We start from the raw sequence: 72,089 nt of genomic DNA, 5'->3' as shown, positions 1-72,089 counted from the left end.
ACAACATATAGTGGGTAAGCACAGTGCTCTCTGTGTGCTGCAGTTGCCCAGCAGATGGTTGTTTGTTCTCTCTTATTGGGGGGGCAATACACCAGGGATGAGTGTGTTGTTTCGTTAGCCTGGTAAGATCTTCATCTATGTTATCTGCTTATGTAGAGATGGCGATGGTGTAAGATCCTTCGGGTTAATTAGTACTTTTGCTAGCATAATTGGCCTTTTATAGTTGACGACGAGTTCTTGAATTATTATATGAAGCCGTGGTGATGTTTTGCTGTTTCGACAACTCTTAATTATGTAATTAGTGCTTACCCATTCTTCTATATATGCATGCACTTTTACCTGTAATTTATTACTTATATTTGTCCGTTATTTGTTGCCCTTGCATGCATATTTGTTACACCTGAGATGTAGGGACGAAGCTTATTAATCTGTAACATAGGCTGTGTGGATGAAGGTTTTCAGGGCGCTTAGCACCCATCCCAGTTTAAAGATACAGTAATTGTTCTTATAACACTGTCTCACGCTCTGGTCAGGTGCCCACTTTTACTTTTCACTGCCACCCACTCATTTCTCCTCTTCTCCTCTCCATTGCTCATTTCTACTCAATTAAATTCTTATATTCTCCTATCTATTCGCCACTTTCAATCCCAAAACACCATCTCAGTTCCTCCTATCTTTGTTTAATTTATATAGTTGATGTTAGTTAGGTTATTCTGATCATAATGCTTTGATGATAAGTACATAATTTGATGTATAATTTTGCAAAGGCGTTAACTTTGGTAAATATTACTTAGGAATTTGTGTTTTTGTTGTCTGATTGGAAATGTGAAATCGGTGAGGGTAGGAGTGAACGTTATACCTCTTAGATCTTTTCCTTCATTGGTAAGTTTTAATATTTGATCTTTCCCCAAGTGACTTTTTTCCACTTAGTATTGTCTGGTTTCATATACATAATTTGGTGGACCAGACCATTGTGTATACTATTGATGTATTATTGAGGACTAAATCTTGGTTTTAACATGATCTTTTTAGTTTGGCCATTTACTTAATGCGATGAGACTCCAGGGTTGTTGATGTAGTTTGACCGGGTCTGATAACACGGGCCTTGTTGCGATCGTGAAGTAAAAACATGTATTCATTGTGGTGGGATAGCCATATTAGTCATTCATACTCAAAATAGCTGCATGCAAATCTGATTCATTTAATGTTTCTACGTTGCACTGTAGTCTGTAGGTGGTAGTTGATAACTAATCGCTAACATAGTTGCTCGAGCTGTGATCTTTAAGATTCGTATAATGAGTTGTGTGTTTCTCACTTTCCAGAAATCATCAGGGGGTGGCTGCCAGACGAGGTTATGAGAAGTAAACTCCATTTTGTCCTCATTTGATGTATTTGCTTCCCAGTACCTATGTAAGTAACTTTTCACATTATCTATGACATTGTGGGATTAGTAGTTGCAACATGCATAAAATTATTCCTGTCATTCCATATAACCCATATGATCATAACAAAGATCCGCATTTAAATTACAAGACATGTTCGATATAAAAGAACGTGACCCTATGAACTGGTTCTTTAACAGGAACCGGCAAGAAGATCCCCATCTCTGGGTTGTTACTCCCTATGATGCACCCTATTTCCCAGCAACTGTGGACTACGTCCAAGTATCATTTGCAGAAAGACCACAATCAAGGGTGCTTGTCAATGCAGAACCACAGAATGTTTTTGATAGTGAACTCGCGTACTTCAAGCACTTTACCCACATGTCTGAATGTAGCTTTAATCTTAGATGTGTTAAACTAATGGTTTTTTGTTGTAAAAATCACATGTACTGTAAATTTCTTGCTGCTTACCATTATAGACTATGGCTTTCACCAAAAAATTGTTACTGCCCCACAATTGTTCCCCTCCACATCAGATTTGGCTTGCAAATTAAGAGCTAATAACCCACTTCATTTTAAACAAACAACTATCAATGCTTTCCAAATAATTCGCGCTTTCAAAAACACCTCCTTCACGTCAAACAACCATTTCAAATGCTACAACACAAAGCGACTTCCACTAAGCATTTCACCAAATTGGGGCACCGCGCCCGATAGGGCGCGGTGCAACAACTAGTAATAAACAAGTAATCCGAGACACTTTATATCTACCCCACTCTCTATTAGTCGGTTTCTATTTTAGTCTGTTACGAGTTTTATAAACTAGCCCCACGGATCTTTTTCCCGCTAGACGTGCGGCCGAAGGCTCGCCACGCAGTTGCAGGGCGGCTCTGATACCATTCTGTAACGCCCCGGAAAGCAAGCAGGCAGCTCAAAATGGCTCTTTTTATTAATAATAAACAGCAGCGGAATTACAAGGGCGTCACCGCCGTTTTCCCCCTTCGGAGAATACAAGGCTTATGGAAAAAAAAATATAAAAACACTTTTTAAAGCTAAAAACTAATTACTCTGTTACATATTCATCCTATTAGGCCATTGATCCTATCTGAAATTCCTCACACTTGTCATTCTCCGACACTTGTACCTGAAAAAGAATGAAAGTAACGGAATCAGTCAACCACAGGCTGAGTATGACTCCGGCCACCTCCATCGGCCCTACCTTCCTTCATTTTAATATTTTACTTCTTCCTGGTTGCACAAGTACTATAAAATAGATCACATGAACACAGTCGAATAATTATTAAATAGACATGCACAACCTGTCATTTCAGAATACAATAACTCACTCCACTTTTATACCGGTTTACCATTACTGAATAGAGAGACATTACGGAGCCGAAACTCCTCCAGCCTAAGTCCACCTTTATGTACATAGTATAAGAAATCCGGGTCTGAGACCCATCTCGGCCATTGCCGGATAAAATAATTATCATTCATATGGGGTCATGCTTCCCCCTCCCCTCATCGTTCATATGGGGTCATACTTCCCCCTCCTCTCATCGTTCATATGGGGTCATACTTCCCCCTCCCCCTCCTTCCATGTACATAGGACAAAATAATGTCGCCACAATCCAATAATCGTATCCCGAATGCTATAATTGGCCAATAGTACATTATAACGATAGTACCATTATCACAATCATACCTTTATAAGACGGTAAATAATATAACATGTGGGCAGTATAACAATCATAAGATGAAATTAACAATAAAATTAATATAACATGTTATTTCTACTATCTTATTTCAAATGTGGGATACGATTATTGGATTGAGACGACATTATTTTGTCCTATGTACATGGAAGGAGGGGGAGGGGGAAGTATGACCCCATATGAACGATGAGAGGAGGGGGAAGTATGACCCCATATGAACGATGAGGGGAGGGGGAAGCATGACCCCATATGAATGATAATTATTTTATCCGGCAATGGCCGAGATGGGTCTCAGACCCGGATTTCTTATACTATGTACATAAAGGTGGACTTAGGCTGGAGGAGTTTCGGCTCCGTAATGTCTCTCTATTCAGTAATGGTAAACCGGTATAAAAGTGGAGTGAGTTATTGTATTCTGAAATGACAGGTTGTGCATGTCTATTTAATAATTATTCGACTGTGTTCATGTGATCTATTTTATAGTACTTGTGCAACCAGGAAGAAGTAAAATATTAAAATGAAGGAAGGTAGGGCCGATGGAGGTGGCCGGAGTCATACTCAGCCTGTGGTTGACTGATTCCGTTACTTTCATTCTTTTTCAGGTACAAGTGTCGGAGAATGACAAGTGTGAGGAATTTCAGATAGGATGAATGGCCTAATAGGATGAATATGTAACAGAGTAATTAGTTTTTAGCTTTAAAAAGTGTTTTTATATTTTTTTTTTCATCAGCCTTGTATTCTCCGAAGGGGGAATACGGCGGTGACGCCCTTGTAATTCCGCTGCTGTTTATTATTAATAAAAAGAGCCATTTTGAGCTGCCTGCTTGCTTTCCGGGGCGTTACAGAATGGTATCAGAGCCGCCCTGCAACTGCGTGGTGAGCCTTCGGCCGCACGTCTAGCGGGAAAAAGATATGTGGGGCTAGTTTATAAAACTCGTAACAGACTAAAATAGTAACCGACTAATAGAGAGTGGGGTAGATATAAAGTGTCTTGGATTACTTGTTTATTAATTGGTACATTGCTTTAATGATGTATAATTTGGATGTTTTATTCGTTTTTTTCCTGTGCTTGCATCGCATATAGTTGTCAGGCTCATAATATAGGGTACCCCATAATATATAGGCATATTTATCAGGGTGAGATAGTCAAGTTTCGGGACATTCAACCTTTATGATTTCTACTCTTTGTCTTCATTCATTACAAATTGTTGTTCCCATTTTAAATTTTATACTTGAATTGTTTTACATATTAAAAAAATATTTAACTAGTTCAAGCTAGTCCTTGGTGTATTTTCAAAAAAAAAATTGCTTTATTAAGATTTTGAAAATGAAATTTTAATTTTTGTTTTCTTTAACTTTATGCGGTTCGTGAGATGTTATGACATATAATTAGAGGCATCTAATAACCGGTTTAACGCTAACTAACGCATGAATTGAGTTTGTCTTTGAATTGAATTACTCGAATTTTTGTTCGCGACGAGAATTCCTGTCTTTCATTACATAAGCCGCACAATTTCTTTAATCATTTCATAAATGTAATCGAAAGAATTTTATTAAATTGAATTCTTATTATGATTTTTTGGAGTATTGAGAACGAAGTTTAAACGTTTTCATTTTCTATATTTTCAAGTTTCGGGACGAAACTTATTTTAAGGAGGGTAGAATGTAATATCCCGAAAAAAAATAAAAAAAATAAATATATCATTAAATTTTCTAGTCTTATTATTACTCGTAAATATAGTTAATATCGGATAAATGTTTGTATGAAAGACGGGCCAAAACAAATTACACTAGGCTTGAGGGCCACGTTGCCTACGTACCTCATGCATAGAAGTCAAAGCAAAGTTTACTCCTTTAAAATTTATAAGTCGTGTCTTTGTACAAAGGCTTTTAGCCATTGACTCATGTATGTTATGTTTCTTAGTAGCTAAGAAAAGTTGGCAATAAATAGTCATCATAATCTCCTTTCCTTCGTTTTATACACCAAAACTTAAGCGGAAGAAACCAACATCAATAGGTGGAACGCTCCTCTATTTATAATTTTACCCATAGTTGCTTTTATGCAATATAAGGTATGATTTCGGAACCCTTCGCCGATATAAGTAATTGTTTACATTTGAAATAAGATAGTAGAAATAACATGTTATATTAATTTTATTGTTAATTTCATCTTATGATTGTTATACTGCCCACATGTTATATTATTTACCGTCTTATAAAGGTATGATTGTGATAATGGTACTATCGTTATAATGTACTATTGGCCAATTATAGCATTCGGGATACGATTATTGGATTGAGGCGACATTATTTTGTCCTATGTACATGGAAGGAGGGGGGGGGGAAGTATGACCCCATATGAACGATGAGAGGAGGGGGAAGTATGACCCCATATGAACGATGAGGGGAGGGGGAAGCATGACCCCATATGAATGATAATTATGTTATCCGGCAATGGCCGAGATGGGTCTCAGACCCGGATTTCCTATACTATGTACATAAAGGTGGACTTAGGCTGGAGGAGTTTCGGCTCCGTAATGTCTCTCTATTCAGTAATGGTAAACCGGTATAAAAGTGGATTGAGTTATTGCACTCTGAAATGACAGGTTGTGCATGTCTATTTAATAATTATTCGACTGTGTTCATGTGATCTATTTTATAGTAATCTAATGAACATAGGGAGTCAATTAAAATGAACCCGGGGTAAAGGTTGTAGGAGCTGATGCAAAGGCTTGGGAGACGTCCTAAAGTCGCGAACTCGCCCTACAATTTTGAACCGGTCACACGGGGGGGGGGGGGGGGGTAGTAGGGGGGTATATGTTAGAGTCATATGTGCTGTCTTTTGGTTTGTATGAGTACGTAACGATATATGTTGTGAATTTTTGGATGTTGGAAGTGGAGAATTGAAAGTATGATTAAAGGTTGAGAAGATATGTTTATATGTTGATTTGAATAAAGAAGCATGATGGTTGTTTATAATGTGGCATTTGATAGCATGAAGTAGATTATTTTGTTGATTGTATGAAGAATTGCGTAGATTTGCATGCGTAGTTGTAGTTATAATGTTGAGATAATAATGAATGCATAGTACGTTGGGGTATGTGAGATAACATGCGGGTAGTATTCACGAGTCTGCATGATTCGATCGAGTGGGGGGCAGTCGATCGAGTGGGTGAGGTACTCGACCGAGTGGGTCTGACTCGATCGAGTGGGTATTTGACGTTTTTATGATCAGAACCGTGTTTTTGGGTACTCGATCGAGTACATAGGGGCACTCGATCGAGTAGGTGGCACTCGATCGAGTAGGTGGCACTCGATCGAGCAGGTTAGAGATCAGAAGGTCTGTTTTGGGTCTGGAGTCGGGGTACTCGATCGAGTACGTGGGGCACTCGATCGAGTAGCTTCCACTCGATCGAGTAGGTTTGGGCACTCGATCGAGTGGGTTCTGGGCAGGTCGTTTTCGTGTTTTGAGTTATAGTATGTATGTTTATATCTACCCTTTTCTTATATATAGTTTCAAGATGCCGCCAAAGAAAACCGCTTTGTATGCGAGAGCTGAGAACATGAACGTTGACGATATAGTTAAGATGTTGGAGCATCAAGATGCTCTTACGGAGGCCCTTAAGAGAGTGGGGAAAGATAAGGAGGTTGATCACTCAAATATCAGCCTTTACATAGCGAGGTTTAACCCAAAAGAGTATAAGGAGACCGGGGAGCCAATTCTTCTTGACAATTGGCATCGTGAGATGGAGAACATTCTGGATTTGGTACATTGTCCTGATGAGATGAAAGTAGAACAAGTTGCATTCTACTTGAGGGAAGCGGCTGGTGAGTGGTGGGATAAGGTGAAGGTGGGTGCTAGGGAGATGTATGCGAAGCATGGTCTGCCTGCTATACCTTGGGAAGAGTTCCAGAGGGCTATGAGGAGAGAGTTTGTACCTGAACATGTGAGGAGTAAGCTGAGGGAGGAGTTTGATGGGTTTAAGATGACATCTGATATGTCGGTAGCTGAGTATTACCGGCAGTTCAATGAGAAGTCTAGGTATGCTGAGGACATGGGGCTGAGTGATGAGAACCTAGCGCTGAGGTTTGAGAAGGGGTTGACCCCCAGGATTATGGAAAAGTTACCCATGGGAGTCCTTACTGATGTTAAGGAAGCTTATGAGAGAGCTGGGAGAGCTGAGAGGTTGGTGGAGATGGTCCGGGAGAGGGGAGGTGAGAAAAGAAAGGCCGAGAGCAAGGGTGGTGGCCAATCTAATTACAAGAAAGGCAACCACAATCAGGCTAGAGCGTTTTCTTCTGGCTCGGGTTCAGTGCTGGGGCTTCCTTTGGGCGTTGCCGTGGGAGCGGTAGTGGTAGTTGGGGGATGGCCTGCTTTGGTTGTAGCGGTATAGGCCACAAGAGACATGAGTGCATGAGTGTACCGAGAGCTTTTCAGAGATTGGCTCAGGGGAGCTATTCTCAGGGTCCGGCACAGAGTTATGCGAGCAACAGACCAGCTGGGTCATGGAACAACCGGGGAGGTCAGAGCCACCAGGGTGGTGGTAACCGCAATGGCGGTAATTCTTATCAGAAACCAGTTACGAACAACAATAACAATCAGGGGTCGGGTGCTAAGCCGACTACTTCAGCCAGTACTGTCCAGGGAGGTGGACAGAAGACTAGTGGAAAGCTGTATATGATGGAAAATAAAGCAGCTGAGGACGACGCACATGTTATCACTGGTACCTTTCTTGTTAACGGTATTCATACCTTTATTTTGTTTGATTCGGAGGCGTCTCAGTCGTTTGTATCTTCGAGTCATGTTAAACGGTTGGGTCTGAGAGTATACGAGTCTGTAAGTGAGAAAGTTTTCATACCTTCGGGGAAGTCTGTAGTATGTGGGAGGTTGTATAGGGATGTATCTATGATAGTTGGGCAAGTTGATCTACCTGTAGACTTGCTAGAGTTTCCTCTAGACGGTTTTGAGATGATAGTCGGGATGGATTGGTTAGGAAAGTACAAAGCTAAGATAGACTGTCATCAAAAGAAAGTGTCTTTGAGAGGTCCTAAGGGCGTTAGTGTGTCTTATCGTGGGTTTGTGGTCAAACCCAAAGTTACGTTGATTGCAGCTGTGACCTTAAAGTCTTATCTGAGGAAGGGGTGCCCGTTGATCTTGTGCCATGTGAGAGATGATCGGATAGAGAGTCCGACAGTTGATCAGAAACCAGTGGTGGGTGAGTTTTCAGATGTCTTTCCAGAGGAGATTTCGGGGTTGCCACCGAAGAGGGAGATAGATTTCACGGTTGAGCTGAAACCGGGGACGGAGCCAATCTCTAAGGCATCGTACCGTATGGGTCCTAAGGAGTTGGAGGAGCTCAGAAAAAAGCTAGATGATCTAAGAGAAGGGATATATTAGACCTAGTGTATCACCGTGGCGAGCACCAGTTCTTTTTGTGAAGAAGAAAGATGGGAGCTTGAGGTTGTGCATAGATTACAGGGAGCTGAACCGAGTGACAGTGAAGAACAAGTATCCTTTGCCAAGGATAGATGACCTGTTTGATCAGTTGAGTGGTACATCGGTCTTTTCCAAGATTGATTTGAGGTTGGGGTACCATCAGGTGAAGATTAGGGAGGTGGACATACCAAAGACAGCTTTCACGTCGAGGTATGGCCATTATGAATATGTGGGGATGCCTTTTGGATTATCTAATGCACCATCTGTGTTTATGGACTTGATGAACAGAGTTTTCAGTCAGTTTCTGGACAAGTTTGTGGTGGTTTTTATTGATGACATCTTACTCTATTCCAAGACTAAGGAGGAACATGAGGAGCATCTGAGGATTGTGCTGCAGACCTTGAGGGAGCACGAGTTATATGCTAAGTTGTCCAAGTGTGAGTTCTGGTTAGAGAGAGTTGATTTTCTGGGGCATGTGATCTCTAAGGATGGGGTAGTTGTGGATCCGGCAAAGATTGAGGCAGTGACCAAGTGGGAAGCACCAAAGAATGTTGCTGAGATCAGGAGTTTCTTGGGTTTAGCTGGATATTACAGACGGTTCGTGAAGGATTTATCCAAGATTGCTAGACCTATGACAGCGTTGATGAGGAAAGAGAACAGGTTTCGTTGGGATGAGAGTTGTGAGACGGCATTCCAAACACTAAAGGAGCGTTTGACCACAGCTCCTATCTTAGCATTGCCTGAAGGGAGAGAGAACTTTGAGGTTTATATAGATGCCTCAAAGAATGGGTTGGGATGTGTGTTGATTCAGAACGGTAAAGTGATTGCCTATGCTTCTAGGCAATTGAAGCCTTATGAGGGGAATTATCCTACACACGATCTAGAGTTGGGTGCAGTGGTGTTTGCTCTCAAGATTTGGAGTCATTACCTTTATGGGGTGACCTTTAAGGTATTTTCTGATCACAAGAGTCTCAAGTACATCTTTACTCCAAAGGAGTGAACATGAGACAGAGGAGGTGGATGGAGTTGATTGGCGATTATGACATGGATATTATCTACCATGAAGGGAAAGCCAATGTTGTTGCTGATGCCTTGAGCAGGAACAGTGTACATTCTTTCTGTACAGCTTTATCTTTGATGAGGTTGAGAGACGAGGTGGGGAAGTTTGGGATACATATGATGCAGAGAGGAGATGACATGGGAGATTTGACAGTACAGCCTGATCTTTATGATGATATTGGAGGTAAACAGGCTTTAGATCCTAAGATGGTGGAGTAGAGAGCTGGAGTAGAGAAAGGGACAGTGTCTAGATTCTCTATTCATTCAGATGGTAGTTTGAGGTTTGATGGGAGGTGGTGTGTCCCTAATGATGAAGAGCTGAAAAAGATAATCATGACAGAGGCACATTGTACACCATATTCAGTGCATCCAGGTGGTGACAAGCTATATAAGGATTTAAAGAACACGTTCTGGTGGCCTGGGATGAAGAAAGAGGCAGCTGAGTTTGTGGCCCGTTGTTTGACATGCCAAAGAGTTAAAGGGGAACAGCGACGACCACAAGGTAAGATTTAGTCTTTAGAGGTACCTGAGTAGAAGTGGGAATCCATTTCTATGGATTTTATCGTGGGTTTGCCAAAGAGTCAACAGGGTAACAACATGATATGGGTAATAGTGGATCGACTGACCAAGTCAACTCATTTTGTGCCAATGAAAGATACGTGGACCAAGGCACAATTAGTTTTGGCTTATCGGAAGCATGTGTTGAGATTGCATGGAGTGCCTAAGGACATAGTATCTGACAGAGATGCGAAATTTATCTCAAGGTTTTGGAAAGAGGTGCAGGAATCTTTGGGAACAACTTGAAAGATGAGTACAGCATTTCATCCTGCGACAGACGGTCAGACTGAGAGAACAATCAAGACTCTTAAGGATATGTTACGAGCTTGTGTGATGGATTTTGGTAGTAGCTGGGAGCAGAGATTAGATTTGACTGAGTTTTCTTACAACAACAGCTATCACACCAGTATTGGCATGGCACCGTTCGAGGCTTTATATGGGAGGAGATGTCGGAGTCCGATTTGTTGGGACGACAGTGCTGAGGCAGTGGTTCTAGGGCCAGAGATGGTACAGGAGATGGTTAAGCAGATTAAGATGATCAGGGAAAGGATGAGAGCGGCTCAGGATAGGCAAAAGAGTTATGCGGATCTTCATCGTCGGGATATAGAGTTTCAGGTTGGGGACAAGGATCTTCTGAAAGTGTCTCCTATGCGTGGGGGTTATGAGATTCGGGAAGAAAGTCAAGTTGAGTCAGAAGTTCATAGGGCCTTATGAGATCTTAGACCGGGGTTGGAGAGGTTGCTTATCGTTTGGCTTTACCGGCTGCTTTGGAGAGAGTGCATAATGTGTTTCATGTATCTCAGATGCGGAAGTATCTGAGTGACCCGTCACATGTGTTAGAGACAGAGAGCATAGAGCTAGATGATTCCTTGTCTTATCTTGAGGTGCCTAAGCAAATTCTTGACCGGAAGGTTAGGAAAACTAGGAGTGGTGAGAGAGTTTTGCTTAAGATCCTTTGGTCTAATCATGAGGTAGAGGAAGCTACATGGGAGGCAGAGGAGGCCATGAGAGAGCGATACCCTTTCCTTTTTGATCAGGTATGTATGGTTACGGGGACGTAACCTTGTTTCTTTTAGGGGGTAGGAGATGATCGCAAGAGTTTTTACACCCTTTTTGTGTTGTGTCGGTATGTTTTGTAGTGGTTTGAGTCGGGTTGAGTTTGGTTGGTATCATATTTTTATGTTGGGTTTTATGTTGGTTGTTGTATCGGGAGTGTGGTAGTATGTTTTTGTTTTGTTGTGGTTTGAACTTCGGAGACAAAGTTCTTTTTAAGGAGGGAAGACCGTAATACTACGGTTTTATGAGTCTCTGGGTACTCTATCGAGTGGGCCTTACTCTGTCGAGTAAGGGTGTTTTGGTTTTTAAAACAGTTTCTGTCTGTAGGGTACTCGATCGAGTTGCCTTGGCACTCGATCGAGTAGGGGGCACTCGATCGAGTATGTTGGGCACTCGATCGAGTGGCTCGGTTTACGGGTAGTGTTTTGTCGGGTTTTGTTAATAATGCAAATAGATATATATATATAACTTTCCGTCATCATCATTAAACACTTTCATTAAACCTAATCACTTCAAAAGAGATTTCAAACTACGTTCTTCGCATCTTTCGCATTATTGACAAATCCCGGAGCTTGAGAGGTCGGAATTCATCATCCTTTACATTCTTGTGATCCTTGTGTCGAGGGTAAGATCTACGTACCGATTTTATGGTATTTATTAAGTTTGTTTAAACCCTAATTTGGGGGATTGGGGGTTTTTGTTAGTTTTACGATTGTTTGTAATTATGTGATCATATGTTAGGAGAAGGATTCGTAGAGGAGGCTTTCTGATAACAGTTGTTGAGATCGTCTGATTGTATTGCATTCCAGGTAGGGTTTCCCTACTCAGTATTAGTCCCATGATGTGTTGGTTGTGCTTTGTGATTGTTGAGTTTTATCGTACGAGTATTGTGACAGTTGTTGGGTTTGATTGCTGATTAGTAGTTGTGATTGATTGTATCTGTCTGTGTTCTTCGGGGTGCATCCCTGGCTGAGTGGAGTCACTTGCGGGAGTGGCTTCATGCCCATGATTCGCCTTCTGTGGAACCCGTCACAGAAGAGATGTGCACATTAATGGATTTAGGTTTATCGCTCGACGGAGATGAGCGGGGCTTAGGTGGGAACGGCTGCGGTCCCTCACTGGCGGCGAGGAGTAACCTGTTGCGATGGGTGCTCTGGCAGGGCTACACATTTTAGTGTGTAGTCAGTATTGTGGAGTTAGTGATGGAGTTCGGGGTGTATCTGTGACGATTGAGCTGTGTTGTGTGTTATGTTGAGTTGTATAAATTGTGTGATTAGTACTGACCCCGTTTAATTGTTTTAAAAACTGTGGTGATCCATTCGGGGATGGTGAGCAGTTGTTGAGCAGATATGAGTCGAGATACATGGGATAGCTGGGATGTGTCGCCCCAGATGATAGAGTCTTCCGCTGTAGTTTTGATAGTTCTTAGACAGTTGTTTTGAGATCATGTAAACCGTATTTTGGCAGTTGGTTTTGGATTGTATTTACTCACTTAAACTTTATACTATTTAAATGTTGTTTCTTTATTGTCTTTTGATTATCATTGTCTCGGGAAACCGAGATGGTGACAGCTTTATACCTGAGTGGTCCTGGTAAGGCACTTGGAGTATGAGGGTGTCACAATTTTTTATTTCCCACAATTCGGCATATGAACCCTTACATATTTATTGGAATAAACTTAGAGTGTTTCATTCCTCAACCTGGTTTTCAAGTTGAGATTTGAGAGATGTGTCATATGACTTATGATGGTGTCGATGATGCAACAACCACTAAAATTGAGGAAAATTGTGAAGGGATGTTTAATTACACAACAACTCTCCTATACGACTGTCAAATAGAAGAGTTTGCCAATAAAATGAAAAGCGCTAGTGTTACTCTCATCACCAAAAGCTACACTATAAAAAGTGTTTTATTGCCATAATACCATCGCATCGACCCAATTTCCATTGCCACAAAGCCGACTATCTCCACCCTATTACCTAATTCGCTGTCTATGCCGCCCATCACCTTCTATAACAACCCGGATTATAAAACAAAGGAAAAACTTATATAAAGAGAATATCAGAGTATGATACTGATAAAAGGGTCAAGGTGGCGGAAACACCTGACCAATCCGGTTCGTTACTAAATCCAAAACAAGCAAATACATTATTCAAAGGGTTCTTAAAACTGGAAACAAACTCCTAAACAATTTATTCTTCTCGCCGCACAGCACTTCCCCAGCAAGATATCATCCAAACAGCAAACATCTGAACAACCTGAGAATGGGGGTCGACAATCAGTCGGGAGTAACTAGATGCTCTCCCAGTCATGTTTACAATGATTGAATATAATCAACAATCAATAATAATTGAAAGGCATAAACAGTAAACATGTGAGACCATCTATACTCATGAAAACCAAATATGGCTTAGCATGACTTTATCAACCTTAGACGGATACAATCATGCAAACCTAGATCATATGCAACCACTAGACCATGAACCCTTACCAGACTTGTAGCGACAAACGACCCACGACAACCTAAGTCACAAAACTAGCATTAAAGCATAGCAAACACGGTAACACACAATCCACAGCAACAGAAGGCACAAAGCTAGCAATCAAGCGTAGCGAATAGAGCGAACGCCCATTAGAGCGTATAACCACTGCCTTTATCTTTCCAGAGCGTATAACCACTGCCTCTAGCTGACGGAGCGTATAACCACTACCTCCATCGGTGTGGAGCGTATAACCACTGCCTCCACGGTACTATGTATAGCGTATAACCACTGCCTATATGTCTAAGACTGGCGGACTCTCGGTGCAATAACTGTACACCGAACGACACTCGGGAACCAGAGCATATAACCACTGCCTCTGGCTAGTTCCGAACACAGACCAAAACAAATCCCGCATCAACGGGTGGCGTTGATTCATTCCGATAGTATATAACTGATACTACCGTCATCTATTCAAACTAGGAACAAACCAATGCACAGTATAACTGACTGTACTAACATGCGTGAACAACATCACGACTCAACCCATAGGATAGTATAACTGACTATCCTACTTATCACATGAACAAGAGTAACCAAATATATATGCAAACACAATGTCATATAATAACTGAACACAACACAACATGTGAACACGTGTAAGCAACCAATGTTATAGAAACTTCAGCTATAACTTTAATATTAACTTTAATATTAACAATTCCATGTTATAGTATTCCAACTATAACTTTAACATTAACCTTACCTCGTAACTCAATGTTATATTAGCTCTGCTAACATTGACTTCATTAGCCTAATGTTACATTAGCATTAGCTATAACATTGACATGTGAATTAAGTTATAGTAGCCCAGCTGTAACATTGAGCCATAATCTGAAAGTTATACAGCTTCACCTATAACTTTATCACGACCCTAGAGTTGTACCAACCCAGCTATAACATTGAACCATAATCTCAAAGTTATACTAGTTTAGCCATAACTCTAGGTCTTCTCACCAACCTACACCATGCCGCCACTAGGGTTTCCATGTGGAACCCTAGCCGCACGCCCCAAACGCCCAACGGAGCATAGGCATGATACATTATACAATTTAGACAATAAAACACATAGTAAACACACAAACACAATTAAACATGACAATAAACAATCAAACACGTACCAATTTACACAAATCAATAATTAAATCATGTAAATTACATCAATTGGCATAAACACAATTAAAAGAAAATACCTAGTTACCTTTTTAGCAATTAACGATGCGAATTAATAATGAAAACCTCCGTGAAAGACACGACCATCAAATCCTTGCCTCGATCCAACACGTGTCAACATCCCGAAAAGCGACAAAAAAAAAAGCATAGACCGAAACCCTTGAAAACTATTAGGATAATGGGTCGAATATTAGGCCCATTAGGGCGGCTACTGTCTAGGGTTTATAGTATCGTCATTTATTATATATATCGTCTATGTATTGTCATCAAATCACATCATTCAATAATACAGTTATCATTTATGAATTCCTCCCTTCTCTATAATCTTAACATGGTATCAGAGCCTCTTTCTTGAGGACTCTAAAAACCGTTTCCGCATTTTTACCGGTGGGTGGCCGGAAAACTACACACCCACCGGTAGGATACTCAATCAAATACACAAATTAAATAATAATAAAAAAAAAATGTCTATCTCTTAATGGTCTACGGCAGTGATAGCAAGGCTAATTGTTTTGCTTCCAAATGATTGCCTATCATTGAATTGTTAATTACAACAGATCCAAAAAATAAAGAAATAATTTCTTTCTTTTTTCTTTGAAATTTGATTAATCGTCTTTTACTTCGTTTAATGTGGTACTTTAATTATTTGTTTGGAGTTCGAAAAGTTTAACGTTCTCCAAATCTTGTCATTGACGGATAATTTTCCGTTTTATTGAAATTTGTCAGGTTCGATTAGGGTTCCTGCAAATTAACTCATACTTTCGACAAGTCCGAAAAAATTAACGTTCTTGTTCGAAGAAATTTCTAGCGAGTCTTTATACTCGTTTATCTTACCACTTTTCGAAGACGAAGATGATTGATGAAGATCGAAAAAGATGAAGATTGAAGATTTCATTTTTTTTTTTATACTTTCTCTGTATTTCTCCAATCGTAAAGTTCGTACTATTTACTGCCTTTACGATTGCGGGAGGGTATTAGGATATTGGGCCTATAATAGGCTCGGCTACCATTGAGGTTTGCCATTAGGGTTAGGGTTTGCCATTAAGTTGGGAGGTATTATAAATACCTCACCATATCTTACCAACCTTGCAGAAAGAGAGAATTAATGAAGATTGAAGAAGATGAAGATTGAAGATTTCAGTTTTTTTTTATGTTCTTTTTCTTTGTATTTCTCCAATCGTAAAGTTCGTATATGTACTGCCTTTACGATTGCGGGAGGGTATTAGGATAATGGGTCGAATATTAGGCCCATTAGGGCGGCTACTGTCTAGGGTTTATAATATCGTCATTTATTATATATATCGTCTATGTATTGTCATCAAATCACATCATTCAATAATACAGTTATCATTTATGAATTCCTCCCTTCTCTATAATCTTAACAAAAACGCCATTAAAGGCTATTCTTGTTCTTCACCCATTAAAATAAGAGACCATAAAGGTAGGTCTAAAGATCCATACAAATAATCCCCATAAAAATATTTGGAGAATAATATGTTGTAAGGATAAAAGTAAGGATTGTGAAAATATAATTTATCAATAAGTTTGGAGGAAGGAAATATATTCAACAATGGAGTCAAAGGGAGAAAAGAGAACAAAAGAGAGAAAGAGGAGGAAAGACGTGCGCCAATTTCACGTGAAATAAAAAGGAGAGAATGACCTAGTTGCTTGCTAGGTTTAGGTTTTGTATTTATATAAGATTATAAGAGGGTTAACAAGTGGACTTTGGGTCCATTAACACATACAATGGATAATCTGATTACAATTTAGATTGGATATTATTAAAACGAAAGGAGAGCTTATAATAGAAAGATAATCATTAAATTAAAATAGTAAAATCGTGCACGGACATTTTAACCCATCGAAAGTATATCAAAACGGGAAATAATAAAATAGAGTACGAAGACGATAAATATAAATATTTCCAAAATACATTAATAAACTTCGAAATAATTAATTTAATATAATACTTTTATAATAAAATATTATTATAAAATACGGGGTGTTACACCTTCGTTATCCCTGTCGGCTGCCACGGCACTACCTCTACTGCCCTAGTGTCATCGACCCAAACATCTTCATGGCATCAATCGGTTAGCCGAAATAGAAGAAGAATGGCGACAACGATGGCCGGCGGCGCCACTCACCAAGTATGGACTTCGATTTTGGAGGTACAATATTTTAACGGATTTTTCCCATGGTACCTCCGTGGTTTGTCACTTTATCCATGATACCCCTGTTTTTAAGAATGTGTCTATGGTACCCTTGAGGTTCATTGTTTGTGCCAATCTTCTGTCCTTCTATGACATCATTATTTACAAAAAAAGCCACCTACTAAACCTTCCTTCTATGTTCTTGTATGAGTTGTATCCACCGCCTGAATCATTTCCCCCAATTTTTAGATTAAGGCCAATAACTTTTTTTGGCGGGAAAATTTGTTTTTTAACAACTTTATTAAAAAAATAGAGTTTGCACCAAATGCACCCGAGGTTTGCAATATACCATTTTCTCATCCAACAGCTACTCATCATCTTTTTTTCACTATAATAATACACATTCAACACCTCCATTGAGCAACTCCATTCAAACCACTATTAAGCATATAGAATATCATGTTAATTTAGGTTTGATGAAAAAATTGATAATCTATTTCGGAAAAAAATTGTACTTTTTTTTATGAAGATAACCTTTGATGAATAATCAACAACAAGGAAGATATTAATTTGCTTACAATCAAAATGATGAAGATAAATTAAGGAGAAATTTTGTCAGATATGAATGAATTAAGGAGGAACTTTGTTGAAGGTGAAAAAAAAAAGAGTACACAGGAAGTTTTATGGTTCTTTAGGGTTTTTGGTCTAATGTGTTTGTGATAAGGAAGGATAAAGGGGATTAATTAGAAGTATAAGGCCCTGTTCTTTCTGACTTTTTAGAGCCGAATCAATGGAGCCGAATCAATCGAATCAATCGAATCAATCGAATAGAGTGAACTAAACTAAGCCGATTGAGTCAATTGAATCAAATAATATTAATATTAATATTAATATTAATACTAAATATAATACTAAATATAATAATAATAATAATTTATCATCCTAATTTGACTGATTAGGTAGCCACCACGAAGCACCAACAATCCTAATTTAATTAATTAGATAAATAAAAATTGACAAGCCCTAATTTCATCTTTCACAAATAAATAAAATTTTGTTGATTAATTAAAACTCAACAAATAATATTAATAATTGATAACAAGTAAATTAATTTAATATTTGATAAATTAGAATCCATCTAGTAGGTTTTAAGTCATTTGAGCAATTAAATTAAGTTTTAGGTAAAAATATTGATTTAAGAGTTCAATTGGTTCAGCTTTAGGTGAAAAGGGTAAAAAATAGAACGTTATGAAAAAGTGTAAGTAAAAGAGTAATGTTCGTATATGAAAAATTAATTAGGTATTAATAATAGTAATATTAAAATTAACAATGTTATTATTATTATTATTATTATTATTATTATTATTATTATTATTATTATTATTCATATTAATATGAATATTATTGATTTTAATAACCATAATATTCTTAATAATAACAATAATGGGGATGATTAATTAATAATAAATTAATTAAGATAATGATAATAATAATAATAATAATAATAATAATAATAATATATTAATAATATTAATAAAAACTATTAAGTGTAAGACTCGCAAAATTGAAATTGGCTGAATTTAGTGGAGATGAACTGAAGTGAGCCGAATCGAATGAAGCCGAGAAAGTGAGTCAATCGAATGAAGTGAGTGAGCCAATCGAATCGAATCAATAGAGTTGAGTCAATCAATCGAATCAATCAATAGAGTTGAGTGAATCGAATCGAATCAATTGAGTTTGAATAGAGTGAGTGAATCAAGTGAGCTAAAAATAAGCCAGAAAGAACAGGGCCTAAGAGTCATTAAGAATAGGTTTTCCTGCCCAATTGTAGACTACTAACGGAAATAGTAACGACAGTGGCACACTAGACACAAATAATGAACCTCAGGGGTACCGTAGATACATTCTTAAAAAGAGGGGTACCATGGACAAATTGACAAACCACAAGGGTATCATGGGAAAAAACCGATATTTTAATAAGCTGAAAACTTAAGATTCTAATTTTTGGCAACTAATTTCTATTAACTAACTATTCAAGTTTTTGATGTTAAAACTTTGAGTTTTGAAATGAAAATTGGGGACTTTAAATTAAACTAAGATATTCAACACATAACTTTGTTTTATATTCTCAGTTTGATAGATATTGGATTTAACTTCAAAACTTGCAGTTGTAATTTGAAAATTTCATACTTTCTGATGGAAACCAAGTAAGTATTATTGTAACTTATAAACTTGAAGTTCTACCATTTTATTTTGTAAAGTAGCATTTTTAGTTTGATGACTACCAATTTTAATTTGAAAACATAAAGCGATTTGCTTTATTATTAGAAAGTAGAAATTTTGAATTCGAGTTCAAGAATATGTTAGTTTTAAAACTTAAATGTTTTAAGAACTCGCACTAACTTGAAATTTAAATGACTAATTATGGACAGTGCGACGTGGAGTACGATGGTCAAGAAGTTTGTCTTTGAGCGTGGAGTAGGATCACCATATTCGCTGGTTTTGTATTTGGAAAGGCGCTTGTTACCATTCAGATTAGGATTAGGCGGTTTGGGTTTCTATTTTTTTTTCTTTCAAAGGTACTCCACTACTCCTTCCCATTTACACCAACTGTAACACTTACCGTATTTGGTCCATTCAAACCAAAATATCCATTCCCTTTTAACAAAGACTCCTCATTCAACATCCTTAGGGTAAGATTATTAGTAGACTTGAAACAAGACTCACTCAAAACTACCAATAATCTACCCTAATTTTGACAAAGTCTTAAGTTGAATCTTGAAAATACAAGACTCAACTTAAGACTTAGCTTTGGGCGAGTCTTGACCCCATCCTAAAGAAAAATTATTCAAGGAGTGAATCTCATACGTCATTTCTTTTTGTAAAAAAAAGAAGTGAAGTGGAAAAGTAGACTCTGACGGATAATGTATAAAGTCTGCGGTGAGTCTGAAAAATAAGAATAATAGATGTTAGTGAAAAGCTGATGTGATAGAGTTTTAAGACTTGGGAGAGTCTTGTTGATAATCTTATCCTTATTTACACCATATGTCTTATATTTTTACTTTGTCTGACCTTCTTAGTTGAGACAATTACTACCCTTACTTTTTTCACTTTTTTTTAAAATTTATGTTCAAACCCAGGTTACCTTTGATGTGGATGAGAGGGAGTATTAGATTTTTTGGGCTTTTAGTTAGATTGGGCCGGTTTTATGTTATGAGCCTATCCTATACAAAAATTGGTGTTAATTATATGTCTTATGAGGAGTGTTGGAAACTCCTTAAATATTTAGCCGGAAACACTGAGGAGTTCGAGATTAGGTGGAAAGTTGATATGCTCTATCCAAATACCTCGACTCGGAACCAAAACGTTTAACTAGAAGTTGACCCGAGGCCTAAAAATGACTCAATTCAAAGTGATCCGACTCAAAATAATACGTTGACACTCGAAGTAATCTGAAAAAACAAATTTAGATAAAATCCTTTAAAAATAGAATTGATGTCAGAAGACTACAGGTCTACAGCTAACCCAAAACGAACTCTATTAACCACCAAGAAATGACCTGACATAAACTTGAAAATAACCCGTTGAAATGACCGAAGTATCCTTTGTTTTGTTATCGTAAAACCGTTCTATGGAAGGGTCATTGGATTGGATATAAGGGTCGGAAGCAAAACCAAAAGCAATCAAGTCAAACTCCGGGCCGCACAAAACAGAAAGGCATGAAAACATAGGAAACGGATCCTCAAACATCTGGGAAATGTTGGCGCAGAATGCTTTCAACAAAAATGGCTCTCTTTATGATACTCTAAATCTATAAGTCTATATAGTGTATTAGCATGAAGAAAATAGGGGAAGAAAAGGAAGGAGAAGGAGGGTATTTTTGGGTTTGTACAATTGGTGGAATCCTGAGTGCAGGTACCACCCATGTTGCTGTCACACCTCTTGATGTTCTTAAAGTCAACATGCAGGTTTCACTTTTTGTCTCCCTCATTTTCTGTGAGTAATTTAGACTTATATTTCTGTATGTTGTATCCGACCTCCTTAACCCGAAATTCGTGGGAGTCATTAAAGCACTAGGGTAATGAATGATATTACTCTACATTTTTCATATCCTAGCAAGCAATTTATAGTCTCATCCCCATTATTAATTTATTAATAGCCCCCATTGACTATAAAGAGGATTCGGCCCAAAGAGGGAGGTCGGATGTAGACAGCCTTTTGAATGCCATGATTGAAAATGGGATATACACAGCCTTACCCATATGTTAATAAGGAGATGAGATATAGTCTAGAATTGTTCTGCATATGGCAAATAAAACACTTGTTCAAGTGTATTTGGATTATGTAGCAGTATAGTAGCATCAATCGGGGATCTGATAATACCGAAGAAATTCAGAAAATATGGGTTGCAGTCTTGTAGATCAGCAATTCTATAGATGATGGATGCCACATGAGAAATGTATCTAAAATGTTACAGCACTTAGCAGTTTTTAGGATAGTTCTACATTTACATAAATCGGTGTCGACAAGACAGGAACTTAATTATGAATCTCAAACCAGATGGACCTTCCTAGGGGTTGGCTTTCACGATACATAACCATCATTCTTGATCTTATGTTTTGGACAAATAAATGTTAGTTTACGACTGTATATATTGATGATTGAGCTATTTGCGAGTTTCCTCTTGAAAATGACAACACTTGTTTGAGGACGTCTTATGTCACATGCTCTCAGATTATATAGCACATCGCCATTTTGGTAATAATGACTTCTTCTTAATTAGGAATGGTAGGCCGTCATTCCGACATAACATCCCATCATATTTTAAATCAATGGTACATAAACATTGTGTAGATCCAATTAATAACAGATGACAAGAGAAAGGGACATAAACCTGGTGGATTCCTACTTAATTGAACCACTGTGACTTTTGCCAATAAGGGCTTGAGTTACGTGTATGACCGTCACTAGTAAAAACATCTCAACACATTGCTTGATTTAATATATTGGAGACTCAATGTGCTTTATGATGCTCTAGTGTAGAAATAACTTGGTAGTGGTATACTGGTATATGTAGTCTTATTAATTAAAGTAATTCTCGTCTTCAGGTGAATCATGTCAAATATTACAGCATTGCATCATGTTTATCTACATTATTGAGAGAACAAGGGCCTTCGGTTCTTTGGAGAGGGTGGGCTACCAAATTTATAGGTTATGGAATGCAAGGTGGTTGTAGGTTCGGTCTGTATGAATACTTCAAGAAACTCTATTCGAATGCATTTGATGACAGAAACCGGAATCTTATATTCTTTGGTAGTAGTGCATCCGCTGAGGTGGTAGCTAACGTAGTTCTTTGTCCGTTTGAGGCCATCAAAATCCGAGTGCAATCACAACCTTATTTTGGTAGAGGGTTACGTGATGGATTTTCCAAGTTATATACATCAGAAGGCCTTTATGGGTAACAATTCTCTACTATACTCCTATTCCTGTGTATTTATTATGGCACAAGCCACAAGGTGATGTTATGTTATATTAATTGGTGCTGTTTTCATTCTATTTGCAGTTTTTACAGAGGGCTTGTTCCGTTGTGGGGTCGTAACCTTCCATGTAAATTCTGTGTTTCTAGTGCATTAGTATATAGTTCATTGTTGACACGAAAATCTCTGTTCTAAGGATAATTTACACAATTACGTGTTACGACAATGCATCAGGATAGATATTACTTGAACAGGAATTAAAATGTACGACTGTAAGAGGATATCACCATAATTTGATGTTTCTGTGTTTCATAAATCAGAGTTCTGGTGGATGGACCACTACTGTTATAGATTTATAGCTATAGCTTCCATATCCTAAAGCAATATTGCTTCGACACCTAACTTGTGTTATTAGTCACTTGTCGACGCGATATTCTTTCAGAAAAGTCGCTTTGATGTTGCCAAACATTAAAAGTTCACAATATAACCGTGTCTGACAATTGCAGCTGCACTTGGATAACATTGTGTTCTGTGAAATTTTTCTTTTGATCCCCTTTATTTATCTAGTCCAGTTTGTCCGAATAATTACATATGTTGATTTTCTCTGCAGTTTCAATGGTAATGTTCTCGACATTCGAGCATACTGTGGATTTCCTGTATGCCAATGTTCTCAAGAGCACTTTCGAAGATTGTTCGAAAGTAAAGCAGCTTGGTATAACATGTTTAGCAGGCTATACAGCGGGAACAGCTGGTAGTCTTGTATCAAATCCAGCTGATAACATTGTCACTGCACTGTACAACAGAAAAGCTGACACCCTGAAATCGGTAATAATATACACTGAACTCAGTTTCACTTTTAATATTGCTTAGATTGGTGGAACAATGTGTATTTTGCCTATTTCTCTGTGTTCATGAAAAACTTTCAGGTCAGCATAAATACAATTCTTTTGGGTCCGCGACAAATAAATTAGGAGGATGTCCTGGTTAGACTCATGTGATGTTGTTTCTTCATTTGTAGGCCATACAGAAAATCGGAGTTGTCAATTTATTCACCAGAAGTCTTCCGATAAGGATAATTTTAGTTGGACCAGTTGTGACCTTACAGTGGTTTTTCTATGACTGCATCAAAGTCTTTAACGGCCTGTAAGTACTTTTCACTTAACCTTAATAAGTTATAACTGTACCGCTTGCCATCATTGTGCGGCATTAATTTCCTGCCCTTTTTCATGTGTGTTCTCCATAATCTGATTTCCTTAGTTTTGCAACTGTTACCGCTTATCTTGCCACGTTGGGATAGACTATGCCACATTTCCGAACTATCAATTATTTTATTTGTCGGAGTATGTGGAGCCCTGGCGGGTTTCAACTGATCCTGTTATGAGTACCACCATGTAATGACTTTACCACCACTTAAGCTACTTCAGCAATATTACGCAGGCATCCTAAGTTGTAACACAGATTACTAGACATTATTCTCAGTTTCTTACTTTCTAGCCATTATTCTCGGCCTAATATGTGGTTTCTGCCTTTCTGGCCATTATTCTCAGTTTCTTACTGTCTTTCAAGTAATCTATCTCGAAAATGGGATTTTTGATGGTAAAAATAGTCGTCGATAGCAGTGGTATGGTACATCAATATTACGCAGGCATCCTAAGTCCTAACACAGATTACTTGACATTTCACATGGGATGTATGTTGCATCACTTCCATGTCGACACACCTGCATCCAACATTTTCAGCCAAGTCTAAGTAAACATATATCGTTAGTCAAAACTGAGCTCTGATTAACGAGTGCTATTGAGCTTCTTCATATGGCTCAAAGTCGGTTTATCATGTTTCTATCCGATTCTATCTGTTGTGCTAATTTTGTATTAAATCTTGCAGACCAACAAGTGGAGATCTTAACTTTGAAAGACAAGGAAAGATAACTACATGAACCACTAAGGAAAGAAATGCTACTAGTTTAAATTTTGGAATATTTGGACAATGCAACATTTCTTTGCTGCTTTTTTTTTTAGTTGCACAATGAAATGTACACAAAGGGGAGTTGGTTTTGAACCCCGCAGATAGGATTGATACTTTAATTTTTTGTTATTGTTAGTCAAAATTGGGTTCTCAATCACATTTGCAAGGATTGAACATAATTATCATTTTGAGTTTCAATTGGATGGATGAGCAAATCATTAGTTCATAAAGTGATTGATTATTATTATTATTATTATTCACCTCTTTTTATCATTTTGTGATTGATGTGACTCTGTGAGTATGTGACCCTTAGATGTTGAAGCGGGTAACACGTAAACTACAAGTCGACTATCTCGGCTTTATCTTATTCGAATTTAAGACATTAATAAGTAGTCAAATAAATTGGTAAATGGCAAAATATAGGGTAGAAGCGAAAACAGGGCATAAGATCATTAACAGGGACGTAGTAAACTCTTCCTAGTTTTGGATGAAATTCGGCCAATTTGTAATAGCTTTAATTCAATTTCATGGAAAGTTTAATCGTGGGTAAGATTGAGCGGTTTACGCCTACTTTGTTACCTCCTTACATTAGAAACTTGGTTGAATTTGATTTTCGTAATACTATAAGGTAAACCCGAGTTGAGGTTTAAGGAAAAAGGACCAAAAAGAAATGCAGTGGACCTGGTTGTAACATGATGGGTTCTTTAGTAAAGTATATCTACAATGATAGGATTATTAATAATCAAAAAAATAAGAGAAGCAAGAGCATAGTTTGAGCAGCCATTATTGAGTAATCCAACAAATGTTAGCTTCCTTCCACCTCGGTTTCCTTTCATATAACACAAATTCTCATTGAAGACATGACATATCCGTCACAAGCTGAAGACGGATACCATTTTACCTCACAATGTACCCACTTTTTCTCTCTCTGCAACACTATTCATGTGGTCCCCTTTCTCCACTAACCCATTTTGTTACCATTTTATCTCACAAAATATCCGTCACAAATGGTAACCCGTCACAAGGGAGACCAATTGTTCATATAATTAGTGCCTAATTATTGCCTTATCTCTTTTTCTCATCTTCACATCTACTTTCTCACAACTTGTCCAACCCTTTATGCATCCCAAAAAAATTCTTATTTAAAAACATAAAATGGGTCAAATTGATAGTTTATACGAGGATTGACAAAAAATTTGTCTCATCTATCTATCTATAGGGGTAATAATTAACCCGTGACTGTCTTAAGAAACACTAGTTGTTCAATTTACTTGAACTTTAGCTAATAAATCCGCAAGAGAGCTCTCCTTTGTAAAATCAAACATTTACCTCCACTAGAAATTAAACTAATGATTTTCACCGAGTTAATTCTTTAACAATTGATCCAAGTGCTTAGAAAATTAAAAAAAAAAACATGGAGAAACTAGTTTGTTTGGGGTTGTACTCTGATAACCTGTTTCTTCCGCGGAACCTATAGTCAGTCCATCTCAAGTTCGAGCAAGTCAGGAAATGAGTCATTTAAGCTACTTTCATTCATTCACTGAATGAATGCTCAACTTAAGACTTGTAGGCTTGTACTTGTTGGATCGAGTCAGCTTTTATCAGCATCAAGTTTCTAAAAGAACAATGCCAATATTAAGTCGAAACGAGTCATTATCAACTTGGGAAGATAGGAGGATACAAGTAAAACGTGATCAGATGATGTTGTCGGTAACAGTTGTCCAAACTTTGTGAACTTAATAAAAGTAACAGTAATGATCACAGTATTCATTAATAGCAAAGGGCAACCATATTAACTGACCAAATCAAAATGCCAGCACAAATGAAGAAACATGAAAGGGATTCATTCATACAATTGAATTCAATTGATATATGCTTACAACTCTATCGCTTTCGGTTTCTCATGCCGCACAACAACTTTACAATCTCATCTACTCCACAGATAATAGAATTGAATTAAAAGAGTAAAAACCACAGTACAAAGAAAAATCTATCAAGGAGAGACATAACCACGTTAAGAACAACCTTACCCACACTGTGTTAGGCTGCCATGGATGACGGATCGATTCCACTTGTCGATTCTTCAGAGTTTGACTTCCCATGTGACTGACTCAACACCACCTCACTTTCCCTGCCCATCACCAAACATAACAAACAACATTAGCTTCCCATCTACATTATTGTCAGTTTGTCACTAGCATAGCTGCATAACCCATTACCGGATCTATGGACACCGGAAAACACAAAATTCTCTACATTTCGTCCAATTTTATGCTAGAAAACATTTTTTTCTGGGCCTGCTCACTGTGTTTTTGTCGCTAATGCACGTAAATGTTCCTTTTCAACTTTTGTATGATGATTTGAGCATGAATGTGTATAAAGTGTATTGTCCTCGAATCAGTTTTAGTTCAAAGGTTGATGGATTTATGTTGGAAACGGGAAGCGCTAAGGAAGTCTTACAAGCACTGAACGTTCAAAGGACAATAAGAAAAGGATTTACATACCTCGAGTTAAAGATGAGCAATCTGCCCTTTTGTCTAACATGATAATGTCTAAACATAATCCACGCCACTGCGCTTTCTTTTGTTTGACTGTAAAAAGCAGCATATCTGTGACCAGGTCTTCTTCTCTTTAGTAGGTTGTGATTTAACATCCCTGTTAGCAACAAGATCAGCCATGTACTGAACAACAGCCTGCATGGATGCAACAAACAAAAGGTTATTAGCTTAACACATGGCAACAACCATACTGAACAATCGTAAGCCTTGTATGAGACGGTTTCACATGTGACAACAACCTAAGCCCTCATGTCTCTTTAATTTAATTAATGGAGGTTAATGGGTTGGTCTCGCCTATGAGATCGTTCCATATAAGTTTTAAGTTTGAGTGCTTCAACAAATATCAGAGAAAAATTAATGAAGTTAAACACACACCTGCGCACCCCTTTCAGCAATCTCCCTTGGTGGCACCTCCAAAGGATTTTGATCAACATAGAGTGTAGTCAAGCGTGACAACGAACGGAAAGAATCAGGGAGGACCCGTATTTGGTTATTGCTGATATCAAGAACTTCAAGCGACTCAAGGTTCCCGATTGATCTTGGAAGAAATCTCAAGTCAGCAAAGTTGTTACTTACATTCAGCTTCACAAGAGTTGCGGCAAAACACAAGCTTTCAGGTACTGCCTCAAGCTCGTTGAAGCTCGCATCAAGTTCCCTCAGCTTTGTCAGAGAAGACATCGTAGTAGGAAGCTGTCTTATATTATTGTACCTCACAGAAAGAATTTCTAGTGTCTCTATCTTTCCCACGGCCTCGGGCAGGGCTTTAAGACGATTATAGTCGACATGTAGCTCTTGAAGGGAAGTGCATTGCCCGATTGTGTGTGGGAGCTCATCAAGATTATTAGTCTCCACATGCAATTTCTGGAGGCTAACCAAAGACCCAATTGAATCAGGGAGCGAAGATAAACTATTTGAACTCAAGTCGAGCACCTCAAGACGAATCAACCTGCCAATACTAGGAGGGAGCTTGACCAAGTTGTTACCCCTAAGGTCAAGAAAAACTAGATTCAATAGTTCACCAATGGACTCCGGAAGCTCATTGATTCTGTTGGCATGTAAATCCAATTTAGACAGCGAGGAAAGACCTCCAAGGGTGACAGGCAAAGCAACAATCCGATTCTCTGACAGATCAAGAGAGGTCAAATTCGATAGCTTCCCTATTGAATCAGGCAACCAATCGACTTGATCCGACAACTTGCCACATAGATTGATCTCCTTAGTCCCTTTTTTCGCAGATACTTCAATCAAACTTGCCAACTTAATCAAACTAACTTTCTCACCATCTTGAGCTACAATGCAAATACAATAATAAATCTAATCAATATACATTCCTTTTCAAGAAACCCAATATTTCTAAAACAGCACAAAAGCATCAATTTCAATCTAATGTATAGATACACAAATAAAGAAACGACTACAAAATCACATTTAACAATCATAATACTAATCGAGGAAGACGAGATCTCGTTACCAGAGGTCTTAAGAGTGGAATCCTGAATCTGAGGAGCAATAACAGAAGTAGTGCTAAACCCATCAAGATGCAAACCAGCCTTAGATTTCATAACATAACTATCATCCCTAGTAAACATCTCATTCTTCTTCAAACCCTCCTTCTCCAAATAAGAACTCGTCGAAGCGCCATTAACTCCGCCACCAACACCACCACCAATACCACCAACACCAAATCCCCTCGACCCGGTTCCAGAACCCATACCAGTCTCCCTCCCCACATACCCAGACTTCCCAAAACCACTCCCACCCCCACTACCAGGCGAAACACACTGAGAAGCTCTCTGAATCAATTCATCAAACAGTAGGTGTGCATTCTCAAGATCAAGAAGTCTAACTGCTTCCCTCTTTTGTTCTTTACTTTGAAAATGTACTAATGCTTTCTGCATCTCCAAATACACAAAGAACAATTCTTCAGGAATTCCTTTTCCTTTAGTTTGCTTATTAATGGCTTCCAACTTCAATTGATCCTCTTTCTCAACATTTATTATAAGCGTTTTCGCCGCCACAACCTCCTCAATTTCCGGCCTCTCCGGTAACAATCTAAGCATCTTCATTATATCCTCCACCACACCTTCCACCGTCTTCGCCGCCTCCGTAAATTTCTCCATTATATTATTCCCAAATTACCCTTCTACAGATCAACCCACACAATGCCGCCACCAAAACTAATTTTCTTGCTGAATTACACCCATATAAGAAAAAATGCAAGAATTTGAAAAATAAACAAAACCCAGTTGAGATTAAGAAAATTTAAGAAATGGGTAGTAATTAATTTCTAAAATCTGAAACTTTTTGTATTTTTTCTTTCAGTTTAAAACTAGTTTTCTTGCAGAATTATTACACCCATATAAGAAAAAATGAAAGAATTTGAAAAATGAAAGAAACCCAGTTGAGATTAAGATAAATGAAGAACTGGGTAGTAATTAATTTCTAAGATTTGAAATTTTTTGTGTTTTTTTTTTTCCAGTTTAAAACTAGTTTTATTGCAGAATTACACCCAAATAAGAAAACTGAAAAATTGCAGAAATTAGAAAACGGAAGAAAACCCAGTTGAGATTAAGATAAATGAAGTAATGGGTAGTGATTAATTCTAGAATCTGAGTGAAGACAAAAGAAAATTGGATTATTATCTGTTTTTGAGCTGCTGCTGCAAGAATAATACTACTGTTTTTGTTTTGTTATTATACTATTATTATTATTATTATTATTATTATTATTATTATTATTATTGTTGTTATAGAAGGTTCAAGAATTAAAAGGAAGGAAAAAAAATCTAGAAAGAAGAATAAAAAGTGCAGAAATTTGAGTTGAAGATTTGAGAGTTAGAGATACAGGGAGGTTTGAGATTGAGGATGAATTTGCAGAAAATAAATTGTTTTTTTTTTTCTTTGTGTGTGAGTGTGTGTATATAATGGATAATTAGTTTTGGGTTGGATATTATTAGGTGAAAAAATGAGGAAAATAACGTGAACAGTGAACACGTCGGAGGAGTTATGTATGCCCGTCACTAATCACAGTGACAGCTCTTTTACAGGTGGTTCTCCCATGGATTTGTGATTACCATTTCGTCCCTAGTTTTTAATTGGTAGTTCAGAGTATATATGGATTAGTAGTATAATTTAATACGATTTGGATTCTCATTATTTCCTCAATAGAAATGGACCTTTATTTTTTATAAAAGGTCCAGATTATATCTTGTGATGATCCAATGCTTGTAATCGTTTTATAAAAACAAAGTTTTATAAGATGAAGACAGAAAATATATTAAAATATGGGTGTATTAGAGAGAAAATGGAAAAAAAAGAAATAAAAAATTCAATTTAATATACTCTTATGTCAGTAATATGGAATTGTGATGCAGTAGAGTATTCCTTGAAACATGGTGAAATTAATGTTTAAGTGTGTTTTTCGTACAAGAAATATAAGAAAATTTAATAAAGATGGGCAAACATAGATTGAATGTAAAACCACAAAAATGCATTAGGGGACGGACAATTGATTATTTGGAATGCAAGTGGATTGTCCCAAAATGAATAGTTTAATTTGTGTAGTTTAATCAGTTAGTTTCTCTTAAGTTGAAGTATCGTTTTAACATTAACGGGTAGAGTATTATACCACTTGAGTATATAAGACATTTGTCCCCGGATGTCATTCGTCTCTTAACACTTGACCTGTTTTAAGTTAAAACGGTACATCCATATTTGTTCTCAATAAAAAAGTAAGAATTTTATTCTGAATCGATGGAAGTGTTCTATTGTGATTTAAAGATAGAAGCGTAGATGCACTTGTTCAACTCGCTTAAACTCAACTTTATATAATTTTGAAAAGAATGAAATAATATAAACGAAATACTTAAATACATTATTAAAAAATAGTGATGGTTATGCTTTTAAAATATGTTAGTGATAATTACTTGGCCAAATAATGACCCAAATTAGATCAATTAAGCCTAAAGTGTAATATTAATCTGACAAAAGCTAAATACGATATGCAAGTAGCCTTAACTAAATAAATTTACTTGATCATCAACTCTATTATGTGAACTTTCAATTGTTAGTTCTCATTGAATTGTACTCGTACAATATTTGGGATTAGACTTGGGTCCTTCATTCTCTGTTTGACTCAGCTGAGCCCGTTAATAAACAAACGAAAAATGGTAGCACGGGCCGATTCAAGGCCAGGCTTGGCATTGTTCGACCTTTGCCATACGTCGATTTAGAGCTAGGGTTGCTTAGACTGGCTTGTGCAGATTAACTCTACCCAAACCAAGTCTTCTCTGAATATTTGATTGATTTTTGAAAAACAACTCGCAATAAACTACAAGAATTCATAAGAGTTATAGGTGAATTGGATAATTATTCAAGTGACTAATGTATTTTTCTGTTCTTTGTATGAAGAATTTTTAATTATGAAAGCGTTCACGATTTTTAACGTATATTATGATTGAGCTTTTTACTGTTTTATAAAATCATTGTCATTGAAAATGTTGCATGATCATTTTTTTTAATTATATTTATAATTTTATACTCCGTATAAAGTAAGGATTATCAAGTAAGTTAACGAATTTAGTGTAGTAAGCTTTTCAAGGCACGGCAAAGGAAAAAAAATGGAGGAAAGTAGTGTGTGAGTAGAGTATGTGAGCATGAATGCATGATACAAAAAAAAAGTAGAAAGTATCACGAGGATTATGAGCTCAAGCCCACCCATGTATGCGTAAGCAGCCAGCTGGCGTGGACCTACATTTCATCTCATATAGACATCACCTAGTCCACATCATCCGTATTAAGCTTAAAAGGAGTCAAATATTACCCCTAGATGGATATATAAGATAAACTTTTTACCTTTTGTAATACACTATGCTTTTATTCTATTTATCCACGTAGATATATTTGACCCGTCTTTAACTTAAGATGAATAATCGGTCATTTGTAATGGAATATTTCCATTTTTCTCGACAACTTAGATTACCTGTGCCAGTTCACATTTTGAGACTGATAATTCATTGTTTTACATATTTTAGAATGATTGATCTTGTGGATCATTGATACTAGTATAATTGTGGCAAAATACTGAATCTTCTAGAGCCCTTTAAATATGAGCTTTCGTCTGTTTGTTTTACACCCTCGTTGTTTCTACAGTGCGTATTTAAGTAGAATTATGCGCCTGCCTATCTAATTAAAGAGTCCGTCTCACATTAAAATAATGTGATACATTAACAAATTAGTCACTAATAATAGAAATAAAATGGAATTATTATATCAGAGGTCCTCATGATAAAATTATCATGAGACCGTCTCATATGAGAATTAGTACGAGTTTAAATGTAAAAGTATGTAATTAATACTAACAAATAAAGTGATAATGGATTAAGATCAATGATATAATAATCAAACTCATGCATCCATCACTAGTCGTAGTCACTACTCTTGGCGCCTCACAAAGTCTCAACACAACTATACAAGTTTACCATTAAGCAATACTGTGGAGCTCTTTTCAAAGTGTCCAGATTTTGAATGGAATTCAAACAACTTACCAAACGAAGCCTTTCGTAGTGACTTCATACCATGGGCAATTCCGCAATTGGGCATTATAACCTACTCCATAGACTTATTTTCTCTTTCGCCGAGTAACTAAGACGATAAAGTAGGTATAATCCCTTTACTTGTTTCCTTATACTCCCTCCGTCCCACTCAATAGTTTACACTTTCTTTATTTTTCTCTCACAAAATAAAGAAGTGTAAATTATTCACTGGGACGAGGAGGATATCTCTTAATTTCAATCCTTGTAAGATATAAACCAAACGCCCACAAGTGATTTACAATTTAACATATTTCTTGTCCCTAATTTTATAGACTTTAATCCCATCAATCGACAATTTTATCTCTACATACAAGAGCTTCAAGAACTCTTGTTGAAAGTGTAGAGAACTTTCCGTAAGGTAATGCCATCAATGTCGGATCAAAGATCAAACCCACAAAGACGGGAGATGATCCATTCGACAATTCCAAAAACTTCATGAAAGTAACCCTAATCCAAATGACATTAAGGCTAACTCAATGGTCTTTAAACTAATTGACAGTAGGACTAGCTCACATGTGGCCAAAATATATCAGCGAGCTCTTCAACAAATTGAACATTCGAATTAACCTAGTTTCTACACCAACTACCATGCACAAGGGGAGTATTTACATCACCTATTATACGCTAACCTTGTACAAGTACCCGTAATCGTCATCAACGTGAATGTGTTAGGGGAGTAGCAAAAATCTCCAGTTGAGTCGAACAAGAATCGCACAATTACTTCTTCACATAGCTTCGTCGAGGTCCTCTTCTAAGCCTTTTATGGGGACGGGGCTCAACATCATCCTTGGTGGTGTAGTTTGGATCATCCTCGGTACTCTTACCTGAAAGAGGAGGGGAGCATGAAATCTAGTCACATACAACTAGCGTGACAGTGGATTTTTAAGTTAAAACTTTCTAGGACCATCAACGCTCCAAGTTTTTACATCCTAGCTAGAGAGATGTTAGTTGGAACACTATTTCATGCCTTACGCAGTTACGCTGCAAGGGTAAATAGTAACTGGGAACGCACCATGTAAGCATTATTCGCATGTCTTTTCGCATGTTAGGTTGGAGGACCATGCTCCCAATAACACTCTTCCAATGACTAACGTATGTACTCCCTCCATGCCATTTTATTATAGTACAGTATTAGTGTATGCAAATTTGAAATACACCCAGTGTATGCACAGTATATCAGCTCTCATAGTAAATATGTCACGATAAGTGAATACCTTCTGATACAGGACTGTCGTTGCCAATCTGAATACTCTCTTTGTCGTCAGACGCCATGCCATAACTGTAACCTGATCTCTTTGTTCCTATTGTGACTATCCCACGATCAGGCTTTAGTTCAGGCATCTCACATTTCCCATTGAAAGGCTTCATGTAGCAAAACCTGTCAATCAAACAAAAAAAGGGAAAAGAGCAGCACCAAACAAGTTAAAAAAGATGTTTAATTCTTACAGAATACCTTACATTATTCAACGTAGCCAAAGATTCACTATTCTTTGGCCCTGGAATATTGCATAAGAAAATAAGTTAAGTACACCAAGTCGCCAACCCTTATGACGGAGCCAAAGATTCACTATTACTGTCTGTTCTTTTTGAACTGATCAATGTAACATTCAACGCTGTCAAATAGTAAGGTTGCATGTATCCAACCCTTTATGACGGAAGCCTTTAGTCAATGGGGTTGCTGTACCACTGTACTCTGTAAATAGAAAGACGGTAAAAGAACTGTCTAGGGTAAAAAAAGGTTTTTCTTAAACCCTCAAGTCAGCAACATTGTTCAACTTATATCTTAGTCAAAAGTTATATTTGGAATTTTGGATGAATCATATATTGGTATTGCACAAATATAGCAGTGAAAAGACTATATATTCTAACTATCGAATTTCGACAGACAGCCTACGCCAATAGAGCCCCCAATATGTAGGATGCAATTTCATAGAAAGTCAACAATAATACGGATGAAAAATATAAAACATTAAGGTTTCAGGACTAGTCTATAAATGACAAGAAGAACATAGAATGCCAACAATTACACAGAATATGAGAGCATCAACATTCAGGAACATACATATAAGATTGAAAATATTTGCAGTGCTACAGACAAAACAGAAAATGCACACGTTTCTTCCCTCCTTTTGACACTACAAAAATTTAAGGGGCGAATAGTGGAAAACATATGCACCTTGTGATAAAAGGTTTAACATGCACATAAATTTGAATGCCAATAAGGATGTATTGGTAAATACCAGTCTTTTGGCAAGTATTTGCTGTCAAAATCAGCATTTAACATTCTCCACTTCCTGCACTTCTCACACTGCACCCATTCATTATCTGGCTTGTATCGGCGGGGTTTGCCTTTTTCCTGGACAAGAAAACCAAAAAATGTCTTTCAGAAAGTCTAGCAAAGTCCTTTCCTGTCTATGAATATCATCAATTTCTATAGTGTCTGTAGCGAAGCATATTGCATATTGCAGACTAATAGCTTTAATTAAAGCATGACAGTTGAGTTTGGAACCTTAACAAAAACGGCTCAACTGGATGGAAAAATTCGTGTCCAAACCTTTACCCCTTCACCGAGCCATTGTTTGAAAACACAGACCTAAACTCGTCATTGAAAACCCCCGAACTAAATCCACGTTTATATTGTTTTATCTATTGGAAAACCTTTACTTTATGAAGTATAAAAATTACTCTTTTCAGCCATAAGCAATTAGGGTCTTTTTTGCAAAATTTGTAGCAGCTTTAATTTGTACTAACAATTTCCTTGCACTAGCACAAGGCAATACAGTTTTCTTTTTACATATAAATTTATTTTTGTAAGAGTAAATTAACAATTACATCCACGCTTAATCCACTTTTTTATATTTACTCTCACGTCAATTTTTTTTTTAAAATTACACCCAAATTAATAGCCCAGGTTATATTTAGCACCCAACACCATTTTCAGGCCAAAAAAATTATGAAGGGACGATTTTGCCCCCACGTCTATTACTCTGCTTTTGCGACAGTTACTTCGCTTATGTCATCTCTTCAACCTAATTTTCCCTAAATATTTTCCTTAAACATTTCCTCCTAAAAATTCCCCCAAATCTCCGTCATAATCGTAACTTGAATTATTGAGCTCCTATATTTGAAAGATTGTTCATCCATCCCCAAATTTATGTAAGTTCTCCTTCTTTCTCTTTTTTCGTATTTGTTTGTAGTTTATATTCAAAAGATAAAAATAAAAAAAGGCAACCTAATTAGCAAGAACCTTAACAAATTTAAACAAAAACCTTAAATTGAACACAATGAACGAAAACAAAACAATGGAGATAGAGTTAGGATGAGGAACACAATGAATGAAATCAAATTGGGGAAGATGAGAGAGAAAGATTAAGAAGAGAATGAATGAGGAGAAAGAACAATCTAACTTATATGCTTAAAAAAAGGAGGAAGGGCAAAATCGTCATAAAATTACTTTTTTAACCCAAAAAAATTGAATTTTGACGAAAATATGGCCCTATTAATTAGAGTGTAATTTAAAAAAAAAATTGACGTGGATGTAAATTTAAAAAAGTGGATTAAGCGTGAGTGTAATTGATAATTTACTCTTTTGTAACTATGGTGTAATTATAGGTTGTGTTACTCCGACTCTCATGATCCGTGTCAGAGTGTCGGATATGGCTGTTGTGCGAAGTTTTCTATTTTAAGTGAAGTGTCGAAGTGTCGTGTCGGACACGACGAGTGTTAGACACGTGAGACGGGTGTCGGTGTAACATAGATAATAGGCAAATTTTATCGACATATAAGATTACAAGTCTTTAATATGATTACGTAGAAGTTGATTGCAAGGAAAAAACAATCAGATCAATCTCAAATTGGGTTTCATATTGAGTTTCAATATGAATTCCATTAGAATGTACTGTAGTAGATTAGATTTGGGTTGGGAAATTTTGGGTTTTACTGGGTTTATTTGAATCATAACAAACCCAATATCTATTGTCATCCATAGCTAGTACCATGGCCATGGCCTGGTGAAGAGTTGAGTTCAAATTGACAGTTGTACCTAATACCACATCAACCGCTCAAGGCTCGGTACAACAACATTGAATAAAACATACTCCATGTTGTTTTACGAGGCAGTTGCCTTTTCAATGAAACCGGAATCTCATACGGAGCACATGGATTAAAAAGACAGTCAAAGCTGAAAAACTGAATAAATACTCTCGAGAGTACCACATGACCACCTGAATTATGTGCAGAAAACTTGAAAAATACCAGAAGCATACGACTCTAACAATGAAGGAAACAGAACCACTGTAACAATTTCCACGTGAGATTTGGAGAGGCAACGAGAACTATGAACACAAGGGAAAATGGACAACATACCAGCTCTATCGCATCAAAAAATGTATCCCAGTATTCATCTGCCTTTTTTCCCAGCCATTCTTCAAGACAAGCATATACTTCACAATCCTGAAACCCTTGCTTGTTGCTATGAACCCAGACACCACCATTTCCATCATCCTATGTTCCATATGAAGTAAAGAACAATTTGTTAACATAAAAACTAGTAACCCCCATAATCAATGTTTCTAGAGGTAACATAGGAGACACTGGTTTTAAACAGCATCCGAAGAAGGTCGAAATAAGACTTTTAAATGAGAGTACATGAAACAGATTCAGCACTTATGCCCGTATAATAACAAAAACATGCCTACATTATTACCAACAGGAATTACTCGATAAAAAACCTACCATCAGTTCAGTAACATCAATAACGCCTATTACACCTCGGCCCATATCAGCACTGTGAATCATACCGCCCACTCGCTTGTAAGCCTGTGTAGAAATTATGAGAACCACATGTATTTGAACAAAAAGGAATGAACGAATGTTAAGCTCAAAAATATGTCTTGTGTTTTCGAAAAGTAGTACTACAAAAGTACAAATCTACAATATGAATTATGTTCACAACTATCACATGAACCTGATGACATTGCCCATCAAATTTCCAGCAATAATAAACTCAGTAAAAATGTAGACATCAACATAAAAAGGTTTTGGATGGTGATAAACATGATGAAACATTAACAATAATTAAAGAGAGACAGAGTGGAGAGTAGATTCGGGCTCACCTCGATTAGACGACCATGCCAATACAAAAATATTCCACTGTTTCCCTCATCCAAGTCGACTTGGCTACGACCAAGAGTAAGATGCACCGGCTTGCCCATTAAGACTTCATTTATCACATCGGTATTGTTTAAACATTTTGCTAAAGGGTGACTTTTAACCTGTTGGAAGGATAAATTTTTTATCAACACCAAGAACTTGAAGACAAAACAAGCAGAAGAAAACTTGAATGTTACCTGTGAGCCTTGAACATAGAGCTTCATTCTAGGTTCTGAAAATATGAGTTCTAAATAAGACCGCAGTGAATAGTCTAACGGAACCTGGATATGAAAGCAGTATTAGAAAATTAGCGATGAGTATTGACCATCATCAGTCACTAAAGACCTCTGAAACACCTAGAGAACGTGAATAGATACAATTAACATGTCGTTCTGAAACACCAAAAGAATTTAAATGTAACCACCTAAAGGGAAGACTGCAAATCATTTCAGGAGTAAATGACCAGAATACTACGACAGCGCAAGACTAATCTAGCAGACAATATTTGCAGTTAGCATCGCAGCATTAAATGATATAGGGTCCTCTCGTAAGCTATGGGCCCCTGCCACCTAGGCTAAAAAGAACAAGCTACTCCATTTGTGCCTAAATATAGTAGGCTTAGAAAAGTTTGCATGCCCAAATATTTGTCGTCTGACAATTTCTGAGCATCTTGTAAGTTATCAGTTTAATCTTACCTAACAACTTTTACTTGTTTTGAATGCAGTTCACACCCTTCCCTTACGATTCATGTACCGTTAGTGATACTATCAATCACAGTTTTCTTGAATCTTGATCTATGTGAAAATCGCTAAAAGCCTAAAACTATACATCAATGAGTATGTCGTGGTAATAGTAAAGTAAAGGTGGCTAAAATGATACAAAAGTTCGTCTAACCTTTCGACTTGTCTGTCCAGGGCGCGTTCTAACACGTCTAGAACGAATGAGGATGTCACCTTGGTGAAAAGTACTTGCACCAGGAATGCCTGGTAACCATTCTAAACTGTAATCTGAGCCCCATTTATCCAGATTCCAAATATAGATCTGTGTTCCTGTTCTGTGTTGGAACAGGCCTGCTTTTTCACCAATAAGATACTCATTAAATGGTGAGAACTCCTTTATGGCTTCCAGGTTGTACTTTGCTAATGCATCGGACTGTACACTTGTATCAAATTCCATGCATTGTCCGTGTCTACGGTAGCTAACAATGGGTATCTCCAAGTTCTGTATCAGAGCAAGTATAATGGTGATTTTAGAAATTGTAAAAACAATATACCCTGAAGGCCTGAACAACAAGCCCCAGTTTTCACACAAATATCATCGAACATACTAAGAGAAACCTAAAGAGTCAGTTATGTCTATTAGTAAATATTATTGTAGATATTGTATATTATTGTATATCCTAGCGTGGAGCTTAGCTTGGTCGCCCCGTATGATCCGATAAAAGCATATAATTGAATTTCCAAACAAACAAAATTACAACAAACATGATGATTGAGGACTGAGGACTGAGGTAATTACATCTCTCCCTTCGTTTAGTGTTTGTGAAAGAAACGCAATAGAACGGGTCTGGGTTGTTTGCGTGAGCACCAGAGCATCTCTCCCAAGTCTCATTGATCCTGTCTGACAAATAAGATAAATCAATCATTTAGCCATACATGAAAGAGTTCAGGCCAGAAAGTTGAAACACCAATGACTATATGAGCAAGTGTCTCGATTCTGAAACAGACAGTAGTTAGTAAAAACAATATCCATAGGACCATATAGGCCATTGCACTACCATTTCATTGGTATTGCAGACTTTGGTAAAGAACCTCATAATCCATCTAGGGAGTATTCAATACTTCAATATTTCCCTTTTCGTTGTGTCAGATAAGAAACACCAAAACTCTTGATAATAGAAAAAATTACTAGTTTACTATAACGTTTTCGGCATTTATCTCTCAAAAACCCCACTTTCACTTTCTCAATCCATTCTTCATGTTAAATATAACATCAAAGGTGGAAATGTAAAGAAGATGATGATAACTAACAACTTCGAATCAAATGAAAAAAATGAAACGAAATCAGAAATTAACAACGATTTCAAATTTCAGTCTTTAAGAAGAATTATTTATTACCATAAAAACGACATAAAACTGGTGATTTAAGTAAGAAAAACGTTGAACGATAACTTTGCGCACCTGTATCCAATCAGGCGAATTTTTTACAAATCGTTTCTATCAATGAGATCTACGTCCTTCTATGTTACTCCGACACAGATACGAAGTATCGTATCCGATACGTATCGGAGTATCCGACACGTGATTTTGAATTTTAATAGATACGGGAATACGGTCAAAGGAGTATCTTGACTTTTTTTTAGACACGGATACGATACCTTTTATATATATATTTTTTATTATATTTGAGAAATAAATAAAAATATACTTTATACTATTTTTTTTGTTTTATACAAGTCTTGTTATAGAGTATACTACCCAAATCTCTCTCGATTAGAAAAAGAAAAACTATAAAATACTATACAATAGTAATTATTAAAATATTATCACCTTTTACAGCTGTGTATCATTAACCCAACTACCCACCCCCTGCCCCACACTTCCCTTTTAAAAAATAAATCCCTAATCTTTCTCCTTTTCCACGCACACCGCTCTCCCTCACACAAAGATCAAGATCAATCTCTTTCTCACACCAAAGATCAAGATCAAGATAAGATCCTTTCCATACATAAATATTAAAATATTACAGTTAAGTCTTGTTTTTCCATCAAAATTAAGATCAAGATGTTTCCATTGTCGTTGCCGTATCGTGTCAGTAATTGGCGTATCCGATACGTATCCCGTATCGTATCGATACGGAATACGCCACTCAACAGACGTGTCCGAGTATCGTAGACGTCCTTACCTAGGTAAAGACGGCAGATTTTTCAAGCCCCAACCACGGTTTGGACGTAAAACATCCACGTATGACCTAGGCAAGGACCTGGATGTTTCACGTTCAATCCATGATTGTGACGTGAAAAAGCCATGCCCTAACCTAGGTGGGGATGTACGTCTCGTCTAAACAAGCGGCTTGATAATAAAAGTTGCCCCAATCAGGCACCTGAGTGGCTGAGTGCAAAGTTATAGTCATTCAGAGTTTTTCACTCTTAATCACTAATTTCTAGTCATAAACAATTGTTGTTGTTGTTGTTGTTGTTAATTTCCGTATTCATTGCTAGTTTACTTTCAATTTCTTGAAAATACGTTGCCTTCTTTTTTTTCGTTTTCATTCGAAATTGTTAATGTTAATTTCTTCTTTATTTTCCTGTTAATTCCAACTTTTGATTGTTGTAATCAATGTTGTTAGGATCAGAATTCTACTTTGAATCGATGGGGAGGATAGGATCGAATCGCTAGAATCGGATCGTAGAATCGTAAGATTCTACAAATTCACTAAATTTAGTTTTTTATTTGGTAAAAATGTATAATTGAAGATCAAAACGCTTATATATACACACAAAATATTGATAATTATTATTTTAGTATCATTTCATGAATATGTTTATACAAATTACATGAAATTTGCGTTTTACGATGTCATTATATAAAAATATATTTTAATATGTTTACTATGTTTACTATGGAGTCGGATCGTAGGATCATAAGATTGTAGGATCGTATTATGATCCTACCTCTAGAAAATGTCAAATAAATAGGATGGTAAGATTCTACAAACGTGGCAGAATCGTAGGATCTGGGATCGGTCAAGCATTTTTGGATCGTAAAATCGTAGAATCATAGGATCGATCCAGGATTCTGATAACAATGGTTGTAATTACCCAATAGATCGAGAGAATGTAAAAGTGTAGGAAGGGTAAAGGTGGGAATATTATGAAAAAAGTCGATGATATTAGTAAAAAGCCGACGACGCATAGCACATCCCCAACTTTACTTGCTAACGACATGGTATCAAATGTAGCCCCACCATTGTATCAAGCCCGCTTTATAGAGGGTTATAAGGTTATCAAGACCACATTTTGAAAAGATATCGGCGGCATTTATGGGCCGACAATCAAACTTAGACAGCAACATCTGATTCCTAAAGGAAGCCAATAAGCCATACTTAGTAATTAGTACCATGGTTGTTCCTTTGTGTCGGAAACACATTTTTTCTTTCCAAAAAAAAACAAAGGAAAAAAACTTGTAGTAGAAGAAAAAGAACTACATCTCAAGTTTGGACAGCAGGAGTTAACACAAAGGAAAAAAACTTGTAGTAGAAGAAAAACTTGTAGTAGAAGAAAAACTCATAACAGAGTACTTTGCCATTCCGATCATCCCTCCTGTTTATCCTCCACCCCTAGTATAAAAAAAAATGGAGGAAGTGGCAAATTACCCCCTTAAGTTTGATTGTATGTGCAATTGACCCCTTAAATTTTGATTGGAGTATTCCCTTAACTTTCCTTCTAAGTGCAATCAACTCCTAGCTTGTATTTCAATGACAATACTTTTAATGGAAAAAAAAAAAAATATCAGCATTTTTTAGTTTGGAAAAGTCATTTTTGCCCTCCTTTTTTGCATTCACTCCCAATGCATGTTTCTCTTTCGCTAAATCATCATTAGATCTAAACCTATTAGACATAATTTTACAAAAATATTCCACCAAAGATTAATTCTATACAATTGGCAAACAATGTAAAACAGATATAAAAGTAACTTGAGCAGTAAGACTTGTGACCACGTTTGATGAGATTGAAAAAAGGATCACACATTTAATTTCTTTGAAGGCTTTATCGCTTTTGCATCTAATTAATTTTGAGAAGGATTATTATAGGGTTGTTCTATTTGGCGAATCGGTTTTTTTTCCCCGGAATATACAACAAATAAAGAAGCCAAACGGTAAGGGATCGTAAGGATGGGTTTTTCGCTAGAGAAATAGAGAGTAATTGTGACATTTTATTAATAGTATTAGCAATAATTTTCTTTTTAGATTTATAAATGAGATATATAATCAAGTAGATTATGGATAGGAGTTGATTACACTTAGAAGTAAAGTTAAGGGGCTAATTTACTGCCATCAAAACTTAAGGGTGTCTATTGCACATACAACCAAACTTAAGGGGGTAATTTGCCACTTCCCCGCAAAAAACAATTAAGGAAAAAAAGAACTTTTAAACCTCACAGAAATCCAACTTCTTTTACCATTAATGATGTTCCTAAAATATCTTCACAATCCCGGGGTTACTTTATGTAGTGGATATTTATGAAAAGGTAACACATTACAGGCTCACACAGTAAAGATAGCTTGGTGGTGGAAAATTTGCTCAACCAAGTTGATAAATTGGAGAAAGATTGAATAGATAATTGGATTGCAATCAAACAAACACCATGATTTACCTTTTAATAAATTATGTAAGATCTGGTTCTTTAGTGCAGAGTGTGATTTAATAGAAAATAGTCTCTCCGGAATTAAAATAGGTTTGGAGAAAAGTAACATAAGCAAAAGACTGAGAAGAAAGGATAAGGTTTGCCGGTAAACTACCTTGAATCCAACACCAAACCTTCCAATACGATCAAGATCATCCTCATCTGGTTGCTTGTGCCCAAATGAAACCATTCTCAATATCTCTTTGTGGTTCATTCCTTCACCATCATCAACAATAGAAAGCATAGGAATCTCACTGGCAGATGTCTTGTCATATATAGTCTCAACAGCAATCTCCAGCCTGTACCATACATGTCCAATGATGTTATACATTGCACATAGAAGGACGTGTTGTGAAACCACAGATAATCAAGACTTATATTTCGAGATATGAGGTGAGAAGAAAAGGCGAAATAATGGCCAGAAAGAACAGCTGCCAACTGTGACGCCTTTGCATCTCTTGAGTTGTCAACAAGCTCTGCAATCGCACCAAAAATCCAACCAGAATGAGCCTGACCAAGAGTCTTCAGATAACTGGGGTCTGCACGGACGAAATTCCTCTCTGTAGACACATCTTTTACAGGAATAGGGATAGCACTGTTAACCGCTTCATAGCATTTGGAGATAGAGGAACAGGTACCCTTTTCATCTGAGTTGCTTCCTTTGACATGAGCATCCAACTCAAACGTCCTCACACCTTTTAAACATGACTTTAGAGGCACCATGTGTGATTGTGGAGATGAACTAGAGAAATTTACAGGCAATGGCTCCATTTCTGGCAATAAATTCATGGTCCTACCTGTAGAACCATGCACAACTATAAGAACCGTGTCTGCCTTCTGAGGATAAACAAATAAGAACCGTAGAATCTTCAGGTCAACTTCGCTATCCACAAACGATTGACACTAATGTCAAGAAGTTGGGAATACAGAAAAACACAGTGATGGAACAAAACGGAATTTATGAAAGACTTGTAAAAGGTAGCAACTATCAATGTGATGAAGATTGGCATGGATCTTTTAAGCCCACCCTGGCCTTGCCAAAACATAAGCATCATATAAGGACCAAAAGAAGTTCGATGTTATTGTAGACTTAACGATTGAATTTGTTTATGTTGAACATATGAAGACCCACCTGCTAATGCCTGTCTATCGTCTACAGAAGTGTCACATACTTCCTTTACTATCAATTCCTTTCGATCATATGCAACCACGGCATGAGGAAAAAGCAGGTCTTCATCTGACAGGCACAAACTTGATGATGGTTCAGAAGGTAATATGTACATCTTCAGTCCATTGAATTCCACTACTGCAACCTTTAAAGCAAACACCACAACATGTGTTACGATCATAAAATAACTCTGCATAACAAGTTTGTCAGCTCCTCTAGTTCTAGTATGTGTAGCTCTAAGAAAACAGTTGTACAAGAACATAAGTACAAGAACATAAGTACCAAACAAGATTACTGCTATTTTACACCTACATCAGTATAAGCATCAAGGCACTTGAATTAAAAGAAACTAATTGCATTCGAAATAGAAGTATCAAAGCATTAGTTGAAAGACACCACCTGCATTATAAGAATGTGTGTGTCCAAGATAGCTATGCATCGATATCCAGCAATAATAGAACTAAAACTGACACAACTTCAGACTAAAAATGGAAGAACCAAAGAACATATAGTAGATGTTTACTTTCTTGTAGTTGTAAAGAAAAGGCAGAAATGTATTCCATTCAAGTATCTGTCGTGAATTCTCAGGTTTGGGATATAGATTGAACTTTGGCAAATCATTAACGCCATTTAATGATTTCCTCTTCACTATATCAACAGCCCAACAAGGAGACCTGCATGTCAGAATGAAATATTATTACTAGATGCATATTAGTAAGTACACAAAGTCCAACATATGTCTGCATTTTTCCATAATAGTAAGTACATCGAGTACAAAATATGTCTGCATTTCTCCATAACAGTAAGTACACCGATTACAAAATATGTTGGCATTTCTGAAGGGAAGGCATTGAGGACAACAAAAACAGTATCGCGAACAGGCCGAACACCAAAAGAAGTCAAACAGCTGTTACCAAACGATGCATAATTTCTTAACCTTGTAAAGATATATGGTTAGGTGTAAGCTTGTAATGAATTGAGTATAGTCTAACAACAGCATTAAGATATGAAACCATTGACTGATCCTCAGGAAAAGCTTAACCTAATAAGGAGATGTATCAAAATATCAATGATTTTGATGAGCTGGTTGAACAAAGGCACTCATCCACAAAATTCATGAAGCACTCTTTCTCAAGTAAATGTAAGATTAGTCTTCTCCATTGGATACACACATGAGAATACGTGAGCTCATTTGGTTGAGTTCTGTTCAATGGATTGATATCCTAATCAGATCTATCATATTACCAATGACATTGATGAGCTGGTCAAACAGAGGCACGTCCACAAAATTCACAAAGCACTCTTTCTCAGATAATTGGAAGGCTAGACTTCAATACACGCATGAGACTATGAGAGAATAGGTGAGCTCGTGAAAAATATATGTAAGAAAAATTAAACAAGAACTGCAAGTTTGTGATGTTAGCCAGGATCTAACTTCAAAAGAAGCCCCATATGCTCATACTTGTGCTACAAAATACGGAAAGCCCTAGTTCACCCTATATGCTGAAAGTGTGAAACAGAGCATGAATAATATACATACAGTGGAATTGGTGGAGTTGGTGGATTCGGGCACTCTGTACGACATATTACTTTGGCATCTTTCATCAGCCTGTAGTAGCATGGTGAACCAGCTGCAATACCCCAAATCAAGTATGACAATGGATACCAATTAGTTCAAATTAAACAATCAAGTCATTTTGCTTGTAATTCTGGTAAATACTTACGTCTCTCAGAACCAGACTTGGAACGGGACTTGGAACCCATATATGCCTTTTTGAAACCTAGCAAAATGAACAACAGAGAAAGTCAGTGCAAAGATTCATATAATCCAGCCAAAAAACCTAAAGCGCTTTTATATAGAGCATGTTCTAGGGCGTTCGCAAACAGAAATACATTGCAATGCCAATAAATTTAATCAAACATAGAGCAAATACGACACCTTAAAAGCATTTCCTAGAACTATAAGTCCATTGCGAAAATCTTAATCCCAAAATCATAGAGGGGTTATAAATTTATTTCAAATAAATTATGTGGCGCACAAAATTTGAGAGTATTTCTATGAATCACTCTCCATCCCACAGAATCCTTGTGATTTGATTTTTCGCACAGCTTGGCTTAAGTACTAAAATTCTCTTCTTATCGTGTTTTCCACATATTAAGTGCACCTCACATCAGTTATCATTAAGGCAACAAGAAAGTAGATTTGCAAGTTAACGTGTGTCGGTTATTCCTAACCTTCCTAATATGCAACCGACTAATGCAATGCTTAGGGTAAAACAGTAATAATAATTGCATTGTACGTATTATTAATGAGCGAACAGACTGAATTATGAGCAATGCAGGTTCGTGTGCTTCCTAGCAACAACAAAACAAAAGCTTGACGCTTTGATGCAGTTGAAGAGTCACTGCTTATAATTGACACTTCATAGTATCGAAAAGAGCAAAGATGCTTAGCAATCCGCAATTCAACAGGAACTCAGCGGTCACAATTCCGAAAAAAAAGAAAGAAAAAAAAGTCCGTCTCACAATGTAGCAGCTAATCACCTTCCTGTGAGCCAAACCACAGATAAAAAAGATCCGAACAGTCGCAGATGACGAACCGCGATTTCCCTAAGATACTTAAAATCGCAATTAAAACTCGAAACTAACTCATGAAAAACTACACCAAAATTCTGTCGCATAATTCTTAAATCAATAGTTCAATACCTAAATCAATAAAGTATCGAACTTTCTCTCTTTACGCACAAATTTTCGAAGCGAAATGCGAACAATTACTCAAAATAATTAGCATAACAATTTCAAACTTGAATAAAATAATTTAATCAACTGAATAACAAACATAAACACACAAAAATGCGAAATTTAAACGATTAAAAGCGCAATTACAGCAAAAACAGCCGAAATTCAGTAAAGAAAATAACAAAAATAGAAGGCGTAACATAAACCCTAGAAAACAGAGAGAGGCGTGAATTTTACCAGAAAAGAGAGAGAAGCGTGTATAGTTCTAGAGAGATAAAGTGTAGAAGTCTAGAGAGAGAAAGTGTAGAGGGTGAGAGTGTTACGCTGTTACATGCAGAAATGCACAGTATGCAGAAGAAGCAAGTACAGTATGATGGATGGACGGATGGTTATACTATAAAAAGAAAACTCTAAAGAGAGTTAAGCAAGCTAACAAGACCGAAACGGAAAAAAAAATACTCGTAAGAATGTGGGAGGACCCGGAGGAGGCTTCATTGACAATGGTCCTCTATAAATTTGTTTTTTTGTGTATTTATTTTTGCCCCGGTATTAGGGGTTATTTACGGGTCCGATCCTCGGTCTATATTTGGCAAATAAATAAATCAGTTGGGTTGGGTGCGTGATACGAAGTAGTTTAGTTTGGACCGGGTGATGGTCGAGTGATTTCGAGTCTGATTATTTTCAGATGTGTTGTATTATACCCTTTTTCACGAGAAAAGGATTGTACATTAGATATACTACCTCACACTTAATGAGTTTTTGAGATTTTTTTTTTTTTTTTTTTGTTATTCTACGTAGTATGTGACACCCTTAAAATTAACGATAAATAAAGGCGTAAATTCTACAGAAAAACTGGTAGGATATGTTTGTAATTGGTTCAACTTGCCAAAAACCTGTAATTTCAAAAAATTTTCTAACCCAATCACAATATTTCCAACATTCCCAAGAGGCGGGTGCCAAAACCTGCAATGCTAATGAACTACTTTACATGCCATAGCTAAATAAGAAAATAGAATGATACAAACCAAAAATAGAAAAGGGAGACATATGTCCCTTCAAATTATATACAAAACCAAAAGTTAAAAGGTTTACTATAAGAAAAGCCAAACTAGGTCCAAGGTTCCTTATGCTCACTAGCTCGTCTGTGACCCCAACAAAGCATCAACAACCTGTCAATCGCATTTTATACAAACACGAAAGCCACAATTCAAATGGGGAGTAACTTGAGTCCTCCCACCACGAATCGTCAAAATTAATGTAACATGTAATGTAACATGTAAACAATATGATAAACAATGTAATTATCATGTAATCTAACCTATGACCCCTAAACTGACCAAACTAAACTATCATGTGAATCATATAACAAATAGTAATCCAAACTTTATCAATCAGAACCGCTTACATCTCACCTATTACGATTCATAAAATCACCATACAAGAAAGGGCAATATATCAAAGACAGGCATAAGTTCTTAGCACCGTCAATAGTCACTTTGTAACTCGAGTCTATACCACGAGGTAGGGAAGGTAATCGAACCGGTATCTTGGCTCAGCGGTTAATATTAATAAAACATGGCCAAGAGACAACACAACCCTAGCCTAAAATCTGCGCAGACCTAGACATGCGGATACACACCACCGCATCCAAGACCCACAATTTTTCTAAAACAAAGTGAGTACCCTAAGCAGTTCACCAAAGGGTTGGCTAGTACTTAAGCTGACCACTTACTATCAAAATAAGTAACTGAGGTCATGCCCCAACTTGGATATATATCCACTAGTCAGGAACACAAAGGCTATCAAGCAGTGAACATATACTCGTCAAAGACTAAAAAGACCTATCTATGATGAAGGCCGAAATACTCACCTAGGACCTAGTCCCAGCTAGTCCCAGCTTGAATACTTTAGCCCACACCACACAAGACTCACCACACAAGTCAAGTAAGACACCCACTTAACCATAAGAGGGCAAAGAGTCCTACTTACCAACATAAATTCTAACATTCTATCATGTGAAAGGCTATATAAATGTCTATTCAGCATACAATCCAACAGAATCCTCAATAAGTATTCAATACTAATTTCTAATTCTAACAATATTAACCATGTTAAAGGCTTCAGGGAATCTAGGACCATTTCTACAATATAAGATGCTACTCAAATCAACTAATTACACATGTGAATTAGAAATATAATAAATGGCCTAAAACAAGAAAAAGGCCGATTATCTAATTCATTCAACCGAATTTTTACCCGCAACCCCAGCCCTGCGACAGGTACGGGTTAAATTGCGGCTGACCAATCACACATTTAACTGACATCGCATCAGTCAAAGGGACTAAGGCTCAGTTTTCGGCACAATCATCAAAACATTACACTTATCACTATAAAATTCATTTTGAATTTATAAACTATCCTAATATTATTTATCACTGTGACAAAAGCTAAATTAGGTGCATATTCCACTTATTATCCTTTAACATATTAGTTGACACTCTCATTTACAAAAGATTCCACCATTTTTAACTTTTGTTTCATTCTTCATTTTGTGATTAACACCATAATCCAATACAACAAAGTTAAACCCCTAAACACTACTCGGAATATTTTAATCAACTGAACTAACTAATTATGAACAGAAATCATAATTAGAACGGGACAATACTCATGACTTTATCGACTAAACTAGCTAATAGAAGGCGAGAATAAAACGAACAATGCATGGAAAACCAAAAACAAGCAACGGGCCGACCCGGGCTCCGCTCTTCGGCCCGCCCATTGCCGCCACCATTACTCCTTTTTTTTCCATGTTTATTCATTATAAGACCGTCTGAAACATAATTAATCGTTCTCAATACTAACTTGTTAACTAAAACTAACAAAAATACATGGATTAAACATGCATGCATCAAATTTAATCATGTGAAATTATTACTCAAACAAAAATCACAAAACATACAAAAACAACAAAGATTGTGACGATAATTCGTCGAGTAACTCGAAATATGTTACCTTAAGCTAGAAAATGAGCAATTAGCACCTTAAACCCAAACCCTAACAACAACTAGCCGCTATCCTCGACAATATACGAGTCCCCAAACTCGTCCTCCAATTCTTCACCTAATTAAACAATAAAACACCATAATAAGTACATAAATACCGAAAATACCGAAAATTCGTCTTAAAACAACTTCAAGAAAACTGAAATTAAAACATACAAGGTTGTAGATCTCGACGAGGGGATTCCGGAAATGTAAATTTCGTGAAAATCCGAGTAGAAATGAGGGAGATGTGACGATTTTAAGCTTGAATGTATAAAAATGGTGTTTGGTAAGTTGTAGAAGATGAAGGATAGAAAAAATCAGAAAAATGAAGGGAGGGGGAGAGGTGCCCGCGGGAAAGGAGAGAAAGAAAGGAAAGAGCGGGATCGAGTCGGGATTTTACGAGTCGGTTTTGACTCGTTTCGATAATAATTAAAACTGTAAGTCAAATGCAAATTCCGACAAGACCAAAGTTTTTAAACACGAGATTACAAGAAAATTGAGTACTCATACGACCCATTTCCAAATTCGTTTACCCAATGTTCAAAAGAATTGACATTTTCCCCCCGATACGCCCTTATTTCGAAATAAAAAGTTTTACACGGTTTAAACTATTTTTAAACATCTCGAAACTATCAAAATAAATACTTTTCTTCAAAATATAATAAAATTATATTTCTTTGAATTATTTTTACTTTAAATACTTAAATATCAAATTTTATTTGATTAATAAATTATTTTCGAAATATATTAACGGTCCGAAATTACGGGGCGTTACAATCACCCCTCCTTAAAAAAAGTTTCGCCCTCGAAACTTAGAAGGAGAAATTATAGTTATAAGAAAATATTGGTATCTTTTCAATGAAACGGTGATACTCTCATTGATCAGACAAGAACATCCACATTCATATCAAGACATAAAAATTATTTCTACACCAATAAATGAGAAAACCCATTATTGGGACGTCTCCAACAACGAGATTAAACATTCACTAATGTTAAAACCATTAAAAATCTTAAAAGCATTTTCAAAATTTTTGGTTTAAAGTTCTATAATAAGAATAATATCTTTACTAATTATGATTTAAACACGGCTTAGTAACTCGGAAAAAGAGTAAGAAAAAGGAATCATTACACAAAACGAGAAATAGTTTAGGTATCCAATTGAACACTAAGGTTGAAAGAGAGTGAGAAATCATTTTCAAATGTTATTGAAAGAGGTCAATTTGTAGATTTAACTCCAAATTAAGGAAAAATGAACCAAAAGTTTACTCAAACTATATAGAATCTATGCAAGATGAAAAACAACTCGGGGACGAGAAGTGCAAGTCGCGATAGGGAACTCACACCCAACAGACAAGAAGGAATTAAACTCTTAAAGGTGGAATTTTTGGATGAAGTCAATAAAGATGTCAACGAACAAGACGCTTTACTCAAAAGGTCAAATGAGTTCCATAAAGGCGAACACAACGGAACAAGCCAGAATAGCAAGAATGACAATTGTCAGAGATCGGAATTAGGAAGATCGTTACATCGAGAAAGGTTCACTCAATTTTCCAACAATATTCCAATTCCAATAGAAATCCTCAAAGGATTAAATATAAGGTCCAAATTTACAATAACATTCCAAAACAACTTTCAGAAGCCTAAGGTCAAGGCTTCCAACAAAATTATATTCGTATTCAACTAGTGTCAACTATGGGTTCCTCAAATATTCTATAAGGTTTTCATTTCAAAACAAGGTAATAACATACCAATCCCAAAATCCGAAAAATCAATAGGATCTCACGTTCCTCTATCCTTTTATTTATTAAGGATTGCCAAAAGCGGAACTACACTCAGCTACACTCAGCTACAACACCTGTAGGGTAATATCCGTATAAGACCCTTTAATTATAGGATTATAACGCAAATTTTATATGCAAATTATTGTCATAAACGAAATACAATGATGAAACGATAAAGTTTAAGGATTAACCTTCGGTCCTAGTGCAAAATGGCAATGAGAGATCAAAGTAGATCTCCTCCTAAATGATGCACCCAAGATTGTCCGAGAAATGCCCTTGTGCTAGAATGAATCCTCTAATTGCCTTGCAATATTGAGAGGATTGTTTTGTGAGTTTTCGTTGGATGAGAGATCCGAATTTTGAGAGGCAATTTTCTCAAAACCCTAATTTGTTTTTGCAAATGACAATTAAGTTACAAAAGAGAGGAGAACCTCTCTTTTGTTCTCTCTAAGCCGGCCGGCCATGGGCTACCTAGGGAAGTGGGCTTCCACTTCCTTTTAGTCTTAGCTCATGGTCTGGTTCGCAAAATCGCTAAAATGTATATGACGCGGTTATGTTATAAATCGTCATCGGTTATCGGTTATTAAAGCGTCAACTAATAATACGGATTAGTTGAAACACTAATACATGTCCGACAAAGACGATATTGTATAATTATATTCAATATACATTTAATTAAATATAAAACGCTTATATTCAATTTACGAATTAACTGCTTAATTCGCCTTAGCCATTTTTATTTAATCCGTATCAAATAAAATATCTCAACATCACATTATGACTAATTATTAGTCAAATAACTCAGACTAACTGGTTAGTCAAATTTTTGCATCTACATGACTGTATTTTCATACCGTCACATCTCTCAAACGTATCCTATAGGTGTGACTTTTAGGGACCAGTTGATCACCGCCATCTGTATGACAATAACGTCAAACTTATCTAGCAAGCCAACCGTTATTGATAAACGTGGACCAACTGATTATGATACAAAAGTATACCCTTTGATCCTTTTAGAGATTTATAAGTCCTTGCACTAACTGTAAAGGACACCAGCCCCAACAAGCTCCCACTTGTCCGTACAAGTGTATGTGCAATGACGTTATCCGCACTAACTGGAGGACACAAGCCTCAACAAACTCCCACTTGTCCGTACAAGTGTATGTGCGATAACCGATTCTCATATTCATTTAAAATTTCTCCCACTCAATGTAAAACAATTTGCAGATCTGGATCCGCAAAGGTCGTATTTTACAATCGATCTGTATCATGAGTGGTTTCCCCGACTAGAGAGTAACTTAACTGATAAAGCGAATCCGTATCCGAGCATGGCCATGCATTTCAGTTACAGCTCCTCGAGTGGCCCTGAGAAATATCGAGTACCTGATAAAGGCTGAATATTTCCTACAACTCGACTCCTTCCGATCTAAGCACAAACATGAAATGACCCGAAAAAAATCTACTTGGCCCCCCGTTACGGATGACCGTGAGAAAGAAACCAAAGTCACCCAAAATCTGCCTTAGTCTCAAGAGACAGTCGATAGTCAAAAAAATCGACTCTTAGGATCACTATGGAGGTCTTATCCACGACCGGGCACCTAATGTTGTAAAACATTTAGGACTCCACGTTGATGTCACAATTGTGTCCTACGAGATATCCGTATAAATCGCCTCTGTGATTGGTCATCAACTGTTGACTTATGGCTCGTTGAACCCACCATCAACCAACGTCACAAAATAATTACCTTGAGTTATCAGCTCACGTGGGTAATTAAGGACCAAAAATATAATGCTTGTTCAGTTCACTTTGTGGTGTTCAAAATTTGTCGTACAAATCCACATGAAAAACAAAATATATATAAAATATCAAAACGATGATGTCGTATAGAGTACAAAAGAGGATGAATCTAATCCATAAAAGAGTACTACAACTTAGGAACACGTTTAATTCCCATAGAATTAACGTGCCCTTCATGCTTATCTTGTCGTAATGGTTTAGTGAGAGGATCTGCTATGTTATCATCTGTAGCAATCTTTTCTATCGCTACTTCCTTTTGCTCCACGTAATCTCGGATTAGATGAGCTTTCCGTTGTACATGTCTAGACTTGTTGCTAGACTTTGGCTCCTTAGCTTGGAAGATGGCACCACTATTGTCGCAATAGATGGTGATCGGGTCATTCGAACTAGGCACTACGGATAGTCCATGTAAGAATTGACGCATCCATATCGCTTCCTTTGTAGCTTCGACGCGCATAGTACTCGGACTCAGTCGTAGAATCTGCTGTAACAGTTTGTTTCGAACTCTTCCAGCTGACTGCAGCGCCATTAAGAGTAAAAACGAATCCAGACTGAGATTTCGAGTCATCACGATCCGTTTGGAAGCTAGCATCTGCGTAACCGGTTGCGCATAGCTTTTGAGGGCCTCCATAAGTCAATGCCCAATCTTTAGTCCTCCGTAGGTACTTAAGAATGTTCTTGACAGCCAACCAATGTGATTCACCTGGATGCTGTTGGAATCGACTTGTCATACTCAATGCATATGCCACGTCCGGACGTGTGCATATCATGGCATACATGATAGATCCTATTGCCGAGGCATAAGGAATCCGTGCCATGCGCTCTTTATCTTCCGGTGTCTCTGGTGACTGAGACTTGCTCAAATGTACCCCTGGAGCCATAGGAAGAAACCCCTTCTTGGAGTTAGTCATGCTGAATCTCTCTAGGATTTTGTCTATGTAAGACTCCTGACTGAGAGATAACATCCGTCGTGATCTATCTCGATAGATACGGATGCCCAGGAATTCTTTTTGCTCTTCCCAATCTTTCATCTGGAAATGGTTTTTCAACCATACTTTCACCGAAGTTAAGAGAGGTATGTCATTCCCAATCAGGAGTATGTCATCGACATACAATATTAGGAAGACAATCTTGCTCCCACTCGACTTGATATATAGACATGGTTCCTCGACCGATCGAGTAAATCCATTTTCTTTTATCACTTGGTCGAAGCGATGATTCCAACTCCTTGATGCTTGCTTAAGTCCATAAATGGAACGCTTAAGCTTGCACACTTTCTTAGGATGTTCTGGATCGATGAAACCTTCGGGTTGTACCATGTACAACTCTTCCTCCAAAAAACCGTTTAAGAAGGCGGTTTTCACATCCATTTGCCAAATTTCATAGTCATGAAAAGCGGCAATCGCTAAGATAATCCGAATGGAACGCAGCATGACTACGGGTGCAAAAATCTCATCGTAGTGCAAACCTGGCACTTGGGTGAAACCTTTAGCAACTAGTCGTGCTTTGTAGATATCTTGTTGACCTTCCACAGAATGCTTTATCTTGTAAAGCCATGTGCATTGAAGGGGACGAACCTTAGCAGGTAAGTCAACAAGATCTCACACGTTGTTCTCATACATAGAGTCCATCTCGGATTTCATGGCCTCAAGCCATAGCTTTGAGTCAGAACTAGTCATGACACCTTTATAGGTTGCGGGTTCACTACTCGTTAAGAGTAGAACGTCATCTATGTCATGTTCCTCGACCATACCAATGTATCTGTCCGGAGGAATAGAGACTCTTCCCGACCTCCTAGGTTCCTCAGAATATTCACCGCAATGGGATTGAAGGAATTGGTTCCTCCAATGGTTGCTCGGTATTTGGTTCTGGAATCTCCGACAAGTCGAAGGTTCTATCACTCTTTGCATTCTCGAGAAATTCCTTCTCTAAGAATGTCGCACTAGCCGCAACAAAAACGCGTTGTTCGGTTGGCGAATAAAAGTAATGACCAAGCGTTCCTTTAGGATAACCTATAAAGTATGTCTTGACCGATCGCGGGCTGAGCTTATCCTCGTGTCTCCACTTGACATAAGCCTCGCAGCCCCAAACCCGTATAAAGGACAAGTTGGGGACCGTTCCCTTCCATAGTTCATATGGAGTCTTGTCAACAGCTTTAGACGGACTTCGGTTAAGTATTAGAGCGGCTGACAAAAGAGCATAACCCCACAATGAGTCAGGCAACACGGTGTGACTCATCATGGATCGAACCATATCGAGTAGTGTTCAATTTCTCCGTTCGGACACTCCATTCAATTGAGGTGTTCCAGGTGGAGTTAACTGTAGTGCAATCCCACAGTCCTTTAGGTGTTGATCAAACTCGTGAGAAAGATACTCGCCACCACGATCTGAACGTAGTGTTTTAATCTTTCTACCCAATAGGTTCTGTACCCTATTCTGGTATTCCTTGAATTTCTCAAAGGATTCACTTTTGTGCTTCATTAAGTAGACATAGCCATATCTACTTAAATCGTCCGTGAAAGTGATGAAATACCTATAGCCTTCTCGTGCGGTGATTGACATAAGACCACATACATCCGTGTGTATGAGTCCTAATAGGCCAGCAGCGCGCATTCCAACACCTTTGAAGGAAATCCGAGTCATCTTACCGATGAGACATGATTCACACGTGCCAAATGATTGAAAATCAAAGGCCGAGATAGCTCCATTTTTTATGAGCTGTTTTACGCGTTTCTCATTAATGTGTCCCATACGGCGATTACCATAGATACGTTTGATCTTTGTCACCAACCTTTAACTTTTTATTCATTACGTGTAATATTTCGGTGGTCTGATCTAAAACATAAATTCCGTTCATGGAGACTGCCTTGCCATAAATCATATCGTGTAAAGAGAAAATGCAAGTATTATTCTCTATTACAAATGAAAAACCAAGTTTGTCAAGTGCAGAAACTGAAATAATGTTTTTCGAAAGACTAGGTACATAATAGCAGTCATATAATGACAACTCAAATCCGCTAGGAAGCTGGATCACATATGTCCCCTTTGAGACGGCAGCCACTCTTGCTCCATTCCCAACACGCAGTCCACCTCCTCACCCTTTACGAGGGGTTCGATGTTTCGGAGCCCCCGCACATGATTACACAGATGAGAACCACAACCAGTATCAAGTACCCAAGTTCCGTAACTTGCATGGTTAATCTCAATCATATGAATAAAAGTAGAAGAGGATGAAGACATACCAACAAGTTTAACACGACCTGCCTTTAAGTCCTCATGATAAACAGGACATGTACGCCTCCAATGCCCAGTCTTGTGGCAATGATGGCATTCCATGTTTTCATTCTTGCTCTTTGTCGCGCCTGATGAGGTGCTCGACTCACCAGGCCCACTCTTACCTGGACCCGACTTCTTGAACTTCGGTTTACCTACTGTTAGGTTTGCCTGAGCTTTGCCCTTACCTTTCCCCTTGTTTGTCACAACAAGAACATCCTGTTTCAAGCTCCCACTGAACTTCATGTCCTTCTCGGTCTGTACGAGAAGGGAGTGCAGTTCATGGGGACTTTTCTTCAAATCATTCATATAGTAATTCGCTCTAAATTGCGAAAAACCATCGTGGAGTGAGTGAAGCATGCGGTCGATCACAATGTTCTCGCTGATCTTACAATCAAAGGTCTCCAGCTTCTCGACATTCTCAATCATGCTGAGAATGTGTGGGCTAACTGGTTGGCCCTTCTGGAGTCTCGCATCAAAGAAGCGAGTGGTATGCTCATAGGTCACGATTCTCGGTGCTTTCGAGAATTCCTTTGTGAGCGTGGTGAAAATCTTGTTCGCACCATGGGCTATGAAGCGTTTCTGCAAATTGGGTTCCATTGAAAAAATGAGTACGTTTTTAATTGCACCCGCTTTCATACAGAAATCATTAAACTTGGTGATTTCAAAGACTCTAGCCGTGGGACCTGGGTTTGCCGGGATGGGCTCTAATAGATATTTGAGCTTCCGTCGGCCAGCGGCGGCATTCCGTAATGCCGCCTCCCAGTCCGCGAAGTTTGATCCATCATTCTTCAGTCGAGTAGACTGATTCATCTGATTCATGAAGATCCGAAGCCAGGACTCACGGTCCAAAGTGGCACTTGGCATTGGGTTATCAGTAGAACCAGCCATTTGTTATTAGCAGTTTAAAAGTTCGTGATCTACACTGAAAAAGAAAGGAAAACAATAACGAAATAAGCAACTCATCGAGGTGATTTAAGTCTATTTTAAAATTCATTTTAACGTGTAGACTCTCGCACTTGCATAATTGATCTCCCTCAAGAATGATACAAGTGATCCCAAGACTCAATTTCTGTAAATTGATAAGCCAACTGTTTAGCTAATTCTTCCGTAAGAACTCTTGGTCGATAGATTTCCGTAAATCCTATCTATAGTCCACCATAGTCACAGGATCGTACGAGTGACCATAGTGTTGAGATAAAATAGGTCAATCGGTTCCAACTTACCCGACGTAGAAGGGGTCATATTATGCCTACCGACGAAGAAGGGACTCATTGGAGTTTGACCTATAAAGACCGTTCTCAATTTTGGTTTATACGAGGAAGATCCCATCAACAAAATTATAATTCATTTTAAGTGAACGAATAACTAGCGTCTGCGTGAATGAATCAATTTAGGTGATGGCTTAGCATAAAACGTGTGACATGATAATGTCAAAGAAAACTAACTCGTGACCTCTATATGTGTCAGTTTTCATGCAATAATTTGGTGGTTTGGTTTTTAGGCGGAATATGATGCATACTATTGTTACGATAAAATAAATAAAAAAATGCAATACGTAAATAAAAATTCCTAGTGTGGCCTATCCTAATAAAAAGAACATAAAACAACTTTGGAATCCACCGTTGGACCCGAGAAGCTTGTCTTGATGTTCCATCTTGATCCATGTAGCGGGAGTGAGCATCCGGTCTCCATCTTTGGTCTTCTCAAAAATTACAATTTAAAATTTACAAATATAAACCTATTTACATTCTAAATAAAAACTGTAATTAAAAAAATAAAAATGGAGATACGAGATCTCAAAATACAACCAAGACCGTGTTCCATCATTACGGTAACACGTTCTACTAAGGCCACACTAAGTTACAACCGTTTGCAAAAATAAATAAATACGTAATTAAAAGCATTCAAAATAATCAAAAACGATAAATAAAATGCATCAACTAAATTAAATTTATTCGTGACATAATTCCGTAATTATGTTAAATTTATCCAAACCACCAAAGATAATTAAAATTATATGACAAAACCGCTTTAGTCAAGATAATTTTAATCCGAGATAATCCGTTACAATAAATCGTTTTAAAGTAACTTAATTTTACGTGGGTGAACCGTTTCACTATCAAGCGAGAGCATAAAACCGTTTTATGCAAAATTGGCCGAAAGGAAAAAAAAAACAAACAAATTTTTTTTTTTTTTTCTTCTGCACTGCTGTACGTGAACAGTACCAGATTTTTTTTTTTTTTTTTATAAGGCAGAAATGCCGAGAGCCTCTAAAGGCCAAAAAAAAAAATCAATCGGCTTAAAACGAGAGCAACAAGAGATCAAAACAAAACGGTTTGATAAAACACAATTGCAATTTTATTCTAATCCGTATAGAAATCAAACTACAATTGTCACATCTTCAACATATTGCAATAATTATCGTTTAAAATTACAACATGTGAAGAACGATTGAAAACAAGAGATCGAACGATCTAACAAAATGTGTGGCACGCAAATCAATGCATAAACAAGGAAAAACAGGCCGTGACATAAGGCCACACGGTTTTCAAAATTTTTCGAGACAAAAATTTGTGCCACACGAAATTTTATGCAATCATTTTGATAGATCTTTAACATATTGCGATGAATATCAATTACAAAACAATATGCAAAGATCAAAATGAAAACAAAACAAAAGACAACCATCACCGTGTATACAAGACACGGATCCCAAAGCACAAAACAACAAAAAAAACGCAGCAATAAAAAAAAATTGCCGAGAAAAAAATTTGTGCCGTGAGGAATTTTAATCAAAAATTTACCGATTCAAAATCCGTTAGATGAAAATCACATAGAAAAATTTACGTGGCCTCGCTCTGATACCACTTGTAGGGTAATATCCGTATAAGACCCTTTAATTATAGGATTATAACGCAAATTTTATATGCAAATTATTGTCATAAACGAAATACAATGATGAAACGATAAAGTTTAAGGATTAACCTTCGGTCCTAGTGCAAAATGGCAATGAGAGATCAAAGTAGATCTCCTCCTAAATGATGCACCCAAGATTGTCCGAGAAATGCCCTTGTGCTAGAATGAATCCTCTAATTGCCTTGCAATATTGAGAGGATTGTTTTGTGAGTTTTCGTTGGATGAGAGATCCGAATTTTGAGAGGCAATTTTCTCAAAACCCTAATTTGTTTTTGCAAATGACAATTAAGTTACAAAAGAGAGGAGAACCTCTCTTTTGTTCTCTCTAAGCCAGCCGGCCATGGGCTACCTAGGGAAGTGGGCTTCCACTTCCTTTTAGTCTTAGCTCATGGTCTGGTTCGCAAAATCGCTAAAATGTATATGACGCGTTTATGTTATAAATCGTCATCGGTTATCGGTTATTAAAGCGTCAACTAATAATACGGATTAGTTGAAACACTAATACATGTCCGACAAAGACGATATTGTATAATTATATTCAATATACATTTAATTAAATATAAAACGCTTATATTCAATTTACGAATTAACTGCTTAATTCGCCTTAGCCATTTTTATTTAATCCGTATCAAATAAAATATCTCAACATCACATTATGACTAATTATTAGTCAAATAACTCAGACTAACTGGTTAGTCAAATTTTTGCATCTACATGACTGTATTTTCATACCGTCACATCTCTCAAACGTATCCTATAGGTGTGACTTTTAGGGACCAGTTGATCACCACCATCTGTATGACAATAACGTCAAACTTATCTAGCAAGCCAACCGTTATTGATAAACGTGGACCAACTGATTATGATACAAAAGTATACCCTTTGATCCTTTTAGAGATTTATAAGTCCTTGCACTAACTGTAAAGGACACCAGCTGTGACACCCCTCGATGAGGCATCAAAAGAACTATTAAATCTAAGCGGAAAATAAGGGATTTTTAAAACCTTTAAAGTTTAAAGTGTGAAATTCACCATAAGTGATCAAACGAAAATGAAAAGTAAAATGAATAAGTTTTACAATTAAAAACGAAGTGCGTTGGGGAAAAGATATCCCACGAATAAACACAAGTCTAACGATAGGTGAGTCTAAGCAAACTATAACTAAGGTCCAAGGTTCAACGTTCTCGCTAGCTCACACGTCTTCCCCATAATCTGCATCACAAACCTGTCATTCATGTAAACATGAACGCCACAGTCAGTGGGGAGTAACTCAGGGTTCTCCCAGCCACAATATGTCAAAATGCACATAAGCAAGAAATTAATTAAACATATTGATCATGCATCATACTTGAATAATATGAACAAGGGAATATAAACGATAATCATAATGAGATAGGCACATTGCATTCTTAATGAGATAGGCATGGTACATTATATTAAACATGCATTCAAGGTAACCAAAACATGGATATGAGATTAGGCATCGAATCATATGAAGAAGGTAAACAACGGATCAATTGAATAGAAAATACATGGATGAAAACCAATAGCCATTACTTGAAAACCTCTTAACAACCATAGCACGGGACGTGGCTACTAATGTCACATTCATACTTATGGCTTGCATCTCACCATAAGAACGGATGGGAACATCGATCCCGACGATCATATCACAACTAGGGGCTTACATCTCACCACTAGTATCCGATAGGACCAAGACTCTCACAAACAATCATAGAAGACGTGCACTCTCGTATATAAGAACACGCCAATGACCGTAACAAGCAAGACATTTACAAAGGATTGACTCAAAACAAGACAAACCCCTAGACTCCAACCTCCTGGTAGGACGACGATCATAATACGGTCCTAGTCTAAATCGCCGCAGACTCTCGGGATGGACGACACCCGATTCGACATACAATCCCAAATCGTATCCAAGACTCGATCCATGACACCTAGCCGTGCCCCAAGGTCGAGTAACCCCAAATCGGAACAATGGTACCTAGCCGTACCCCAAAGTCCGAAGAGGCGGAAGGAAGATAGCCCAACTCGGAAACAATGGCACCTAATCGTGACCCAATGTCCGAGGGTAAATAAATAAGGAATGTCGAGTAGTCACACCATGTAAACCGTCACACTCCGGTCACAAATACGAGTAACAACAATAATTCGCATTATCATAACATAACAAATCCTAAATTGACCATTTACCAATCATAAGAAGGATGCATAATTAAATAAATGATTAATAGAAGTTATAAGTGAAGAGAAACCATAAGAGGACTCCCGGTAGGGTGGGGACCAAACCCGCGCCATTTATGAGCATTGGAACAAAGAGTAAGAAGCATATGAAGTAAATCGTGCAACATAACGTATAAAAACACTTAACTTAACCAAGTAGATGGTCACTTGATAAGAAAACAACCTTAAAATGAATGTTGTCCACAATGAGTCAAGCTCAAACTTTACAGCATTTAAAATGTCACTTTCCGAAATTTCATCAAGGATGAGCTTCGGCTCATTTGCACCAGAATTTAAATAACACCATTATAATGAAGGAATTCAACCAACATACCACCAATTTTACCCAAAGTTGCTTCAACATCATTGTTGGACACATAATCAACCTCCAAGTAACAATTATACAATTAAAAACAAGAATCCACAACATACAACATTCATAAATTACTCCATGTTCATGAATAAGACTTAATAAGGTAAACTCAACATAAAGATTCCATCTTTTTCACTCAAAAGCTTAGATCTCAACATACCCACATACTAATTCACCATTTAAGACATATTTCAAAACAACCATACTACCAACTTCATCATTTACAATATTAATCCAATAAATAATCTCATGACACAATTAAACATGTCAACTAAGCATGATTAAGACGGATTTTTTTCTAATTAACATATGTAAACAACCCATTTAATCCAATTGAACAAACATGTGACAAAAGACTAGAAATTCCTCAAACAACCATAAGACGGTTTCACAAACCAATTTATCTAACAATGAACATGTGAAACATGTAAAGATTCATACTTTAACAAACACAAGAATAAACCACAACATATAAACACATTAAATTGACATAATGTCGAGTAACCCATCACCGTTACCTTTTAGCTCTTTAATCCACAATAGAATCGTCTACCTTTTAAGAATCCACTTCCGGGTCAACTAAACTTTCTCCTAAACATAAGAAAACACAAAATAAGACTAAGAATCGAAACTAGAAAAAGGTTACCAAGTGTAAAATGGTTCGACAGCTCTTTATAAGGAGGAAAGTCGGACTCTTTCTTACCTAGAAAGATGAAGGGCGATTAGAGGGAGAGATAGGCGCGAAAATCACTTGATTTGGACAAGAATTGAGCAAGTTATGGAGTTTTGAAGATTTGTAAGAGAAATGTATAAAAATGGTGGTGGTTGTTGAAGATGAATGCTGAAAAATTGAGGAGGGAGGTGTGTTCTAGGGTTTCCTTCATGATATTTATGAGGAGGAAAGAGTAGTATGTGAGCCCATTAGTCATACTAGGCCCAACATGCAAGATTGAGTCGATATGCACTAGAAATTACGTCTCAAGCCCACTACAACTCAAGACGGGAAATATTATTATTATTATCATTATTATCCGACCAAAATATTTATTTTGTATAACTTAAGCTTTAAAAATATAATATTTATAAAAATCATGTTTAATAATGTAATTAATTAAATTAAATAATTAAAAATATAAATAAGACAATAGAACGGTTAATTAAATTATAAATGTCAAAGTGGAAAATTCGCGGGTGTTACAGTCATCCCATCTTTTAAAAAGTTTCGCCCTCGAAACTTGAAGGTAGAAAAGAAGGTTATAAAAAGTAAAACTGAACTTTTAAAATCGGTAACCAAAACATTAAAAGGTTACTTGCTTGTAAGAATTAAAATTCTTTTAGAAGTTCCAAATAAAATTTTCCAACAGGACCAACTTCTCATCAAAGGAACGGAAGTGTTCTTGTTACGTATTCAAGAATATCACATTCCAAATCAAAGATATGGTCAAAAGCAAAACATTTGTATAAATCGAAAATCAAAATACTTTCAAAAACATTAATGAAGAGTTTTCAAAAGTATAAGTCTCATTCATGGAACGAAATTGCTCTTGTCGTGCACACAAGAACGCTAACTTTCCAAGTCAAAGACAAATCTAAGACAAAAGTAACTCGTCGACAAGCGTAGAACAAGTTATTAAACGTTTCAAATAACGAGTTCTAACATCCGATCGACGTCAAAATCAAAAGAAAAGGCAATTCATTCAAATTTGCTTTTGCAGAGGTCAAAATAGAAATAGAGGTTTCATTTCTAAATTCAAAAGGAAGTCAAATTCCTGAAAATATAATATTAAATTCTTGACAACGAAATCATAAGTAGATCAAAGCTAGTTAGAAATTGAGCAAAGTTAAAAGTAGCTCGGGTTTAGCAATTAAAAAAAACAATAAAAAGAAGTCCTACTCATAGAAGAAAAGGAGAACTAAATCAAATTTCCATTTTCAAACCTTTAAAATAGGTATAGTTTTGTAAGAGTAACATAAACTTTTAACAATGGATCAAAAGTGGTAGCTTGAAATGTTTAGAAATAGTACGAAATGAAGAGAACTTAGATATCATGAAAACAAGGTACGCTAAGAGGGTTCAGACTTAACCAACAAAAGAGCTATGATGAACTTCCTAGGAGAAGTGTTGAAATCGAGTCTACGAGGATATCAAAGATTGAATTTCACAAGTTACGAGTATCAAATTTAAAGGAGGAGCATGATGAAGCGAAGAAGAGAGGTATGAACGGAAATGCTCATGCTTAAGGGAGGAAGGAATTTAAACAACAAGGAAACGCCAGAAAGTCAAATCTCAAACAACAAAGTCATCCTGAACGGTAACTCATGACCACATAACTCCCAAGAATTTCCTCAAGATACTTGCACACTTTACTCCTATGCTATCCCGTGGGTCAATTCACTCCACTACAATTGTGATTCCATAACCCTCAAATATAAGTCATCTATAAACGATTTCCACAAAAGATCAAAACTACTAACAGAGTTACACACATAACCAACTATCGACTACTAGGAGTTCTCACTATGATAAAATCCTTAATCAAAGGTCAAAATCTCAAGGTCTTTATACTTTCTAACACTCCAAACCAAAATCTTATTCACACCCGAATTCACAAGCATAGATGATCACATTCCCCAAATCATAAAGACCACCAACCAAAATTAAATAGGTTTGTCATACAATTTTTCCTACCCAACTCAACTCGAGTTCCACTAATCCAATTTTGACGAAATCAAGGTTCACAAAGAATCCTCAAAGAGCATCTCCCTCACTCTACAACGTAGCCAACAATGCCATCACTCCACTAAAGAAACAAGAGCAATAACTAGGTCAAGAAATGATAGGAAATTTCAAAGGGATACAAGAACATGACAAGGTGTGAGATCAAAGGAGTCAATAATAAAGGTAACTAGTTAACACCAAGAAGAGATATTAGAATTAGAGAGGTATTCAAGGCAAGGAAAATACAAGTAAACTTTTATACTTAAGAATTAAATCTAATCAAGGTATGAACGAAGGGAAGGAAGATGATTAAAGGTACGAAGGGGGATTTTGAAGGCTTAAACCATACGCTTTCTAAGACTTAAGGTTCTCTCTAACAAGGTCACGCCTATTAGGATATTGTACCATCATAACAAAACGACCAAATTCCAAAATGAGGGTCAAGGCAATTCATCTCATTCCTTATATGCAAGTCTCTCTTAAAGGATTACACCTCTATGACTGATCAAGGTAAAAATAAACGCTCGCTTAAGGGTTGATAAATTGGTTAGATTCATTGTTCACCTATCCTATCACATATTAGGATCTCCCTAAAGTAAGTCTACCACTCAAGTATAACAACATCTCTTTATCTCAAGTTCTCGACACAACCTCGATGTTTTTTAAAAACCAAAGAACGAATTAACAAAGACTCCTCCACAAAATTCTCAAGGGACAACTAATATCAAATCACATCCCCAATCTATACGGGATCATTAACATCTAAAAATGGGTTTTCTTCCAAGCTCATATCATGAGCCTTACTCCATGATTACTCCTAAGGTAACAACGCTCAACCTACTAAGCTTTCAAATCCCAAGCGTAGACAACAAAGCCAAGTTCCATAGCCTAAGTAACATATACAACTCACACTTACACAAGGAATTCCACCAATCAAATATACTCACTTTATCAAGGAACTAGGTATAAGAATCACTAAGCACGTCTCATCACACTACCTTAGCCTTTCTAACGTCACAACCTCTCAAAACTAGGGTCAAGGGTCAAACACAAACAAACTCCACAAAATTTAAATTATTCGACCAAAGTTAACATTCCATAAAGCCAAGATGAAGGTGTACATGAGGGGTCTTATGAGAAGAAAAGGTACAAAGACAACTCCCAAGATATGGGATAAGAGTTGCGAAAGGTATAGAAGCACAAAGACAAGGGAATATGACAAGGCATTCGAAGAGAGGGAGGTATCTTCAAGACGGTAAAGACACCCTTCAAGAGAAAGAAATCCACAAGCAAGATGTGATGGAAGAAGAAACAAAAACGAAGGATAGGTCGGGTGGGTACCAAACTAGCTTCCAAGGTAAAGCAAAAGGGAGTTTAGAAAGGGAGGATGAGCATCGCGGGATAAAAGTAAGGAAAGGTGGATCAAGGATAGAAAACACACCCATAACGGTGTCGGGAGGAACGGCGGTTCCGACTTGATTCTCGACAAGAATGACTCTTCTTGGCTCGGCTTTCGGAGCATGAGGGAGAGGAGGAGGGGTAGTCTTCTTCTCGGGGCAATTCTTGAAGAGATGTCCGGGCTTCTTGCAATGGTAACACTTCAAGGGCATATCATAGCATCCAATCCCGGGGTGATAAGCTTGCCCACACTTGAAGCACTTGCGGTTCTCCCTAAGCCTATTAGTAGATGTAGGGACTTGTCCTTTTGGCTCTTGCACTATTGGCTCTTGTCCTCCATGGTCCAGTACTCTTTGTCCTTGGACTCTCGGCGCCAACCTCTCCTTGCTAGAAGACGACGAGGATGAGGGTACAAATGGCCTCTTGCCACGGCGGTTAGAGCGATGATTAACTTGAGCATTAGCATTTCGTTGATTCCGAAGAATTAGAGTAAGAGCTTCCATGATAGTATTCTCCACCTTGGTTGGTCGTACCATCTTCGCAAGACACCAAAAGAGTCAACCATGTTAGCACCTAACAAATAGCATGCACAAAGAGACTACCAACTTAGGTCCTTAATTCTACCCATCTCTCATTTAGTATTTGAGGTCAAGTTCAATTTAAATTCGGGGTACACGTGTGTGCGTCGGGAGCAACATATGCTCGATACCAATCAGTGACACCCCTCGATGAGGCATCAAAAGAACTATTAAATCTAAGCGGAAAATAAGGGATTTTTAAAACCTTTAAAGTTTAAAGTGTGAAATTCACCATAAGTGATCAAACGAAAATGAAAAGTAAAATGAATAAGTTTTACAATTAAAAACGAAGTGCGTTGGGGAAAAGATATCCCACGAATAAACACAAGTCTAACGATAGGTGAGTCTAAGCAAACTATAACTAAGGTCCAAGGTTCAACGTTCTCGCTAGCTCACACGTCTTCCCCATAATCTGCATCACAAACCCGTCATTCATGTAAACATGAACGCCACGGTCGGTGGGGAGTAACTCGGGGTTCTCCCAAACCACAATATGTCAAAATGCACATAAGCAAGAAATTAATTAAACATATTGATCATGCATCATACTTGAATAATATGAACAAGGGAATATAAACGATAATCATAATGAGATAGGCACATTGCATTCTTAATGAGATAGGCATGGTACATTATATTAAACATGCATTCAAGGTAACCAAAACATGGATATGAGATTAGGCATCGAATCATATGAAGAAGGTAAACAACGGATCAATTGAATAGAAAATACATGGATGAAAACCAATAGCCATTACTTGAAAACCTCTTAACAACCATAGCACGGGACGTGGCTACTAATGTCACATTCATACTTATGGCTTGCATCTCACCATAAGAACGGATGGGAACATCGATCCCGACGATCATATCACAACTAGGGGCTTACATCTCACCACTAGTATCCGATAGGACCAAGACTCTCACAAACAATCATAGAAGACGTGCACTCTCGTATATAAGAACACGCCAATGACCGTAACAAGCAAGACATTTACAAAGGATTGACTCAAAACAAGACAAACCCCTAGACTCCAACCTCCTGGTAGGACGACGATCATAATACGGTCCTAGTCTAAATCTGGCCAGACTCTCGGGATGGACGACACCCGATTCGACATACAATCCCAAATCGTATCCAAGACTCGATCCATGACACCTAGCCGTGCCCCAAGGTCGAGTAACCCCAAATCGGAACAATGGTACCTAGCCGTACCCCAAAGTCCGAAGAGGCGGAAGGAAGATAGCCCAACTCGGAAACAATGGCACCTAATCGTGACCCAATGTCCGAGGGTAAATAAATAAGGAATGTCGAGTAGTCACACCATGTAAACCGTCACACTCCGGTCACAAATACGAGTAACAACAATAATTCGCATTATCATAACATAACAAATCCTAAATTGACCATTTACCAATCATAAGAAGGATGCATAATTAAATAAATGATTAATAGAAGTTATAAGTGAAGAGAAACCATAAGAGGACTCCCAGCCGGGTGGGGACCAAACCCGCGCCATTTATGAGCATTGGAACAAAGAGTAAGAAGCATATGAAGTAAATCGTGCAACATAACGTATAAGAACACTTAACTTAACCAAGTAGATGGTCACTTGATAAGAAAACAACCTTAAAATGAATGTTGTCCACAATGAGTCAAGCTCAAACTTTCAACATTTAAAATGTCACTTTCCGAAATTTCATCAAGGATGAGCTTCGGCTCATTTGCACCAGAATTTAAATAACACCATTATAATGAAGGAATTCAACCAACATACCACCAATTTTACCCAAAGTTGCTTCAACATCATTGTTGGACACATAATCAACCTCCAAGTAACAATTATACAATTAAAAACAAGAATCCACAACATACAACATTCATAAATTACTCCATGTTCATGAATAAGACTTAATAAGGTAAACTCAACATAAAGATTCCATCTTTTTCACTCAAAAGCTTAGATCTCAACATACCCACATACTAATTCACCATTTAAGACATATTTCAAAACAACCATACTACCAACTTCATCATTTACAATATTAATCCAATAAATAATCTCATGACACAATTAAACATGTCAACTAAGCATGATTAAGACGGATTTTTCTCTAATTAACATATGTAAACAACCCATTTAATCCAATTGAACAAACATGTGACAAAAGACTAGAAATTCCTCAAACAACCATAAGACGGTTTCACAAACCAATTTATCTAACAATGAACATGTGAAACATGTAAAGATTCATACTTTAACAAACACAAGAATAAACCACAACATATAAACACATTAAATTGACATAATGTCGAGTAACCCATCACCGTTACCTTTTAGCTCTTTAATCCACAATAGAATCGTCTACCTTTTAAGAATCCACTTCCGGGTCAACTAAACTTTCTCCTAAACATAAGAAAACACAAAATAAGACTAAGAATCGAAACTAGAAAAAGGTTACCAAGTGTAAAATGGTTCGACAGCTCTTTATAAGGAGGAAAGTCGGACTCTTTCTTACCTAGAAAGATGAAGGGCGATTAGAGGGAGAGATAGGCGCGAAAATCACTTGATTTGGACAAGAATTGAGCAAGTTATGGAGTTTTGAAGATTTGTAAGAGAAATGTATAAAAATGGTGGTGGTTGTTGAAGATGAATGCTGAAAAATTGAGGAGGGAGGTGTGTTCTAGGGTTTCCTTCATGATATTTATGAGGAGGAAAGAGTAGTATGTGAGCCCATTAGTCATACTAGGCCCAACATGCAAGATTGAGTCGATATGCACTAGAAATTACGTCTCAAGCCCACTACAACTCAAGACGGGAAATATTATTATTATTATCATTATTATCCGACCAAAATATTTATTTTGTATAACTTAAGCTTTAAAAATATAATATTTATAAAAATCATGTTTAATAATGTAATTAATTAAATTAAATAATTAAAAATATAAATAAGACAATAGAACGGTTAATTAAATTATAAATGTCAAAGTGGAAAATTCGCGGGTGTTACAGTCATCCCATCTTTTAAAAAGTTTCGCCCTCGAAACTTGAAGGTAGAAAAGAAGGTTATAAAAAGTAAAACTGAACTTTTAATATCGGTAACCAAAACATTAAAAGGTTACTTGCTTGTAAGAATTAAAATTCTTTTAGAAGTTCCAAATAAAATTTTCCAACAGGACCAACTTCTCATCAAAGGAACGGAAGTGTTCTTGTTACGTATTCAAGAATATCACATTCCAAATCAAAGATATGGTCAAAAGCAAAACATTTGTATAAATCGAAAATCAAAATACTTTCAAAAACATTAATGAAGAGTTTTCAAAAGTATAAGTCTCATTCATGGAACGAAATTGCTCTTGTCGTGCACACAAGAACGCTAACTTTCCAAGTCAAAGACAAATCTAAGACAAAAGTAACTCGTCGACAAGCGTAGAACAAGTTATTAAACGTTTCAAATAACGAGTTCTAACATCCGATCGACGTCAAAATCAAAAGAAAAGGCAATTCACTCAAATTTGCTTTTGCAGAGGTCAAAATAGAAATAGAGGTTTCATTTCTAAATTCAAAAGGAAGTCAAATTCCTGAAAATATAATATTAAATTCTTGACAACGAAATCATAAGTAGATCAAAGCTAGTTAGAAATTGAGCAAAGTTAAAAGTAGCTCGGGTTTAGCAATTAAAAAAAACAATAAAAAGAAGTCCTACTCATAGAAGAAAAGGAGAACTAAATCAAATTTCCATTTTCAAACCTTTAAAATAGGTATAGTTTTGTAAGAGTAACATAAACTTTTAACAATGGATCAAAAGTGGTAGCTTGAAATGTTTAGAAATAGTACGAAATGAAGAGAACTTAGATATCATGAAAACAAGGTACGCTAAGAGGGTTCAGACTTAACCAACAAAAGAGCTATGATGAACTTCCTAGGAGAAGTGTTGAAATCGAGTCTACGAGGATATCAAAGATTGAATTTCACAAGTTACGAGTATCAAATTTAAAGGAGGAGCATGATGAAGCGAAGAAGAGAGGTATGAACGGAAATGCTCATGCTTAAGGGAGGAAGGAATTTAAACAACAAGGAAACGCCAGAAAGTCAAATCTCAAACAACAAAGTCATCCTGAACGGTAACTCATGACCACATAACTCCCAAGAATTTCCTCAAGATACTTGCACACTTTACTCCTATGCTATCCCGTGGGTCAAGTCACTCCACTACAATTGTGATTCCATAACCCTCAAATATAAGTCATCTATAAACGATTTCCACAAAAGATCAAAACTACTAACAGAGTTACACACATAACCAACTATCGACTACTAGGAGTTCTCACTATGATAAAATCCTTAATCAAAGGTCAAAATCTCAAGGTCTTTATACTTTCTAACACTCCAAACCAAAATCTTATTCACACCCGAATTCACAAGCATAGATGATCACATTCCCCAAATCATAAAGACCACCAACCAAAATTAAATAGGTTTGTCATACAATTTTTCCTACCCAACTCAACTCGAGTTCCACTAATCCAATTTTGACGAAATCAAGGTTCACAAAGAATCCTCAAAGAGCATCTCCCTCACTCTACAACGTAGCCAACAATGCCATCACTCCACTAAAGAAACAAGAGCAATAACTAGGTCAAGAAATGATAGGAAATTTCAAAGGGATACAAGAACATGACAAGGTGTGAGATCAAAGGAGTCAATAATAAAGGTAACTAGTTAACACCAAAAGAAGAGATATTAGAATTAGAGAGGTATTCAAGGCAAGGAAAATACAAGTAAACTTTTATACTTAAGAATTAAATCTAATCAAGGTATGA

General features: G+C 37.0%; 3 protein-coding genes and 2 long non-coding RNA genes across 11 annotated transcripts in view; 2 read left to right on the top strand and 3 right to left on the bottom strand.

Moving 5' to 3' along the window:
- Positions 1 to 1,870, top strand: part of LOC141631293 (uncharacterized) — a 5,295-nt gene extending 3,425 nt beyond the window's left edge. For both annotated transcript variants that reach the window (XR_012537613.1, XR_012537614.1), the window contains exons 4-5: positions 1,323 to 1,410; positions 1,583 to 1,870. This is a non-coding gene — a long non-coding RNA (uncharacterized LOC141631293). The remainder of the gene's footprint in view (positions 1 to 1,322; positions 1,411 to 1,582) is intronic.
- Positions 1,871 to 20,731: 18,861 nt separating this feature from the next.
- On the top strand, positions 20,732 to 24,714 carry LOC141643444 (mitochondrial phosphate carrier protein 1, mitochondrial-like). Its single transcript, XM_074452608.1, has 6 exons — positions 20,732 to 21,041; positions 22,182 to 22,531; positions 22,637 to 22,680; positions 23,161 to 23,375; positions 23,569 to 23,693; positions 24,435 to 24,714. The coding sequence occupies exons 1-6, from the start codon at positions 20,910 to 20,912 to the stop codon at positions 24,484 to 24,486; spliced, it is 918 nt and encodes a 305-aa protein (XP_074308709.1). The 5' UTR covers positions 20,732 to 20,909; the 3' UTR covers positions 24,487 to 24,714.
- Positions 24,715 to 26,338: 1,624 nt separating this feature from the next.
- Positions 26,339 to 30,084, bottom strand: LOC141643443 (plant intracellular Ras-group-related LRR protein 4-like). Its single transcript, XM_074452606.1, has 4 exons — positions 28,545 to 30,084; positions 27,449 to 28,362; positions 27,020 to 27,208; positions 26,339 to 26,646 (listed from the first exon to the last, which is right to left on the bottom strand). The coding sequence occupies exons 1-3, from the start codon at positions 29,191 to 29,193 to the stop codon at positions 27,068 to 27,070; spliced, it is 1,704 nt and encodes a 567-aa protein (XP_074308707.1). The 5' UTR covers positions 29,194 to 30,084; the 3' UTR covers positions 26,339 to 26,646; positions 27,020 to 27,067.
- Positions 30,085 to 33,037: 2,953 nt separating this feature from the next.
- LOC141643433 (uncharacterized) lies at positions 33,038 to 47,592 on the bottom strand. Of its 6 annotated transcripts, none has more exons than XM_074452592.1 (17): positions 47,367 to 47,522; positions 46,115 to 46,171; positions 45,931 to 46,021; positions 44,914 to 45,064; positions 44,355 to 44,535; positions 43,861 to 44,019; positions 43,662 to 43,761; positions 43,338 to 43,521; positions 39,336 to 39,437; positions 38,712 to 39,038; positions 38,015 to 38,098; positions 37,781 to 37,939; positions 37,401 to 37,484; positions 37,032 to 37,169; positions 34,907 to 35,022; positions 33,881 to 34,044; positions 33,038 to 33,490 (listed from the first exon to the last, which is right to left on the bottom strand). In XM_074452592.1, the coding sequence occupies exons 2-17, from the start codon at positions 46,152 to 46,154 to the stop codon at positions 33,384 to 33,386; spliced, it is 2,187 nt and encodes a 728-aa protein (XP_074308693.1). In that variant the 5' UTR covers positions 46,155 to 46,171; positions 47,367 to 47,522; the 3' UTR covers positions 33,038 to 33,383. The 6 variants fall into 6 exon arrangements, with proteins under 6 accessions (XP_074308693.1, XP_074308691.1, XP_074308690.1 ...); XM_074452591.1 differs by lacking the exon at positions 33,038 to 33,490 and adding an exon at positions 33,585 to 33,769 and having other exon boundaries at positions 47,367 to 47,473; XM_074452590.1 differs by having other exon boundaries at positions 43,662 to 44,019; positions 47,453 to 47,592.
- Positions 47,593 to 48,076: 484 nt separating this feature from the next.
- On the bottom strand, positions 48,077 to 50,516 carry LOC141631287 (uncharacterized). Its single transcript, XR_012537611.1, has 3 exons — positions 50,351 to 50,516; positions 50,145 to 50,252; positions 48,077 to 48,298 (listed from the first exon to the last, which is right to left on the bottom strand). It is a non-coding gene; the product is annotated as an uncharacterized LOC141631287 (long non-coding RNA).
- Positions 50,517 to 72,089: the final 21,573 nt, after the last annotated feature.

Source organism: Silene latifolia, chromosome 2 (assembly GCF_048544455.1).
Source record: "Silene latifolia isolate original U9 population chromosome 2, ASM4854445v1, whole genome shotgun sequence".
NCBI classification, from domain to species: domain Eukaryota; kingdom Viridiplantae; phylum Streptophyta; class Magnoliopsida; order Caryophyllales; family Caryophyllaceae; genus Silene; species Silene latifolia.
The sequence above is the reverse complement of the archived record's forward strand: the minus strand, read 5'-3'. Positions and strand labels throughout refer to the sequence as shown.

Excerpts from the sequence above, each read along its gene's own strand:
- LOC141643444 (XM_074452608.1), top strand. The coding sequence starts at position 20,910 with ATGAAGAAAATAGGGGAAGAAAAGGAAGGAGAAGGAGGGTATTTTTGG. Across the intron at positions 21,042-22,181 it reads TTCTTAAAGTCAACATGCAG|GTGAATCATGTCAAATATTA; the intron begins GTTTCACTTTTT and ends TCTCGTCTTCAG. Across the intron at positions 23,694-24,434 it reads ATCAAAGTCTTTAACGGCCT|ACCAACAAGTGGAGATCTTA; the intron begins GTAAGTACTTTT and ends TAAATCTTGCAG.
- LOC141643443 (XM_074452606.1), bottom strand. The coding sequence starts at position 29,193 with ATGGAGAAATTTACGGAGGCGGCGAAGACGGTGGAAGGTGTGGTGGAG. Across the intron at positions 28,363-28,544 it reads TTCCACTCTTAAGACCTCTG|CTCAAGATGGTGAGAAAGTT; the intron begins GTAACGAGATCT and ends TTTGCATTGTAG. Across the intron at positions 27,209-27,448 it reads TTGCTGAAAGGGGTGCGCAG|GCTGTTGTTCAGTACATGGC; the intron begins GTGTGTGTTTAA and ends GCATCCATGCAG.
- LOC141643433 (XM_074452588.1), bottom strand. The coding sequence starts at position 46,154 with ATGGGTTCCAAGTCCCGTTCCAAGTCTGGTTCTGAGAGAC. Across the intron at positions 44,020-44,354 it reads CGATAGACAGGCATTAGCAG|GTAGGACCATGAATTTATTG; the intron begins GTGGGTCTTCAT and ends ATGGTTCTACAG. Across the intron at positions 37,170-37,400 it reads TTGATGTTACTGAACTGATG|GATGATGGAAATGGTGGTGT; the intron begins GTAGGTTTTTTA and ends TATGGAACATAG.